The sequence below is a fragment of the Cetorhinus maximus genome, chromosome 16 (assembly GCF_964194155.1).
Source record: "Cetorhinus maximus chromosome 16, sCetMax3.hap1.1, whole genome shotgun sequence".
In the NCBI taxonomy this organism is placed as follows: domain Eukaryota; kingdom Metazoa; phylum Chordata; class Chondrichthyes; order Lamniformes; family Cetorhinidae; genus Cetorhinus; species Cetorhinus maximus.
In genome coordinates, this window is record NC_135894.1 from 37399777 (window position 1) to 37471865 (window position 72089).

At 44.2% G+C, this 72089-nt stretch overlaps 1 protein-coding gene across 1 annotated transcript; it reads right to left on the reverse strand.

Moving 5' to 3' along the window:
• Positions 1 to 9990: 9990 nt before the first annotated feature.
• dpt (dermatopontin) lies at positions 9991 to 44630 on the reverse strand. The gene is made up of 5 exons (XM_078559680.1): positions 44243 to 44630; positions 28525 to 28650; positions 16502 to 16609; positions 10880 to 11939; positions 9991 to 10406 (listed from the first exon to the last, which is right to left on the reverse strand). Exons 1-4 carry the CDS (start codon positions 44623 to 44625, stop codon positions 11873 to 11875), a joined length of 684 nt encoding a protein of 227 aa, XP_078415806.1. The 5' UTR covers positions 44626 to 44630; the 3' UTR covers positions 9991 to 10406; positions 10880 to 11872.
• Between the last annotated feature and the right edge of the window lie 27459 nt (positions 44631 to 72089).

Consider the following 72089-nt stretch of genomic DNA (forward strand, 5'->3'; position numbering starts at 1 on the left):
ATTTCAAATGTGTGGCGGGCGTGTACAGACCGCTGGTTCCAATGGGGAACTGGCAGTCTGTATAAAGAAAGACCAGGCAGCCTCCTTTAGGCTCTTCACCATGGCCAGTGACCGGGCTCCAGAGGAGGTCAGGGCAGAGGAGGAGGAGGGGGGCAGGCTGCAGGGTAGGCCAGCGGGGGGCCAACGTGCCCCTCGGTTCTCAGATGCCTGCCTTGCTGCCCTCCTGGAAGAGGTGTCCAACCATCGGGAGGTCTTGTTTCCGGAGGATGGGAGGAGGAGGGCCCCCCACATGACCAGGCAGGCGTGGCAGGAGGTGGCGGAGGCTGTTAGCTCTCAGGATGTTGTGCGGCGCACAGGAACCCAGTGCCACAAATACTTCAATGATTTGTTGAGCTCTGGAAGCGTGAGTACCATGTCGGCCTTGGCCATTTTACCCAGCAGGTAGCCTTAGCCTTTGAGCCCCCCACCCCCGCCACGTCTTAGTGTCGTTACTGCATAGGGCATTTGGCACACGCTGGGTGGGCAAACAGATAGTGACCATGCTTACATCAGCCTTAGTGGTTGAGGAGAAGATGGGTTCTCCCTGCAGCATATGTTGATGTTTGTTACATTTGAGTAGTCTGGGGGCAGCCTGCAGGGGAGGCAGCTAGACACGTACTCAGAACTCCAACACATGTCATATTGATGGTGATGACTTGGTGGAAGGGGAGCCTCAAGGTGTCGTGGTCAAGAGCCATCTGCTGGCCTCAGCACCGCACTTAGTTGCGCCTCCTTGCCATGGGCGCTAAGACCGTGTGTTATTCAAAGTGATGGACGCTGAATGTGTCCAAGGTGGCCATTGGGGGAGGGGTTTGGGAGCAGCCGTACTATCTTCTGATGACTGACCACCAGTAGTGTGGACAGGAGCCGCTGGAGGCCTCAGATGGGCCACTGTGGTTGGGGTGCGGCGTGCGAATGCAGAGTACATGAGCGATCAGCCCCAATAAATCCTCTTCTCTGTTTTGCAGGCAAAAACAGAGCACAATAGCCAGGAGCGTTTGCGGACTGGTGGTGGGCACGCCGTGCTGCAGCACGTAACCATATTTGAGGAGCAGGCCATGGAGCTGGGGAGGAGGCAGGCAGCCAGGTTGGCAGGTGTAGGCGAGGCTGGGGTGCAGCGGCCAGGTATTTGAGTCCCATGGTCCCATCCACTCTGTCTGCCCACCATCCAAACCACTGATGGTTGCTGCAATCGTTAATGTTGCAACACAGCTCATTCACAGACTGATACAGTCAGACGTGTGGGTCATACACAAAGGTCCCTCGGCCCCTTGAGGATGCGCGTCTCTAGCACCTTCCAAAGTCATCTTATCCCATTTGTGACCACTATTCCCATGGCCTAACATGCCATGGCATCGCTACTGCGCATCCAAAGACTTATTGTATCTTAGGAGGGTTTGTACCTCCACCACGCTTTCAGCCAGTGCATCCCACATTACTCTGTCCAAAAGGTCCTCAGCACCTCACCTGTCAACCTCACGGCACTCAACTTAAATAAATGCCACCATGTTAGTCATCCCTGCGCCAAGGGGAAATGTTGCCTTCTGCCCACCCGTTCTATGCCCCTCATAACGGTATGAAGGTCAATAATGTGACCTGTCAATCTCCTGTGCTCCACGGCAAATATCCCAAGTGTTTGCAATATTTCCTCATAACTCCAACTCTCCAGGACAGCATGCATCCAGGTCAGGAACCTCTGCACTCTCCCCACTCCAATGCCATCCCTCCCATGAAGCGCAGGTCACAAGTGAACGCAGAAGTGTAGATGTGGCCTCGACAGCGTTTTCTGCATTTGCAACATGACGTCCCTTTTCTTACATTCGATTCCTCGGCTAATAAAGGCAAGTCTGGCTTTGAACTTGTTAAATGCCTTATGTTCCTGTTCTGCTACCCTAACGGGTCTGCCCGGCAAGGTCCCTGTAATCGTCGTGACTTCCCATGGCCCTACCATTACTCATGTATTCCCATACCTTGTTTGTCTTGCCCAAGAGCTTAACCGAACACTTATCCACATAACATTCCATGTGGCATTCCTTAGGCCATCTGGCCAGCCTGTGTGTGTAATGTTTGGGCCTCCTCTTGACTATTTACCACCCCACCAATGTTCGTCTCCTTAGGTTCTTGAAGGTTGAGCGCATTATGAGCCTGGGGGGGAAAGGAATGATAGGTGTTACTGACTGAATCCTAACTGATGCACTGTCCTTGTTGTTAATTTCAGCATCACCACCGCATGGCCGCCACCAACAAGTCCAGAGCACCCCCTCCACACCTGAGGGCCAAGACTTGCAACTTGCGTCACATCCTTTCAGTGAGCCAGGCACCAGGGCAGCGACAAACACTTCGGTGGGGAATATATCGTCGCTAGTGTTCCGGGGCACAGTGGAGAGGGCACTTCATAATCGCTGGAGGAGATGGCATGGACAGAGAGTGCTGATGGCACCAGCAGCCGGAGAACTGCAGGGGACCAGGCACATGCTGAGTCGGACAGTGATAATGTGCCTCTGGAGATGTCAGCCATGCAGCAGCTGCAGGACAAGCGGCAGGGTGCACGGGAGCATCTGGCAGGGTTGCATGAGGGTGTGCTTCCCTTGGTCTCTATGGTGGAGGAATCCAGGCAGAGTGTCAGTGATGGCATGAACCTCAGGACAGAGGTCCAGGCTTCCTCCATTGAGAGATTGGCGACTCTCAAGGAGAGGGGCTTCCAACAGATTGAGACTCTCCTGATTGGGTTACTCTCCGACCTGCAAGCCCTCACAGCGCTAATGGCCACAGGTGGTCATTGGCAATGTGGGAGATGTTCTGGGCACCAAGTGTCCCAGCTTGGTGCCCATCCATCTGTGGTGAGCAGGGAGGTCCAATGTGACCTCACGTCGGTGCAGCAGCTGCCTGTCGTCGCTGCGAGCTCCTCTCAGGGCTCTCCGGATGAGGGCAGCAGCTCCTCCACCCCTCTGCCAGTCACCGTTGCATCCATTGAGGCTGCGACAACTGGGGAGGACAACTGGAACTGGCCACTCCCTCCCAGGTGGGGCCAGCACAGGCTCCATGGGCCAGAGGACGGCCGCCAAGGTCATCGAGGCCAACAGGACAGCAGAGTCAGCAGGCTGTCTCACAAGCCACTCCGAGCTATGGGGCGGCACCTAGACGTAACTCCCGCAAACGTAAGCATAAAGCATGTTAGGCACTCCACGAGTTTGTCACTGGTGATTTTGTGTTGGCGCTAGATTAGGGAATGTTTCATTATCTGTGTCAGATCGACGTTTGTCGTTTTTTTTGGTGGCAATAAAGTCCACTTTTCTGACCATGGCTGAGGGTGTTTCCTTTGTGCTGCATTTGTATGTTTCACAGACATATCATGAGTATTTGAGTGGACATTGATATTTCTGTACTAAGCCCTTAGTTGCAGCTGATGAGGTGGAAGATGTAGCACCTAAGTGCCACGTGTGGAAGTGCCAGGCAATGCTGTTCCTGCTGATTTATGTGTGTGTGGAGCTAGCTGAAATTTCGTTGGATTAAATTGTCCCGGATGTCCTGGCCTCCTTGGTGTAGTAGCGGGTCGGAGTGCTGCCCCTGTGCTTCCTCATCCTCTGAGCCACTGCTGGATTCATCATGTGCAGCCTCATCCACTGTGTCAAGGTCTTCATCATCAGCTGCATCCCCCTTTCCAGCGCAAGATTGTGCAGAGCGCAGCATGCTACCACTATCACAGAGACGGGATCTGGGGGGTACTGGAGTGCGCCCCCTGAGCAGTCCAGGCAACGGAAGCGCATCTTGAGAAGACCGATAGCTCTCTCCACCACATCCCTTGTGGTGCCCTGGCTCCTATTGTACCACTGCTTAGCTTCTGTTCTTGGATGGCGGAGAGGCGTCATGAGCCACCTGTTGAGGGGTTAGCCCTTGTCACCCAGCAGCCAACCATCCAGCCGGGCTGAAGCACTGAAGAGCCCCAGCACCTGGGAGTGTCTGAGGATGTAGGCGTCGTGGGAGCTGCCTGGGAACCTTGCACAAACTTGTAGAATCAGCATCCTGTGATCACACACTATCTGCACGTTCATGGAGTGGAAGCCCTTCCTGTTGACGAAGGCACCGGGCTCACCTGCTGGCACCTTGATAGCCACATGTGTACAGCCTATTGCACCCTGGACGCAGGAGAAGCCAGCAATGGCCACGAAGCCTCTGACTCGCTGTGCCTGACTTGCCTGGTCCCAGCGGAAGTGGATGAAGGTCAATGCACACCTGAACAGAGCGTCTGTGACCTGCTTGACACAAGTGTGGACAGCTGATTGGGAGACACCGCAAAGATCATCCACCGAGCCCTGGAAGGAGCCAAGAGGCATAGAAGTAGAGGGCAACTGTGAGTTTCAGAGCCGCTGGCATGGGGTGTCCACCCACACAGTTAGGGGAGATTTCAGGCCCAGTTATCTGACAGATATAGTTGACTGTCTCCCTTGAGAGTCGGAGCCTCCTTCGGCACTGCACCTCAGTCATATTGAGGTAGCTGCTTCGCTGTCTGTATACCCTGGCAGCAGGATAGTGGCATCTTCGGCAGCCCCTTCCACCTTGGACAACCTCTTGGCCCTGCGCCCCTTGTGCCTGTGCTTGGCCTCCCAAAGGTGGCTCCCCTGGAGGCTGATTGTCCACTCCTGGCCTCCTCCTTATTCTATCCCTCCCTTCCTCCTCAGAGGAGCTGCCTCCAGTGGAGATGTCAGAACCCATACCCAGGCTAAATGGAGGCCTCCGGAAAGCTGCAGGCCCGATAAAGATTACTGTCTGCAGACTGCTGAGCTGAAGCTTCAAAGTACAGAGAAAGCTGTTGGAAATCGATCTGAACTGCTAACAATCACACAGGCAAGTTTAAAACACTTTCTGCATTAAATACTTCAGATAAAACATTAACAACCCCCCTGAGCCCACATATCCTGTCCGTGGATGAGGTTTGTTAAAAAATCACTTACCCACCTGCCCGTTGGGCCTGTGCGCTGAGCCGAAGTTCTCACGGGCGCCTCAAAATTGGCGTCAGTTGCCGAGTTAAGGGACTTAACAAGGCCTTTAATTAATGGCAGGCGTGCAGCGCGCTTCATAGTGCACCCGCTCACCTAAATATCGCGATGCCGCGCGCTGACGTCGGCATGCTCACCCGACGTCAGCATGCAACATTTTAAGGGCTGACGTTTGGGGTCCGCCACCCACACGTCACTCATAAAATTCTGCCCATTATGTGTTGTGTTCCTTTCTTCTTAGGCAGTCCTTCAGGATCAAGGATGAGTTGCTTCCACTCTGGTTCGGTAAGCTGAGATGGCTGTACATCCAATGCGCAATCTGCAAGTTCTGCCACGTGTGGGTCAGGTGCTGCTTGAAGAATCAGACAGATGAGCTGTTTGTGCGCTCTCTCCGACGGCTTGACTTTGTCTCTGCGTGCTCCTGACAAAGTCTCTCGATGTGTTTGGTGCCTTTCTGAATGAACCTTCTTCGTTTTGGTCAGTCGCACAGCAGGGACTCCCATGAGTTGGCAGGGATGTCTGATCTCTTGAGGGATGCTTTGAGGACATCCCTAAAGCGTGTCTGTTGTCCCCTTCGGAGTCTCTTGCCGCGACCGAGTTCCGAGTAGAACCGTTGTTTCGGAGTCTGGTGACAGCATAGGAATGACATCCCCCACCCAGCAGAGCTGGTTTTGAGTGATGAGCAGCTTACTGCTGGAAATGTTGGCTTGGGAGGGGATGCTGCTGTTGGACTACCTTTCTTGCCACTGGATTTGGAGGGTCTTACAAAGGCACCGGTGGTGGTACTTTTCCAATGCTTTGAGGTGCCTGCTGTGGGTCGCCCAAGTCTCTGAATCATACGATAGGAGTGGGAGGATCACTGCTGCCCGGTAAACTGTGACCTTAGTCTTGAGTTTGAGGTCCTGGTTATCTAATTTAGCCCATTTTCGGCCCCTGGTCTGTACTTAGTTACTCTCAGTTGTAATGGTAATGAGGTGCTAAAATTGGCTTCAGTGCTTTTGGCTGGCAAGAGGAAATCAACTATAATTCCCACTCCTACCTATTATCCATTAATCTGGAAAGTACAAAGACAAGAGCAGCCTTGGCTGTAATGCCCTATTGATTGATAAGGCTCACACACTAAAATGGAGTGAGATAGAGAAAAGCTGCCAGTGCTCATGACATCAGTAACAGTCACTGTTTTAATCACCAGGCCACAGGATGATTGCCATATGTTAATGTTTTACTCTACCAAATGCTGGGTACACTCAGCAAGTCAGGCAGCATTTATGGAAGAGAACAGACAAGATTATATTTTCAGATATGGATTTTGTTTCCTTTTATCTTTCAAAGCCATGAGAGCCTGCTCCACTTTGCCAGTTTTTCATTCTTTCTATCCACCATGCAGCCCATTTTCTATCCTTTTAGCTCTTCAACATGGAATTGTGTCTTTTATTTCTTTGATTTCTCTCATTATGGCCTAGATTTCATCACTGAGTTGGCAGTAGGAGTTGGGAAAATTCCTGGCTCAGCCCTCCCACCCTGAGAGAATGTGTCTGCAAAGGCAGAATCTTCATTGCCAGGAGGCGGATACGGTCTGCAGTCTGGTCAGACAATCCAGGAAAGAAGTCGGAGGCAGCCATAGCCTCTCTGACCTGGCTGGTTTCATTGCCGGGATAGGCGTGTCCTAGCCCTCCGCAATTCTCTTGGAGTTGCATCACTGAGTGGCTCCCGGCACCCCAGAGGCGTCGTGAACTATAGTCGGCATGAGGGCACTTTTAAAAGGTAAGTTCAAAAGGTCTGCTCATGGCCCCCATGCCAAACTATGGTGCTTTCATGCCCATTTACCCACTGTACACCGTATAGAGCCAATGAGTCCTATAGTTACAATAGGATGTGGAAAAATACCTTTTAAAATAATCATTAATTCATTATTTTCCAATATCTTTAAAAAAAAGTAATTTCACTACCACCCAGTAAAAGTGTCAATTATTCGGACCAGCACTGAATGTACTGGTGTGCAATGCAATGTATTCATTAAAGTACCAGTAACAGAAACTGGAAGCATCTGAAACCTCTTAAACCTGTGTAAATAAACATTGTGTAATTGACAGCAGAGATCAGAGAGCCAGTGCAAACAATTAAGCAATGTTTTCTCTGGGCTCAGGTGGTTCATCAGAGTAATTGATTTCTGGGCTCTCAGCCAAGAATGCATAATGAAGCTTGGCAAGTAATGAATTAATGGTTTTTTAAAACCATTTTTTTACACATCCTATTGTCACTATAGGGCTCATTGCTTCTATAGAGTATATAGTGGGTAAATGGACATGGCAGTTCCATAGGTTGGCATAGGGGACATGGAGGGCCGTGGGAGGTGAGTGGGTGGCATAGTTTGGCATGAGGGAAATGAGGAGGACCTTTTGAGCTTATCTTTTAAAAGGTCCCCTCATGCAGACTCTGAGGGGCCATAAACCATGGCTCTTTGAAAACCTGGTTCAACACCATGAAAATTGTGGAGAACTAGGATATGCCTATCCCCGCAATGGAGCCAGCCAGGTCGAGAGTGCCGGATGCGGGCTTTTGACCCAAACCAATCTGCACCCTTCAAAGGCACTCCTGAAAATTGCACAGCCTAGGAATGGGGCCAGGAATCCCAGAATTGTGACCCATTTTTAAAGGGGTCCCAAGTCATCCCGACTTGGTGAAAAGCCAGTCCTATGTTTCCTATTGTCTCATGTTTACATCACTTTGCCAATTAACCATCTCCTGTTTTCCATTTAAGTACTTTGCAAGTCATTATGTTACAAATAACCTTAGTCCACTCTTCCATCACCCCCAACAAGGCAAATTGGGGCTTAAATAGGGCTTTGTAGCATTTGTTTTTAGGTGCTATATGGCCAGCTAAAACCTGAAAATGGAGGCAACTGATACTCTGAGGGAACTGCACAGGACACTATTTTGGTAAAAGTGCTTGCACATGTGCACCTGCTGGCAACATGCAGAGAAGGGATATGATGGCATAAATGAGTGTGTAGTTCCGATCTGAAGCCACCACTGCCATTTTTCAATACCACACTTCAGCCAATGCTCTGTTTTTACCTTGTATAGCTGAAAACGGCATTAAACAGCATGAAAGATCCCTCACTAGCTCTACTAAAAGGATCATGAAGTGCTTACAGATTAATTGCTGAAATATGTCTTTGGCTGGCTGTTGGTGCAACTCTATGGGCGAAATTTTACGGCAGCGGGATTTAACGTTCCTGCTGAAGCCAATGGGATTTAGAACGTCTCGCTGTGCTTTATGGCCCCGTCCCTGCCGAAACGGGGCTGTAAAATTCTGCCCTGTGTATTTTTGGAAGTTTCCTATACTTGTTAAAGTTTAAATAGGTATTCTACAGGGAGGAGTCTGGCTAGATGTGCAGTACCTTCATATCATTTAAATATTGTGCTGAGAAAGTGACTTCCAGACATGGACGGCAGGATAGTATTTCCTCCTGGTATTGAAATGACTGGGAAAATGAAGGAAGCTGGCTCAAAGCAGGTCATACTGCCAAAAGAGGAAGAGGAGGAGGAAGAGCAAGGCAATTAGCAGGAGGCCATCTGCAAAGGGTTTACAGAGAACAATTTTCTAACCTAACTTCAGCAACAACCAGTGCATGAGATGTCTTCAATTCACAAAAGAGGTTCTGGTGGAAAGCAATCTACTTCTGCAGCATTAATGCAGCCTCAAAGCAGGGCAAAAGCAGGATTGCCCGTGGCTGTCAAGATGACCATGATTCTTGATTTGTATTGCCTCTGGTTCAGGCTCCTGTTGGAGATATAAGCAACATCTTGTAATTTGCAGTGCACTGCTGTATGAGGGAAGTAACTGGATTCATCTGATTTCCTCTTGCCATAGACAAGCAGAAGGAGGGTGCATGACATTCTTCACAGATTATATGATCAGATTATTCTTGAATGATATCAGTAACCCAACTACACCTCACAATCCTTAGCTTTCCTCTTTCATTGACTATCACATCATCCTCTTCCTGACAATATGTATTCCCTCAGTCCTCCCTCAGTTCATTGCAGAGAGAAAAATTATCACCAGATGCAAATTCAAATATTAATCTATTAACTCACTCATTATATAATGCATACAAAATTAAACTAATTACCATTGTGCATTCCTTTAGTGCCTGCCTTCTGTGTGACTTTAGCTTTCCCATTGCTCCTATTGAGGTGCTACCCCAGCGGCTGCAGCATAAGACGTGGAAAGCTGCTGTCTTTCAGTGGGAGAGACTGCTGATGACGTGGGAGGATGACTTCAAGCAGTTCTGGGCCTAGAGGGATTGGCTTCATCTGGGCTGCAGTCTAGCCTGGAACTTTCTTAAAACTTTACCCAGCATTTGTTTCTAATATGCTTTCTTTTAAGGCATTATTGTTGTTTCAACACTTAGAAAAAGGTTTATTATGGTTTTCTTTCCAGGATCAAAGTTTAATGGGAGGAATTTGTATCTGCGCTGTCTGTAGGCGATAGAGGCAGTTAAATAATTTTGGCTGCTGTTGTTTTTGTGTTGTTTTCTGTTGTCATGTCCTATAGATCATGTTGAATGCATGCTGTTATTGTGGTTCAGGAACACAGTGATTTTGGAACATTACTTAATGACTTCAGACTTAAGCTGAAATGAATGTGGTATCATTTGGTGGTAACACTGTGTAATTCCATTGCTCATCATATTAACAAAAAGCAACAAAATATTTAATTTGCAAGTTGAACAACTAACTCTTTCATAAATGGTTGGCGACTGGTTGTCTATTCAAGCAGATGGATGTAATTACTTAGGAAAAATTTTAATTCAGAACCCGCCCCAGTAATGAAAGCATAGAGGGAAGATTATTGTAATAATGAATGGGTCATTGGGATGAGACCTCACATAACCTATCATAATTAATGTTCCCTTTCTGAGAAAAGAATAAATGTACACTGAGAAACAAATACCTTTAATTTTATTTAATTAAGCAGAATAAAGCAAACTTCAGAGAACTATAGGGTACATGTGAACTACAGCCAAGAATAGGTTTAACAAAATTGTAATCTTCTTCTTCACTTAAACATTCACTTAAATGAGAATACTGCATGAGTAACTATTATATATAAATATACATGCTGGCGGGTGCAAATAATTCAAGGAATGCATGTGGAATTAGCTGTTAACATCAAGCTGTGAATTCTAGAAGATCAGAATTAGAAATCTATTGGGTTTCTAATTTCCCATTAACCTCCACAGGCTGATGTGCAGCATGATCCCTCTAGAAGTGCACCCATACCCAAAGCCCTGGATTCCATTCCAGAATGCCAGTTCTAAGGACAGACTGGACAGAATCCTTACAGAAGCTTTCCCTTGACTTAAAGGGGGTAAGCACCATTCACAGCCCCCTCCATCAGAAATCTAGGATGTGAAAACCCGGCAAACCAGGTTCCGCCCCATTTTCTGTCCCTGCTCTGTAGTTCCATTGAGGTTCTGTCTTGACCCCAATTGTAATTTAAGGCCACTGAGTTTATTGAGCAAGGCTTGAGCCAACTATGCAAATCCTTTGATTAAAAATGCATTTGTGTTAAAAAAAAAGATACTAAATAAAGTATCCAACAAACTATAGGCTTTGCCAATGATGATATAATTCTTCCCACATTAAAAACTAGATTTTTTCTTATTCCTATAATTTTGGATGATATTGTGCAGCATGACATTAGTACAAGAAGTTTGTAGAAATTTCTTTGCCCATTATATTACAATAGATTTTAATTCAAGTTTTTAGGTTAACTGTCTTTAAAATCACTGGAGAGAAATTCCATACAACTGTGGTTATGGGTTCATCACTGATCACAGTTTTTGTGCCATCATATGCAGCCTACTTATGGCATGTGGACCTGCCCAGTTCCGAATGTTTGGACAGTCCGATTTAATGGGAAGATTATTGTTTCACTGAGGAGGTAAGCAGTCCTAGTCTACTCTAAACTGCAGTTTAAAGCAACAACAGTTTTCAGTGAGGTTATTCTTATACAATGTAAGATATGCAGTCTTCATGCATCCTTAGCAAAGCTGAGTATTCAAGGTCAAGGCTGAGTATTGTATATGTGTATTTGAGTATGCTTTGATGTATCTTTGGGGCAGTGAGGGGGGATGATAATGTTTCCATATCCTTTCCTCAGGAGATATCAAAACTTTGAAATGCACATAACATTGTTTAAAATCTAGAAAGATAACATTATTGAACAGATTACACTGGGTTTGCAGTTCAAGACCATTAATTGAATGGTTTCATGCAGGCAGTTTATTTCATAATAAATTTCTGGTTTCAGCAAGAAACTAATAACCACAATGACTTATTAAAGAAAACAAACTTTGACCCTTCAAATCAGTAAAATGGTAGATATCTATATATGAGGAGAGATACACTGTCTGGGCATAATGAATGTCAGAAAATTGGGTGGCTTGGAATGCACGTTTGTAAATCAACCTGGCCCATTTTTTTCATTTAAGTTAACAGAGAATTGGGTGGATTCCTTTACAGATGTATACTGCCTGATTCTGAAATATTCATTGTGCCCATCAATCCAGTGTGCCAGGAAAACCTCCCCTGTGTTTTCTAGTTAAAGGATGATCATGTTTGAACAACAATCATCACATGCCAACTATTTTCATACCAGAAATTACTTTATTTTATCATGGTACTTCTCATACATTCTGCACTTTGTATTTTAAAAAAACTATGTATAGTTTACAGAGCAGAAAAGATTATTTTTAACAGGAGACATCTCAGCTAAACATATCTTTGTTCTAGTGTCGGTTTCAAGGTTCAACTCGTGACTCCTACAGGTTGTCATAATCACAGTCATAATCTGTCATCCTGCAGATTACATATTTCCACTGACGGTCCCTGAAAATGATAAGTAAATAGTAAGCAGATGATGCTGCTTTATTAAAGGAAAAGAACATTTATGTATAACAGAAAAGAAAATAAGTGCACAAAATACTGGCTAAACATCAGTATGTCGGCCATTAATAGTTTAGGATCAATCAATTTAGTTTGCTCTCCCAACACAGTGAAGTGCCAGATTTATCTTAAGTTTACCTTTCCCAAATAGGACAGACTTAACCGAAAAAGAAGCCTGTTCAGTGCAGAACTGAAAACTGCTGAAGTCTCAACAATGTGTGGAATGGTGCTAAACAGGTATAAAACGAAAACTGACATGAACCAGTGCTGGTGCTGCACATACTAGTATCAAGTCTATCACCTACTGTAGTACTGTACAGAGAAATCACATATAAGCAACTGCAAGACTGTTGCAGTCCTAGCCCCTAAGTTCTAACTTCAGCCCTTAAGTTGTTCAACAGGCTGCAATGGGTCCAGTAGCCTAATTGAATGGTGTTGAGCTCCCCAATGGTCTAGAGGGTAAACACCAGTGCTGTATAGGTGTATTCAGACTATAAAGTCTCAGGTTCAATTCTTGGTCTATGCTGGGTTAACTGGAGAAGAAGGTGAGGTGCTATAGTTATCCCATATACCCCTTGATTAAAGAGGAGCAAGTGAGTCAGAGTTCTTGTTCCTAATTCATATTCAGTGTATGAAGGTCAGGTGAGAGTGGAATTGAGCACAACTTTAGTGCCCTCCTGGGTTAAATAACCTGCCAGCAGCCTCTGCTTAGAATCTTTCCTGCAGAATGTTCAGTTTGGCAAATGGGTCTGTGGACCCATTTCGCCACAAGTCAATGCATTCAGAATAGGGCAGATACACTGGGCCCAAAAAAGGATATCAGATTTGAACAGGCTAAGAGTTAAGTATTTGTTTCCTTCGACCTTCCTCCACCCCCCACACCACCACCAACCTCCCCATTTTCGGGCGCATGGTTGCAATTTGCAATTGGCCCACTCCTGGTCCCGTTGAGACTTGCAGCGCCCAAACTTCTTGCTGCCTTTTCATTTTCATGATTGTAGTATTCAGCCAAACACAACTTGCACTGCTGGTTGGCTGTCCCTTCCACAGGGGGTCTAGCAGCATGCATGACTACTTATATTCCAGATAACCTGCTTCTCTGTAAGGCAGCCTGCCCTTCTTAAAGGGGAGCTGCACCCATAGAAGAAAGCTGCTGCTTAATGTCTGTAATGGCTGCAGGTAGAAGCTGAATAAATGGAGCACCAGGGAAGAGAGAGGGCTCATGACGTGGTGCTGGAGGCTTTGGGCATAGAGGCCAAGAGGGGGAGTGAGGCCGTGTTTCCTTGGTGGGGCCAGAAGGCCTTCTAGGAGCACCCTCCAAAGGGAGTATTGGTGGCCCGAGGACCCAGCAGCAATGCCGCAAAATGTTCAATGACCTCATGTCTGTCATGGTCAGTGAATACACCTTCAAATGACATTGCATACCCACCTCACCACCAGCCACCAGCAGTCCCGAGCAGTCAGAACTCAAGCCTAACATTCAGGTACTGAACCTCATCTTCACTCACCTATCAATGTAGCCAGCTTCACAGCCACCTCTCACAATCTCTATACACCTCCAGTTAATCAGCTACAGCAGGTACATTATTCAAACACACTGTAACACAATCACTGACATTCTGCCCTCTCGCTTGCACAGAAAGTCACTCACAATCACTGAGAGAAGAGCAGAACTGACAGGCACTCCTACATCCCCTGAGGCTGATGGAGGAGGTGGTGCTCCGCATCTTGGAGCTGGCTGCAGCAGAGCCCGTTGCATCTGTTATTGTTGCCGAGATCATTAAGCATGATGACATGTTCCTGCTTTATGTCCCTTCTAAACTCCCACTTCACCCTGATCCTGTGATTCGGCATGAGCAAGCTGCAGATAGTGTGACCGTGGACCTCTTGCTTTCCATCCCAACCCAACTTCCCTCATGCCAACCTTCCCCCACTTCTGATTTTCTGCTTTCAACCACTGCAGCCTCAAAAAGAAGGGCACAGGCAACAACAGATGTCTGACGGAGAAGCACTGGCACTTGGTCTGACACTTGGAGCACAAGTGCAGCCACTGAGCGAAGTTTAGCGGGTAGTGTAGTGTCAGGATGAGCCACCAAACATGAGTGGGCTGCAGCCAGACCAAGGGGAAAGGAGAGTTTGTGTGCCAGTTCACCGGACGTCGAGATGCAAATGAGTTCTGTTACAGCGGATTCAGATGAGGACCTCAATGAAGCAGCACACAGGAGAATTCTGATGAACATGCACGTTGATTACTTGGTTCATTGGCAGGTCTGTCAGATAGCCTCTTGACAATGTCAAGGGTTATGCAAGAGTCCAGCTACAACATGGAGTAGGGCTTGGAATCCATCTTTCCAACATAGAATGGTCTCCATGCTAGCACTTGAAGATAGTGGCGCAGTGGTAATGTTGCTGGACTAGTAATCCAGAGGCCCAGGCTAATGTTGTGGGGACGTGGGTTCAAATCCCACCATGGCAGCTGGTGACATTTGAATTCAGTTAATAAATCTGGAATATAAAGTTAGCCTCAGGAATGATGACCATTACGATTGTCATAAAAACCCATCTGGTCCTTTAGGGAAGGAAATCTACTGGCCTTACCTGGTCTGGCCTATATGTGACTCCAGACCCACACCAATATGGTTGACTCTTAACTTCCCTTTGAATGACCTAGCAAGGTCAGTTCAAGGGCAATTAGGGATGGGCAACAAATGCTGGCCTCGCCACGATACCCACATCCCATGAAAAAATGTGTCCCAGCCAAGCATCTGATAGTCACTTTCTTTCGATCACATACCCACAAGACATTAATGGAGTGGCATCCCTTGCAGTTCCTGTACCTCTCCTGATTGAGGAGCCTGCAGAGTCACATGTGTGTGGTTGATGGTTCCCTGTACAATTGGAATACCACTAGCCTGGAAAAGCCATGCACCCGCCCATGCTGCTTGGTGAGAAAGAAAATGATGAACTCACCTCTCCTCACATATAGGGCTTCCACCATCCCTTGGATGCAGCAATGGATGTTGTACTGGGATATGTTCACAATGTCACCTGCTCATGTCTGGTCGTAGGTTTAGAGTGACGGTAACCTTGATGGCCACTGGCAGTGCGGCCCTTACCCTGGTGTGAAGCTGAAGCAGGTGCCACAGTCCTGTGACCACCTCCTTGGATGGATCTCAGGTGCTTCAGGCATAGTTCCTGGCTGAGGTGAAGGTGGGAGAAATGCTCCAGGAAAATACTCGTTGGGTAGGGCCTTTTGTGGAGGGCCTTCCTCCTTCTCCCTTGCTGCAGAGCGTCCCATTTCTGCAGCCTCTGCTCTATTTGCCCATCAGTGTTACGGACCTAGAGACACTGCAACTACAGCCCCCATACTTTTTGCATCTTTTGTGTGAACAAGACACCAAATCCTCCATTGCCCTCCCTCTATGGATGCAGCAACAAACCCTGCCAAATCCAGTGCCAAATCCAGTAATTCACCACAACACTTCCAAAACACTCCACAGTGCTTTCACAAACTTTGGTGACTGGCCCTTTACATACTGCTAGAGGGAGAGGGGGGGTGTCCCTTGCACAGATGAGCACAATGTTGAGTTGTAAGTGATTAGCACAGGCATTCACTGCACCTGCGTGGTTCACGTTTCAAAAATGTGCGACAAATCAGGTGGAATGACTGTCCCACATCGAAACCTTCCAGTGCACAGCACCTTTCTCTGCATGGGGTCCATACTGGAAGTAGCCAGAAGCACATTGCGACCATTTTCTGACATCAGAGCTTCCATAGCAACAGCACCAGTGGCATTACAGAGCCTAATTTTGCAGTTGGATAGTTTTTCGCCCTTCCTCTTCAGAAGGTAAGGGGGTAGAAACTCGCCTTGGTCGATGACACAGAATGGCTGTTATTTGATTGGATGCTGTTATACACAGTGCTGGATATTCAGTTCCATTGCAGCCAATGGGATTAAATATCAGGCGCTGTGTATAACAGGCAGCCGATCTGACACTGTTTGTTTTGCACCATCACCTGAAACATATTTCTACCCCAAGGGCAATGAGCTGGGGCATGGTTCCACAGCATATAGCACCATGCAGCAACCTTGTCGAAGTGATAAATTTTTTATCATGTATGAACCCAGACCATGAATGTCAGTTGCCTATCTTATCTTGGGGAGTCTAATCCTTACTTCTCCTGACCTTCAATCATGTTTATTTTCTGAATCCTATATAGTGACCAGGATTATGGATTTCGACTAATTTCCTCCTTTATTAGTTTACAAAATACTGACCGTTTGTAGCATCCCTGGTACCCCAAATGAAATCAGCTGATTCAGCATTGATGAGAAAAGGAACATGGGATGGTAGAATTTCTGCAGAGTTTTCCTATTTGCCGCCATAACTTTGGCAGAAGATCGGTAGGAAACAAGGCAACTGACATTGTTCCTCCAGGGTTTCTGTCAAAGTTACAGCAGGAGATCAGGAGAACATTTTCAGAAATATCTAATAATACCAACCTATGGACACCACTAAAGGTGGTAGAAGCGCCTCTGATGAAGTAGCCATAATACTGAAGCACTAAATGTCCCTCCTCTTGATATTGCTCAGGAACATCAGTTGTCAACCTTCAAAGCACACAAAGAAATAGGTTAGTCCAACAACAGCTAATATTTATATAAAGCCTTTAACATAATGAAACATTCTAAGGCACTCCACTGGAGCATTATAAAACAAGATATGACACTGAGCCACATTAGGAGATTTTAGGTCTGATGACCAAAAGTTTGGTCAAAGAGTAGATTTTAAGAAGTTTCTTAAAAGAGGCAAGCAAGGTAGTGAAGCAGAGAGGTGGAGGGAGGAAATTCCAGAGCTTGGGACCTAGGCACAGCCATCAAGGGTGGAGAAATAATGTTCAGGAATGCACAAGAGGCCAGAATTAGAGGAGCACAGGTCTTTTGGAGGTTTGTGGGGCTAGAGGAGATTACAGAGATAGGGATAGTCCAATGTAGAAAAAAATACAGGCAAGTGGATGCTGTCATGGAGAACCAAACAAAGCGAAAGAAAAGCCTCAGATTAGTGAAACATCTGATCCAAACTGTCAAGATCATAAAATGCAAACTTGAAGAAGTTGGCACTTTCCTGTATCTTAACCGCAAAGTGAAGTTTTAGCTCAGTTCCTAGTTTCACCTCACCACTAGGGAATAAAAAAAAAACATCTGGTCAGTGTGGTACCGATCAAAAGGGGACAATTTCAGATAGGTACAGATATGTCATTTTATTCAGCCCTCAGTTTTCTTGAGACGATATGTATATGAATATGATTATCTTTAGTCTGTTCGTTACTTCTGAAGGCATTTGCTAACTTTTGATACTGAAAAGATCTTTGTAATTTCAGTGTGCGGAAATTCTACACAACTATAATCAGTTTTTCCTATTTGAATATTTTATTTTAAAAATAGCTATTTAGTCTCACTATATGGAGAATAATGATTACATTGGAATGATTAGAAGGCAATAATCTAATTGATTATTCAGCTATTACAATTTGAGAATAAAACAAAACTGATTTATAAACATTACTACCATAAAATCACTCTATGAAGTTTTTGTTTTTTACAATATGTATGCACAGTCTGAAATTTTGATTATTTTTTTCATTTCTTTTGTTCTATTTTGTGCTGCAACAGCTTCCAGTGCAGATGTTGACAACCAGTGCACATATAAGGGCATCCATACATCAGTGGGGATGTGTCATTCAAGTGGAGGCTAGTACGCTTACTGAGATGAAGTGAGCTCCATGAGGGGGCAATTCAGGTTGGAGAAGTGGCATGGATTCCTGTAAACTCTAGTGATTGAAAAGGAATAGATCCCTGCATCTTACGCAGAGAACTGAAGTAACATTGCATATGGTTGAGTGGTGGATTGAGTAACAATCCCCTCCCAAAGACAGCTAGGGTCTGAATTTTCCAGGTGCATGCGGCAAACAGGTGGCAGAGATGTGCCATTCAAGGCATGGGTGTCTGCCAGCGTCATGTAAATGAAGTGCCCTCCCACTGACTCTGAAAAATCCTGCATGGCAGACTGCTTAAATAGGTTTGCTCTTAAGAATTATCACGGCCCAAAGGCAACAACTTGTCTTGGAATATGGCATGACAACTGATCAGTATTCATCCAAATAAGTGATTATTTCATTCTTCAGATACATGTTAAGGCATCAAAAGTGAGTGAATTGTTTCAAGAAGTCCAATCCAGTCTTCACAGACTAGGAATTGAACCTGGAATTTGTGTGGCTTGCTACACAATAGGGGCATTTTCTTTAGATATTTTAGGCACTAAAGAGTCTCCATGGTGGGATCTTGAGCTGTACTGGCAAGTTATCCCACGTTTAACACAAGATGTTATTTTGGTGACAGATTTTAAGTGCACACTTGGAGCGGACACCTAGGACTCTGGTAGCCTACCCTGTGTGAATTAAGAACAGCATATTGTGAAACTGTACAGCTACATAGTGCCGCATTTGTGTGGCGAGTGATGTGGGTGCTTGTGGTTGAGTGATACACATGGTTGTTGTATCAATTATTTAAAGTGAAATTTACCTTTTTGAAGTATCATTTGCCTGTTAATTCATTTTTAATTTGCATTGGCTCTGATTCATGTTAAAGCAAAGCCTACAAAAAGTGGAATCTTGTTGATAGTTTCTTCATTTGGGGGTCATTCAGTAAACTTGGTTATTTTGGTTTATGATTTCCCTGGGGAGCCTAATACCAGGGATTAAATCATAGTAATCAACAATTAGACCCAAAATTTCAAGCCAAAATCAACTTTTTAAACAGAAATGTCTCAACAGTACTGCACCCACCAAGCACCTGTTTTCACAATTTCCCTGAAATGACTCCAATGTATTTACTGAACCATCGAAGGATACTTTTTGCTCCAAAAGACTGTTTTGCATTCTCATTTTCAAAACTAAGATCAGTCTGTCTGACCTTGTGAACAAGAACACAGGCCGTATAGCTAACTGATAAAGACTATTTATTGCCACCAATGTGCGGATTTCTGATACTGAAAGACAGACCAGAAAACCTTCACTGTTCTGTTCAGTTTAACCTTTCTAATGGTAACAATATTTTCTAGCTTGTATCGTTTGGGATAAATAGTGAGACCAGCACATGTAAAATGGCGTTGTTTAGACACACTCAGAGGATGAAGCCACAGTGCCAGAGAGCCATCTTGCTTCTCAGCATTCACATTTTCAAACAAGCTCCTGGAACAAAAATAATCACTTTTTTATAAATCACAAAATAGGAGAGAGCTTTTTTACTTCATCAACCTGCTGATGAGATTACGAAAACACATGCTCTAAAACATTGAACTATGAGATTACAGCTTTGCTGGTGCTTATTAATTGAAGGAAGAAAACAAGCATGCTTGATTTTTTTCTTGTTAAAGAGGAATATCACTCCAAGTGATGGCATTATAACATGGGATGGCAGCATGCTCGCTCTTGGTGTCCTAGGGCTAAAATGAGGAATATTAGCCAGGGCTGTGTTCTCTCTTCCATCCCAATAGCCACCAGTAACAGGAACCCTGGTTGATTTTTACCCTGCCTCGTCTAAAGGTGTTGAAACTACTTATGGCAGCTCAATCACTGGTCCAGCTAAGAGAGGATCAAGCCTGGGCCATTTCAGAACGCTTCATTCACACTATGCATTTACCCACTAGTCAGGGGAGCTAATTCAGTCAATCAGCAAGGGGAATTGGGGCAACCAGTCACTTTCCAGGTTGCTAACCAACAATATTTACAGGAAGTGAATGGATACAACATGAGGAAAGCATTGTGCTCAGTTATGGTGTTCCTGCTCCATACAGACTGTGTCTAGACCAGATATGATCTCAGTTGCTGTAGCTTATCTATTAAGGTACTTTCTCACTGCTGGTCTCTGATCCATACCATCTTTCTCTTTTCGAGAGTGGGACAGTCATGAGCTCTGTATCTTTGGTTAAAAGTATGGGCTTGACTTGTTCTGTAAATTTCTTCCCTATTTCTAGCCCAACCATTGTCTTCTACTGTGATATTTGGGATTAATTTGTGGGGAAGGAAAGGAAATTGGGTTCTTAGCCTGCGGCCCATCAGAAGCTCACATGGGGTGAAACCATTCTGTAAAGGTGTAGAGCAAAAACTGAGCAGAACAAGTTCAAAGTTGTCATTCTTCCTTAGGACATCTTTTATAGTATGTACTCCTCTCTCAGCCTTTCCATTGGACTGAGAGTACTTCAGCCAACTCGTGACGTGGACAAATCTATATGGCGCTGCGAGGGATTGGAAACACTCATTGGTAAATTGTGGCCCATTGCCACATGTGGAAAACATCCTCCTCAAGGAGGTAATAATGGCCTCAGAGGTGAGGCCATGTAGCTATTGCACCTCTATCCAACGAGAATAATAGCCTAATACTATGGGAAATACTTTCCCTTTGAATTCAAACAAGGCCATGCCAAGATGTTTCCAAGGCCTGGATGGGAAGGAGGAGGGCCGAAGTGGCTCTTTCTGCTCCTGTCTATGAATAGCACAGTTGGAGACCATCTCTTCAATAGAGCATGAAATACCTGGCCACCTTACTGACTGCTGTGCCTTGACTCAATGCTTGGTAATACAATGATGTCCTCAGTGAATCTTCTGGAGGATTTCCAGGTGGAGATCTTGTGGTACTATCAATCGTTCATTGTGTACCAAGAGGTACTATGACGGTAATGTGGTGGCGTTGTTCAAAGTATTGCCTGAAGACAGGGTTGCTTGGAATATACTGTGGCCATTCATGCAGGCAGTATGTGAGAATCTGAATGCACTCTTCATCCTGCTATTCAGCCCCATGAAATTCTTGAAACTTCTGCTCCGTTGCTGACAAAAATTGTGTAGTTAAGGTCAGAAAGGCTTTAACTTCCTCAATGAGGATTTTATCTTCTTCTCCTGGGTAATTGGTGGGTATCTGTGAAAGAGTGCCAGCCATAGTCTGGTATTCACCCTGTACACACTCTGTAGTAGTGTCATAACGCATGAGCCTCAGTCGGAATCTTTGACTCCTGGGTGTCATCTTCATGATTTCTTTTGTGTTCAACAAGGTTACTAGCAGGCTATGGTAAGGTTCAATCTGAAATTATATGCCCAAAATGTAATTAGAGTATTTCTCACATGCCCAAGTCGCTGCGAGGGTTTCTTTTTCTATGACAGCATAGAGCTTTTCAGTCTTGGTTAAGGACCTGGATGCATAGTGGACAGGTCTTCTTGTTCCATCACTCTGGACCTGGAATAGCACTGCTCCCAGTCCTGTTGCAGATGCATCCGCTGCTACAATCATTGGACTTTCAGGATCGTAGAGGACTAGGACCTGTGAGGATGTTAACATCGTTTTGATTTCTTCAAATGATTGTTGCTGATGCTCAGTCCAGCAACACGCCAGGTCTTTTTACAACAGTTGTCTGAGGAGTTCATTTATCTGGGCTAAGTGAGGTAGGAATTTACCTAGTTGGTTGAACATACCCATAAACCTTTGTAATTTAGTAATATTCCTGGGAGTTGGGAATTCCTTTGTATCTTTTGTCTTCTGTGGGTCTGCACTGATTCCAGTTGCCTGCATAATATAACCCAGGAATGTTATCATTAGCCTAGAAAACTCACATTTGTCATTGAGTGTCAAATCAGTATCTTGCAGTGTAGGTAAGACTTCTTGGACCTGTTTGTCATGTTCTTCCCTCATTAAACCATGGATCAAAATATCAGTCCATGTGGCATATGATACCTTCCATGCCCTCTTGCATGTTGGACATTGTCCTTTGGAAAATTTCTGGGGTAAACATGGTGCCAAAGAGCAGACAGTTGTAACAGTACTGTCCAAAGGGTATTATGACAGTGGCTAGGAGTTTTGGCTCCTGGTCCAACAGTAACTGCCAGAACCCACTGTTGGCGTTGAGTTTGGCGAAGATTGTACTTTTCATGAGCTTAGCCAAATTCTCATCTACCGATGCCATAGGATGTATTTCCTATTCCAACACCTTTTTCTGGTGTGTCAAGACAACACAGATTCAGATGGAGCCATTTGGTTTTGGGACTGGTACCATACCAGAGCACCACCTGGTTGGTTTAGTGACTGGTGAATGACCCTTTATTGAAGGGTCACCTTTATCTCACTCCTGACTCTTTTTAGAAGTGGGTGTGCGACCTTCCTAGGCGTAGATAAATGGGTTTTGCATCTGTCTTGAGCATGGTGTGGTACAGTCTTCAATTTACCCAAGCCTTTCAAGATAGTGGGGAATTCCCTTCTAAATTAATTATCTTTTGTATTTGTTCATTGACTTCATCAACTTTAATGAGCAGTTTCAGAGTTATGTGGACTTTTCTGCATAACATATAATGTTTCTGAATTCTGTGTAACACAATGTTTCAGAAATTTCCTTATCTTTTGTACTTTGGTTGCATCAAGTTGATCTTTAACATTTAGCTTGATACCCCCTGGACCTTGGAGTTGAATAGAGGAAGGTGACAGTTATTTTGTTCGGCCATGAAACTCTGTCAGATAAAACTGAGACTACAGCTCCTGTATCCAATTTAAATTCAGTAGGGTGTCCATTGGCTTCAATGTTAGCACTCCAATATTGGCATTTATTTTCCTTTATTTCTCCTAGGAAGTTGATTTCCTGGTTGTCACGGTCTCGATTGTCTTGACTGGATGATCCTTTAACAGATTTCTCCTTCTGTCTTGCAAACACAAATTTCCTGGAACGGCAGGCCACTTTAAAATGGCCTATCTTGCCACACCCATGATACTGCACAGTTCAAGCAGGTCATTCTTCGCACCTGTGGACCTTCTTCCAGCCAAAGCGGGGACATTGAAAAATGGCATTTGGCGCCTTCTCAGGGAATGTCAATGGTTGCTGCCTTTCTATACTTTCAGTTTTATAATCCAGAAAATAAACAACTTCATCAGGCTGTTCCTGTGGGATTTCTGTCACATCTCTCACAAAGGCTCTATTCTGCCTGCTCTCCTTGACCTGTCTGGCCAGTTATGCAGCTTCACTTAAAGTTAAATCTTCCCGAGATTGTAAAACTGTCAGAGAGGTTTTCACCTAAAACACCTACGACTATTGTATCGCTGATCAAATCGTATTTTAATGTTCTGTACTCATAATTGCCAGCTAGATAGTGCAATTCATGATGAATGAGTCAATTCCTTCACCCTGTTTTTGGCAGTGTTGATTAAATTTTGACCTCTATGTCACAATATTTCTAAAGAGACTGAGGTATGAATCAAAGGCTCCGATGACATCCTCGTAGGAGGCTATTTCTTTGTTCACCCCTGGTGGGCCAGCACACCATCCGCGATGCTCCCGACATCATATAACAAAGTGCTAATTTGGTCATTGTTATATTTACTTGCATGACCTGAAGCTTTGCAGTACCAGGTGAAACACCTTCTCCAATTTTGCCATTTCTCAGCCTGTATGGGGCCATCTATGCTTTGGAACAATTCTGGCAGGGTTAAGCTAGTAGCCATTTCTCATCCTGGGTTGAGGTTCCCTTTTCCCGTGTTGCTTGTCTTGCTAGTTGCTGGGCTGACCTCAGGTTTTTCCTCTCCTGTGTGGTTGCTGAGTTAGCTCTGAGGTCCTTCGCCCGTTGCTCTATATTGCTGGATTTCTCTTCAGACTTCTCTCGCCTTTTTCTACTGTTTCATGAGGGATGAGGTCTTGCATCAAGAATTCAGGGAGTTAGGCAGTAGACTGAAAAGCAGGACCTCTCGGGTTGTAATCTCTGGATTACTCCCTATGCAACATGCTAGCGAGCACAGAAATAGGAGAATAGTGTAGATGAATACGTGGCTTAAGAGTTGGTGCAGGAGGGAGGGTTTTAGATTCCTGGATCACTGGGACAGTTTCTGGGAAAGGTGGGACCTGTACAAGCTGAACCAGAGCGGGACTAATATCCTTGCGAGCGGGTTTGCTAGTGCTGTTGGGAGGAGTTTAAACTAATTCGGCACGGGGAGGGGACACAGAACGTTAGCAGAATAGGGACACATCATCATACAGTAAAACAATCAAGTCAGAGGGAGTACAGCTGCATTAAGTTTCAGGGGAGTAAGGCAAGGCTGGATGGCCTCTACTTTAATGTCAGGAGTATTACAGGTAAAACGGATGAGTTAAGGGTGAGGATTGACATGTGGAATTGTGATATAGTAGCCATCATAGAGAGGTTGTTGAGGGAGGGGCAGGATTGGCAGCTCAACATTTCGGGATATAGAATCTTCAGGCGAGACAGGGGAGGGGGTAAAAGAAGAGGAGGCATTGCATTATTAGTTAAGGAGTCAGTTACTGCAGTAAGGAGAGATGATATCTTAGAAGGGGCATCGAATGAAGCTTTGTGGGTAGAGCTTAGGAATAAAAAGGGGCAGCCACATTGTTGGGTGTTTATTATAGACCCCCAGATAGTTAGTGGGAAATTGAGAAGCAAATATGTGGACAATTTGCGGAGGTGTGTAAAAACAATAACAATAGGGTAATTATATTAGGTGATTTCAACTTTCCCAACATTAATTGGGATAGATATAGTGTTAAGGGCTTAGATGGAGCGGATTTCTTGAAATGTGTACAGGAGAACATTTTAGGTCAATATGTAGAGGGTCCAACAAGGGATGACGCAGTGCTGGACCTAATTCTGTGGAATGAAGCCGTACAGGTGGCTGAGGTGGTGGTGGGGGAAGCATTTTAGTGATAGCGACCACAACATGGTACAATTTAAGCTTGTTACGGACAAAGAAATAGGCAAGTTGCAAAAAAATGTTTTGGATTGGGGGAGAGTAGATTTTAGTAAAATAAGGCGGTATCCTCTACATTGGAGACACCAAACGCAGACTGGGTGACCGCTTTGTGGAACACCTTCAGTCTGTCCGCAAGCATGACCCAGACCTCCCTGTCGCTTGCCATTTCAACACTCCACCCTGCTCTCATGACCACATATCCGTCCTTCGCCTGCTGCAATGTTCCAGTGAAGCTCAACGCAAACTGGAGGAACAGCACCTCATCTTCCGACTAGGCACTTTACAGTCTTCTGGACTTAATTTTGAGTTCAACAATTTCAGATCATGAACTCTCTCCTCCATCCCCACCCACTTTCTCCAATAATTTATCATTTTTTTTTACAAATATATTTTTCTTTTCCCACCTATTTTAAAATTTATTTCGATCTATTGTTTCATCTCCACCTTTTAGCCCATTTCGATCCCTTTCCACCCACCCCACCCCCACTAGGGCCATCTGCCAACAGCTTGTCCTGCTTTCTACCCTTAATGTCCCCATTAGCACATCCTTTAGATAATATCACCACCGTCAACACCCCTTTGTCCTTTTGTCTATGACATCTTTGGCAGTCTCTTCTAGGCCTCCACTTATCACTGGCCACCTATCGAGCTCTACCTGTCCCACCCCCTCTACCGGCTTATATTTCATCTCATTTCTATATTTCTTAGTTCTGGTGAAGGGTCACACAGACTCGAAATATCAACTGTATCCCTCTCCGCAGAGGCTGTCAGACCTGCTGAGTTTTTCAAGGTATTGGAGGTGTTGGCAGGCTTAAATGTGGACAGATCTCCAGGTCCGGATGATTTGTGTCCCAGACTGCAAGAGAGGAGATCGCAGGGGCTCTGACCCGAATTTTTAATTCCTCTCTGGCCATGGGGGAAGTGCCAGAGGACTGGAGAACAGCTAATGTGGTTCCGCTATTTAAGAAGGGTTGTAGAGATAAGCCAGGGAACTACAGACCAGTGAGTCTCACATCAGTGGTAGGGAAACTCCTGGAGAAAACTCTGAAAGAGAGAATCTATCTCCACTTGGAGAGGCAAGGTTTGATCAGGGATAGTCAGCATGGCTTTGTCAGAGGGAGGTCATGCCTAATAAATTTGATTGAATTTTTTGAGGAGGTGACCAGGTGTGTAGATGAGGGTAGTGCAGTTGATGTAGTTTATATGGATTTCAGCAAAGCCTTTGACAAGGTCCCACTTGGGAGACTTATAAAAGAAGGCAAATGCACATGGGATACAGGGTAATTTGATATGGTGGATTCAAAATTGGCTTAGTTGTAGGAGACAGAGGGTGATAACAGAAAGATGCTTTAGTGACTGGAAGCCAGTGTCCACAGGGATCTGTGCTGGGTCCCCTATTATTTGTCATTTATATAAACGACATAGATGACTATGTGGGGGGGTAGGACTAGTAAATTTGCGGATGACACAAAGATTGGCCGGGTGGTTAACAGTGAGGTTGAGTGTCTTGGGCTACAGGAAGATATAGGCGGGATGGTCAAATGGGCAGTTAAGTGGCAGATGGAATTTAACCCCGAAAAGTGTGAGGTGATACACTTTGGAAGGAGTAATTTGACAAGGAAGTATTCAATGAACGGCATGACACTAGGAAGTTCTGAGGAACAAAGGACCTTGGCGTGTGTGTCCATCGATCTCTGAAGGCAGAGGGGCATGTTAGTGGGGTGGTGAAAAAGGCATTTGGGACACTTGCCTTTATCAATCGAGGCAAAGATTACAAAAGTAGGGAGGTCATGTTGGAGCTGTATAGAACCTTGGTGAGGCCACAGCTGGAGTACTGTGTGCAGTTCTGGTCTCCACATTATAGGAAGGATGTAATTGCACTGGAGGGGGTGCAGAGGAGATTCACCAGGACGTTGCCTGGGATGAAACATTTAAGTTATGATGAGAGGTTGAATAGACTTGGGTTGTTTTCGTTGGAGCAGAGAAAACTGAGGGGCAACCTGATCAAGGTGTACAAGATTATGAGGGGCATGGACAGGGTGGATAAGGAGCAGCTGTTCCCCTTAGTTGAAGGGTCAGTCACGAGGGGACATATGTTCAAGGTGAGGGGCAGGAGGTTTAGGGGGGATGTGAGGAAAAATGTTTTTAATCAGAGGGTGGTGACGGTCTGGAATGCACTGCCTGGGATGGTGATGGAGGCGGGTTGCCTCACATCCTTTAAAAAGTACTTGGATGAGCACTTGGCACGTCATAACATTCAAGGCAATGGGCCAAGTGCTGGTAAATAGGATTAGTAGGTAGGTCAGGTGTTTCTCACGTGTCGGTGCAGACTCGATGGGCCGAAGGGCCTCTTCTGCACTGTATGATTCTGTGATTCTGTGATACCCTGTGGGTGTAGCCACGCTGCCACCATTTGTTATTGTGGTAATACAAGCAAAATACTGCGGATGCTGGAAATCTGAAATAAAAACAGAGAATTCTGGAAAAGCTCAGCAGTCTGGCAGCATTTGTGGAGAGAAAAACAGAGTATGACTCATCTTCAGAGCTGAGGAAGAGTCATATGGACTCGAAACGTTAACTCTGCTTCTCTCTCCACAGATGCTGCCAGACCTGCTGGGTTTTTCCGGCATTTTCTGTTTATTTTCCGTTATTGTGAGCCTGTCTCAGGATTGCTTGGTTTCTTACTCGAGAAGAGTTCTTGCTGGAGGTAATGATCTATCGTTCAAAATGCCTTTATTTACATCACTATTTACAAGGTTATGGAACATCATGACATAGATACTGCTGCTCTCATCTCTCATCTCACTTCTCACTCATCTTCTCTCAGTGACATCACTATACATAGCTCCTTACGCACATGTTCAGTAGCCATTATTAGAGTTAACCCTTTCCTGTGCAACACCCAGCCTTCAGGTTCACACATAAAGATTGGTCACTTGGAGGAATGTCACCATCATCCCAAAGAATCATGGAGTAGAAAGTGAATCTTGTTTCAAGCTAAACTAAAGCGCAAATTTGAGGACCAACATCCTGCAGCCAAGGGCACCCAAAAAACATCCAGCCTAAAATTGGATTTTTCAGGGATTGCTGGGGGCTGCCTAAAATAAGCAACAAATCCCTTACATATGTAAATGAGGGGTCTAAACTAATACTTATTTTTGGCTCTCTTGGTGAAAATTGCCTGAGTAGCATCTGCCAACAAACCAGTGAGGTTTTTAAAAATTCATTTTTTAAAACATTGCTATGGAGCTAGAAGGAGCAGGAGTCCTTTTCCCAGCTCCAGGCGCTCATCAGCCCCCATTCTGTTCTCCCTCTCTGCCTCCCCCACACCCAGTCCCCCCCGTCTTTAACTACTTACATTTACGTAGCAACTTATAAATTTTCCTAGAATATTCAAGAGGACTTCACAATCAATTAGTTTCAAGTACAATCACTTATCATACAGGAAAATGTAACTGATATTTTGAAACAACAAACAGATTAACGACCAGTTAATCTGTTTTTGGTTGTGTTTGTTGAGACAGAAGGGCTGGCTAGAACATCAGGAGAATTCTCTGCCATCACAGGATTTTTATCATCAATCTAAACACAGTAATGATAACAGCACGATTAACATCTCTTCTGAAGGACACAGAGGCATAGCTTCAAATACATAGTTAGAGAGACCAGAGTGTTAAAATAAACACATTTGCATAAGTTTGAAATTTTATTTAAAATAAAGACTGTCAACTAACCAGCATCCATATGGACATCTTTTGCTGTAGCTGCAGCAATAGAACTGCCATTCTCGATCCAGAACAGCCTCAAAGTACTGGCTTTGTATTCCTGCTACGATACCATTGTTTGAGCAAGTGTGATACCTGAAAATAAACATAATGATCAAATGTTTATCATTTTCAAAGCATGCTTTGAGTGAGTGAGTGCAGGTTATTTGAACATCAGCTTTAGAGCACTTTTGTTAATACCATATGCAGTTCCACCAATTTAATGACTTTAGGCTAGCAAGCACTACTATATGTGCACCCCTTCATTGTGATGTCTAGTAGTCCAGAGTATGTACAGAACAATAGCATCACATCCAAATAAAAAGGTAAATAAAATTTCGCAAGCTGTTTGAATCATCTGCATTGTAGTATCCGTGAAAATGAACCAACATGCCAATAATCTGATAGGATCATTCAGCTCTAAACTGTAATTAATAAGTTAATAGTTTGTACGGGACAGCTTCCTGGGTTTGTGCCAAAGCCCACAGGATTGTCTAAACATAGTGAATATTGGAAAATCTGTATAATGTGCACACCTGGAAATGCATGACTTCCTATTCATCTAAGCTAATAGAGGGAAATTGGAATTTTCCTTCACATGCAGTTCATGTTTGACTAATTGAATTACCTTTTGTAAGGAAACCAAATGGTGTATAAATAAAGGAAATGCAATGGCGATTAATGTTATGAATTTTTTGAAGCTTTTAGTAAGATGCAATGTAAGAGATTTGTTGGAAAATAAGGACACATGATACTAATATGAAGGCTGTGGTGCAGTGACAATTCATTAGTGTTACATCAAGAATGAGAGGCTATAATATGAAAAGGTTGAAAAATTAGCAGAACACGGAAAGTTAAGGGGGAATCTAATAGAGATTATGAAAGATTTTGAGGAGGTAAACATTGAAAGGATGGGGCAGACTTTCTTGTTATTATCCCTGGTCCCTGGGCATATCTGAATCCCCCAGGTAGTGCGTGTGGAGGAGAATCAGGCAGGAAGAATCATGCACATGTAACAAAGCCTATCTCATTTCCCATCCGCTAATTTAAATCGATAGAAAAAATCGAGATGGTTCTATTGTTGTCCACCCCATGCAATTTTCATCCACAGGAAATTCAATATGCCCAGAAAAATCTTTCTGGTTGTTTCTACAGGTTGATGAATCGGTAACAAAGCACGTAAACTCAGGATTATTACCAGAATGAAAGGGGCAGTTAGGAGAAACTATATGTGCACCCCTTCATTGCACAGGTTTTTTGGATGGTGGCTCAGTTGGCTGTTAAATGGCAGTAGGATAGCCATTCTTCCCCTGGGCAGCTCCCCACAGACATTTTTGCTGGGCTAAGAGTGGTGGGGGCAGGGGGTGGGGTCAAGGGTGCTCTGTAAAATCCAGACTGTGGAATCCTTCACTACTCATGAGTATATAGACAGAAATTGTAACATACTTAAAAACGGAATTGGATAAGCATTTGAAGAGAAAAAATAAAAGAATTTAGGGAAAGGGCAGAGACTTGGGATTGGAGCAGCAAAAACTCCAGTTAACAACCTAACACTGTCACAGGCATTATGGGCGGTATTTATGCTCTCCCCTGTGGCAAATTTGGAGGTGGGGAAGATATTTAATCAGGCGGGATGGCACTAGTTCCTGGCACTACCCCAATTAAGTCCACTTAAGGACATCATCCCATCCTTGTTGGTATTCAACCAGTGGCAGGCGGGTCTGTTGCCACGCAGGCAGCGTGGTAAGCAAATCCGTGCAGGTTGCTTGTGGTCTCCCAAGGAATCATGGAGTAGAAAGTGAACCTTGTTTCAAGCTAACCAAAAGCGCAAATTTGAGGACCAACATCCTGCAGTCAAGGACACCCAAAAAACATCTGACCTAAAATTGAGTCATGCCATTTTTGAAGCATTGCTTGGGGCTGCCTAAAATAAGCGATAGATTCCTTACATATGTAAATGAGGGGCCTAACTAATACTTATTTTTGGCCTCTCTTGCTGAAAATTGCCTAAGTGGCGGCGGGGGGGAGGGGGTTGGTCCCTCGTTTAATGGCCCTCAGTGCCTGATTGAGGGACCCAGCATCAGAAAATGGTGGTGTTGAGAGCCAGCATCTGCCCTTGCTGTCAACTCCCATGCTCCCACATCCCCTGTGACCCTTACCCCACAAAACCCCTCCTGCCAGCACTTACAGCTGGCCTGGGTTTCTCTGCAATCTCGGGCCTCCAGGGGGTGTATTTTCCACAGCAGTCAGCATTTCCCCTGTGGCACTGCTGAGCAAAAGAGCTGCCAGCCCCCGATTGGCTGACAGCTCTCAACAGGCAGGACTTCCCACCCCCGGGGTCTTGATCCTGTGGAAAGCCCACTGGTAGCATGTTTATCACTTGATTGGTTCATAATTCAGCGGGCCTTCCACAAAGGAGGCAATGTGGGTCTCTTGCTGGCTCTCCAGCTGGCAGCTGAGACCTCTGCCACCTCCCTATGGGCCCTCTGTTGAGAAAGGGGGTGAACAAGAGGATAAGAAAATAAAAGAGGGATTGTGAACCACTTCAGATTATTAGAATATCATTGCAGATTCTAGCAATGCCTATAGGTGATTTTATATTAAATATGCAGCCCTGTAAGAATAGCTTTCAAACAGAAGCCATGAGATCCATGCATCATACTCATTGTATTTGTTGACAACAGTTTAGGTGAAAAACTGCCTTTAAAAGATGATTCAGAATCTGACAGCAGCTTGCAAACCCCAGACATTTTACTTCCTAATGCCAGAGTTTGCCAGCTTTATTTTTGCCCGTGCCAGTGATAGAGGAGAGTTGTGTGTCTGCCATTGGGTACACCTTTTAATGTAAAACTCCTCTATGAGAGGTGGTGACGATATCGTTACAGCTAGTCCCAAGTTACAGCTATATATGCAATTCTTTATTCTCTCATACAGCTATAACATGTTAAAATAGCTTGCTTGAGACTTATTGGCTTTGATTTTCCCACAACAATCAATCCACTGATTGACTGATGCCACTGACACTGGAGAGGGTATCTTCAGCAGATTCAGGTTTTTAAGGAGGCAATCAAATGGGAGGGAGCAAAATTCTTTGGAAACGTTCAGAAGGCATCTCACTGCATTATTTGCAGTTGTCAGGGCTAAAAGGGTTGGAGAATAAGTGAAGCCAGATAAAAATTAAGGGGAATAAACAGATTGGACTGAAATTTACCAGCCCATTGGAGAAGGACTGGGGTGGGGGGAGGGGATGGTGGCGTGGCAGGGTTGCGGGCGGGGCGGGTGGCGGGAAAGCTGGCAGTATGGCAGGGGAAGGCATTGGGAAGGGAGCCCAACATCTTCTCGCTGACTTCGCATATTACTAGCGGCGAGAATCTCTGGTGCGACTGCCCACACGGTGCTCAATTGAACCACTTAAGTGGCCAGTTAAGGACCACTTCCTGCCAATACTGGCAATTTGCCCATGTCAGGAGGGCCCACTACTGTGTGGGGAAACGGCCAAGTAAACCCTAACGGCCTTCCAGAGGGTTCCAGGGGGAGAGCTCCCCTTGATGGGCACTCCAATGCTCACAGAGGAGCCTTGAAGGCAATGGCTGCCCCTGTGCCTAACTGACCGCCAGCGCACTTCACCCCCACCCCTCCCAATTGCCGGGGCCAGCAAAACGGTCGCCCAGTTTGCGTTTGGTCTCTCCAATGTAGAGGAGACTGGGCGACCGTTTTGCGGAACACCTGTGGTTTGTCCGCAAGAAAGACCCAAACCTCCCTGTCGCTTGCCATTTTAACACTCCACCCTGTTCTCTTGCCCACATGTCTGTCCTTGGCTTGCTGCATTGTTCCAGTGAAGCCCAACGCAAACTGGAGGAACAGCACCTCATCTTCCGACTAGGCACTTTACAGCCTTCTGGGCTGAATATTGAATTCAACAACTTTAGATCTTAAACTCCCCCTCCCCCCATCCCCACCCCGTTTCTTCCCCCCCCAACCACCCCCCCCTTTTTTTTCAATAATTTATATAGATTCTTCTTTCCCCACCTATTTCCATTATTTTTAAATCTAAACTAAAACCTTGTTAGTCTTTCCACCCCACCCCCACTAGAGCTGTACTTTGAATATCCTGTCTTGCATTCTTAATTAGCACTTTTCTCAGACAAATTTCACCACCTTCGACACCTCTTTGACCCTTTTGTCTGTGACATCTTTTGATTATCTGCTCATCTCCACAATCACCACACCCTCAATGTGTCTCTCCTCCCCCCCCACCCACCTTAAACCAATTTATATTTCTCCCTTCTTCTAACTATGCTTCAGTTCTGCCGAAGGGCCATGAAGGCTCGAAACGTTAACTGATTTCTTCTCCGCCGATGCTGCCAGACCTGCTGAGTTTTTCCAGGTAATTCTGTTTTTGTTTTGGATTTCCAGCATCCGCAGTAGCTTTTAGCTTTTTGTTTTTATCTCTGGATTATTAGTCTGGTAACATTACCACTATGCCACTGCCTCCTGCTGTGTAGATTGTGGCTAATGGAAAAGTAGAGACAGCTGATTAGATAGTCTCAATCTTGCTGATGAAGAAATCATGAGTTCTTTGCTCATGGTTAGAAGAGAGGGTAGAAGGAAATAGGAAGGATGGGTTAAGGAGACATCTGGTTGTGGAGAAAACAAAAGGTGGCTATCTTTGTAGTCCAGGATCATCCAGGATCAGTAAGCTGTTTTGAAGAAGGAAGCACGATTTATTCATAAAGCTATCCTTGTGCTCCAGGACATTATTAGTCTGTTATCGTGGGTTGATCTTGGGATTCATTGGCTTCTTACTCTAGAAGAGATCTTGTTGGAGACAATGGTCTTTTGTTCAAAAACATTTATTTACATGCTAACTATTTACAAAGGTTAAATAAGACCAAGACCTAGCTGGAGCCAACCTCTGAGATGCTTCACACTCAACTTCTCTCAGTGAGTGACATCACTGTGACATAGCTCCTTATGCACATGCTCAGTAGCTATCATTAGAGTTAACCCTTTACTCTATATCTCCCTCCCGAGTCTTTATGCCCACACTATTATACACACATTCTCCTATACCTCTCCCAAAGTCTCTTCTCATAAAGGGAAAGTCTCTTTGGTGGTTTCACCAGTCTTACTGAACAAGTGCAGAGCTTCTCCTGAGGTAGATGGAAATCCTGTTGCTCTGAGGCCAGTTCATGGGGGTTGTCACTCCTGGTTTCCCTCATTTGTGTTTCTGTAGGTGTGACATTCTCTTGGGGTTCAGGATACTCTGCCCATGCTGTTAATGGTTTCTGTCCATTGAAATTAGGGCAGATCTGTTCCTTTGAATGATGCCTGACTGTGTCATGACCAGACATGATCTTGGTTACATGGTTCTGGCTTCTGATCCATACCCTTACTTCCCTTCCAAGAATTGGAAGGTCTTGAGGCCTATGCCTCTGGTTAAACGTTTGAACTTGACTCACTTGTTTAGCTTCTTCCTTCTTCCTAGCTCAATCATGGTCATCCAACATGACATTTGGTAGCAAGGTGTGGGGTAGGAAAGGAAGTTGGGTCTTTAGCTTGCAGCCCACCAGAAGCTCGCATGGGGCAAACCCATTATGTGATGGTGTGGAGCGATAACTAAGCAGAGTGAACTCAAAGTCGTCATTCTTCCTCAGTAGGGCTTTTATAGTGCGTACTCCTCACTCAGCTTCTCTGTTAGGCTGAGGGTATTTTGGGGAGCTTGTGGCATGCACAAATCTATATGACACTGTGAAGGATTGGAAGCATTTGTTGGTGAATTGTGGTCCATTATCAGAAATGACAATGTCCAGAATGCCATGTGTAGAAAATATCTTCTTCAAGGAGGTAATAACGGCTTCAGAGGTGAGGCCCTATAACTTTTGCACCATCTATTCAATGGGAATAATAGCCTACGATTATAAGAAATATTTTCACTTTGAAGTTGAACAAATCTATGCCAAAGCATTCCCAAGGCCTTGATGGGAAGGAGTAATACCAAGATGCCCTTGGAGGATTTTCTGGGGAACTTCCAGTCAGAGAGCTCTTGGCACCATCACTCTTGCATAGTATACCAGGATGTCATCGACAACATTGAAGTGGTGATGCTGTTTGAAATATTTCCTCAAGGCAGAGTTGCTTGGAATGTACTGTGGCTATTCGTCCAGAGAGCACATACAAATCTGGTTGCCCGCTTCATCTTGCCTCTGGGCTGCATGAAATTCACGCAACTTCTGGTCTGTTGCCAGCAAGTATTTGGTAGTCAAGGCTGTGAAAGCTTCAACTTCCGCTATGAAGGTTTCATATTCCTGTACTGGGTAAGTCGCAGGTGCCCTGGACAGCGTATCAGCCATAGTCTGATATTTATCCTCTACGTACTCCGTTGTAGCATCATATTGCATGAGTCTAAGTCAGAATCGCTGAACCCTGGGTGACATCTTCGTGATTTCTTTTGTATCCAACTGCGTTACTAATGGCTTATTATCAATCTCAATCATAAACTGGAGGCCCAGTACATAATCAGAGAATTTCTCACTTGCCCAAGTCACTGCGAGGGCTTCTTTACTGATAACCACATAACACTGTTCAGTCTCAGTTAATGACCTGAAGGCAAAATAAATAGGTCATCTTTTGCCATCACTTTGGACCTGGAATAGCACTACTCCCAGTCCCATTGCAGATGCATCAGATGCCACAATGGTGGGAAGTTCAGGGTTGTAGTGGGCTAGGACCTCCGAGGATTTTAGCATCGTTTTAATTTGTTGGAATGACTGCTGCTATGCTCAGTCCAGCACAACGCCTGGTGCTCACATAAAAGATGTCTGAGGGGTTTGTTTATCTGGGCCAAGTGAGGCAGGGATTTACCTAATTGGGTTGACCATGTCGATAAGCCTTCATAGCTCCGTTATATTTCAAGGTGGCGAGAATTCCTTTATTGTCATCATTTTCTCATGGGTCTGTGGTAATCCCAGTTGCTTGTATAATGTGCCCAAGGAACTTTATCATGAGCCAAGAAAACTCACATTTGTCATTGAGCATTAAGCCAGATTTTTTGCAGTGTTAGTAAGACTTCTCTGACTCCTATGTTGTGTTCCTGTTTCGTCAACCCATGGATCAAGGTGTTGTCCACGTGGCATATGTCACCTTCCATGCCTTGCAGTATATTGGAATATTTCAGGAGCTTATGTGATGCCAAGTGAGAGATGGTTAAAGCAGTACCGTCCAAAGAGCGTAATAAAAGTAGTCAGGGGTTTGGACTCTTGGTCCAATGGGTAACTGCCAGAATTCGATGGCATCACATTTGGTGAAGATTGTGCCTTTTGCAAGTTTGGCCAAGTTGCCATTGGATGTATTTCTCTTCTCAACAGCCTTGTTGGGGCGTGTTAGATCAACACAGATACAAATGGAGCCATGCCAGAGCACCACCTGGTTGGCTTAGTGACTAGTGAAATGACCCCTTATTGAAACATCACCTCTATCTCACTCCTCACTCTTTTCAGAAGTGGGTGTGGGACCTTCCTTGACGTGAATAGACAAATGGGTTTAGCATCTGTCTTGAGTGTAATGTGATACACAGTCTTCAGCTTATCTAAGCCTTTAAAAAGGTGCAGGGAATTCACACCTATATTAACTATCTTGTGTTTTTGTGTTGACTTCACCAACTTTTAGAAGCAGGTTCAGAGCTAGGCAGGCTTTTTTGCTCAACAAAGAGCATTCCTGATTCTTGATAACGTACAATGTTTCAGAAATTTCTCTATCTTTATATTTTAGTGTCATACCTAGCTGGCCTTGAACCTTTAACTTGATCCCCCAGGCCTTGGAGTTGAATAGAGGATGGTCAGAGTGGCTATTCAGCTGTGAAACTGAGACACCAGCTCCTGTGTCAAGCTTGAATTCGGTCGGATGCCATTTACATCAATGTCAGCATTCCAATACTGGTTTTTATTTTCCTTGATTTCTCCTAGGAAGGTGCTTTCCGAGTTGTCGAGGTCTTGAATTTCTTAAATGGTGGTTCCTTTAACAGATTCCTCCTTCTGTCTGGCAAATACAGATTTCTGGGATGGCAGACCACTATAAAATTGCCTAACTTGCCACAGTCATGGCATTGTGCAATTTAGGCGGGGCACTCTTCCCACCACAGTGCGGACATGGGAAAATGGCGGTTTGCGTCTTGTCGGGGCATTGCCCTGGTTGCTGCCTTGCTATACTTTCAATTTTACAACCCACAAATTGAACAACTGTGTCAAGAGATGCAAGGGAAATTTCCCAAGAACAGCCTGATAAAAGCCTTATTCTGCCTTTGCTCTTCAGCCTGTCTGGCCAGTTGTACAGCTTTGCATAAATTTTAATCTTCCCGAGATTGTAGGAAATCAGAGAGATTCTCATCTAAAACGCCAACGACTATTCTATCTCTGATCAGGTCTATTAGTGTTCCATACTCACAATTTTCAGCTAGGTGGTACAATTTGTTGATGAATGAGTCAATCTCTTCACCCTGTTTTTGACTGCTCCAATTAAATTTCACCCTCTCTATGGCAATACTTTTACGAAGACTGAAGTAAGGGGCAAAGGCTCTGATGACACCCTCATAGGAGGCTTCTCCTTGTTCACCCGCTGTCTGGCCAGCACATCATATGCTATGCTCACACCAGTTTATAACAAAGTGCTAACTTGATCTTTGTTTTTTTACTCACAAGACCTGAGGCATTGTGGTGCCAGGTAAAACATCCTCACCAATTTTGCCATTGCTCAGACTTTCTGGGACCCTCTATATATTGAGATGGTTCTGCTAGGGGCAAAGTAGTAGCTATTTCACACCTTGGTTCAAGGTTGTCTTTTCCCATGCTGCTTGTCTTGCCGGTCGCTGGGCTGCCCTTATTATGTAGTCGCCTCTGGTGTGGTTGCTGGGTTCACCTCAAAGGCCTTCACCCACTGCTCTGCACTATTCCTGGGTTTCTCTTGAGGCTTTTCCCAGTAATTTCTACCGTTCCTCTGTGGCTGTATTCACTGCTGCCACCATCTGCTATTGTGGGTTTATCTTGGGATTCATTGACTTCTTACTCTAGAAATCTCCCTGAGGCAGATTATTAAAATTTTAAAAAATCAAACTAAAGAAACAAAAAATGCTTAAGACATGTCCCCTCATGCGACAGTGCATGATAACAGATGAGCTGGGACACATCAGTGAATTTTATTAAAAATTTTTATTAAACTTTAAAAACCTCCATGAAACCTCATTCCATCCGTGGATGAGGTTTCATGATAAATGTGAAGGCCTTAATAGGCCTTTGACAGCTCGGTGGGCATGCAGCCGACTCCGGTGCACGCCCGCCGAACTGAGGACCTGAATGACGTGCGGTGACATTGGGACGCAAGCCCGACGTCACCGTGCGCCATTTTACGTGTTGGTAAGCGGGGTCCGCCCCTGCTCACCGACCCAAAGATTCTGGCCCAGGTTATTGCTGAGTAAGTGGTGCTTGATAGCACTGTTGATGATCCCTTCCATCACTTTTGATGATTGAGAGTAGGCTGGTGGGGCGGTAATTGGCTGGGTGAATTTGTCCTGTTTTTTGTGTACAGGACACACCTGGCCAATCCTCCACATTGCCAGGTAGATGCCAGTGTTGTTGGTTAAGAGGGAGCGGCTAGTTATAGAGCACAAGTCTTCAGTACTATTGCCAGAATTTTGTCAGAGCCATTAGTCTTTGCAGTCCCCAGTTCATCAGCTGTTTCTTGATATCAAGTGGAGTGAATTGAATTGGCTGAAGACTGGCACCTGGCTGGGGACCTCCGGAGGGGGCTGAGATGGATCATCCACTTGGCACTTCTAGCTGAAGATTGTTGCAAATTATTCAGCCTTGTCTTTTGCACTCATGTGCTGGGCACCCCCACTTATTGAGGATGGGGATATTTGTGGAGCCTCCTCCTCCTGTTAGTTGTTTGATTGCTTACCACCATTCACAACTGGATGTGGTATGACTGCAGAGCTTAGGTCTGATCCTTTGGTTGTGGGATCGCTTAGCCCTGTCTGTTATAAGCTGCTTCTTCTGTTTGACATGCAAGTAGTCCTGTATTGTAGCTTCACCAGGTTCACACCTCATTTTTAGGTCTGCCTGGTGCTGCTCCTGCCATGCCCTCCTGCACTCTTCATTGAACCAGTGTTGATCCCCTACTTAATGGATTCCTGAAAGATATCTAACTCCCATTGGCTAAAATCCATCTCCAAATGGCTATTTCATTAAGCAAGTAAAATGACACAAATTTAAAGTTTGGTCTAGACATAAACATTACCAAGGTAATTGTTGCCATGTCAAAGCAGGAAAGACTGCATTGAAACAGTCTATCTCATCTCTCACCAGGAACTCAATAGTTAAAAGAGCAGGACATAATGCAAAACAGATTCTTAACTATACTGCCAATTTCTCGTTTTCTGCTGGCTTGAATTCCTAGGCTAATGCATTCCAAATTGAAGTGTTTTGCAGGAAATACATGAAACAAGAATCACAAAAATGTGTTCCTTTATAATTGATTTGTTAAGTCATTGCCACACAAGGCACTAACATTTCCAAGAGAAGTTTTGTACAGAATTTAATTACAGGAATGTTTACACATATGTTCCTGCAAGAAGTGGCATTTAAAGTGAAAATGACACATGCATTGTGTTTCATTTGGCCATCATTAGCAATTGCATTAGTTGCTAATACCCACTGGTATTCATCAACTGTCAAACCCTATTGTTTTTGAGGCAGCTTCTAAGTGTCTGGTTGTGTCCTAAGTTCCAGATCTTGTTGAAAATTTTGATGAGGCTTCAAAGAATGAAGCAAGTTGAACAGAAGTTGACACCTGAAGACACGAACTTGAAATGGCTTTGGGGAGCTGCCCTTTGTATTAGTTCTTTTTCTTTTGTAATCTTGCATTTTTGTACTGTTTTGGTATTTCATGGTTTTGCAATCATATGGTGGCAGAATTATCCTATTTTTGTTTACCATGGCAGCTCTTCTAATGCTGAGTCGTGCAAATGGAATGTTTACTAACTTTGCAGCCTGGTTAAAATGAAATGAACACTTTCCACATCTGCAGCAACTGGCAAGGTCATTCACTTCTGCTGTGGAATAGATTCCCCAAAATGAGAAGTAATTGTCAAGCAAGTGAAATTATTGTACATTGAGCAAGCACCATATGGTATGGATTTTAATACTGATTCCATGGAATACTATGGCTCACAATACCAATTGTGATGGCAAAGCTATAGATTTATTTATAAACAAGGATGAAAATATTGAGCTTGACACATTAGAACATAGGAGCCGGTGGAGCAAGGAAAGGAGATGCTGATATGAGTGTGACATTTATTGCAGATGGAAACACAGGTTTTGGTGTTTTGAATAAGCGGAAGCCTGTGTGTGTGTGTGTCCAAGCCTTTAAGCGATGAAGGCATGAAGTGGATTTTCAGTCGCAGAATGGAAGAAGTAAGGATAGAGCAATAAGGGAAATGTGGCAGCATTAAAATGGATTTTGTAACAAAGTGGGCGTAGATTTTGAATCAAGCAGAACACGAAGGTTACATTGCACTTAATAATTCAGTTTGAGTTGGCAGTCAGGGAGGCTGTTGGCCTCAGTGCTGCGGACCTCAACTGGAATATGTTTTCCCTCATTCAAATTGTGTTCTTGATATGAAATAGCGAAGTTGAGACTGTGCCAACCATTTTTGACTCAATGAAAGAGGCAGAGATGTAGACCTGGCCATATTCGCACATAATTAAAATTTGACCAGACTTCCAGATGTCACTGAGCAGCAGACTGTAGATAATGAATGTTGGTCTGGAATATGATTTGATTTTCTGAAAGGGATTCTTCAAAAACATGATTTCCTCAAGCAGTGATTTTCCAAATGAATTGTAAGGACAGGATTTTTACCTCGTCGGGCGAGCGCGACGGGTCAAACTGAAACTAACCACCGCCTGTGACCGGGCCCCAACAGCGATTTCATGCTGGCTGGCCAATTAATGGCCAGCCAACGAGAAAGGCTCGCTCAAAGCCTTAGCATAGTCAGGGTGGGGGTGGGAAGAGCTTGAGCGCTGAAGTTTGCACATGCCCTGGGGTGAGCTCAGTGAAAGCTCCCTGAAGGCACAGAGCTGCCTCAGGAAGCTGAAGACTTTTAACATTACAAATGAAGAGTTGAAAAATAAGGAAAACATGTCACATGAGCAGGGACATGTTAAAAATGAGTTTTAAAAGTTTTTATTTTTTTAATTCACTGGTCGAAACCTCATCCCTTCCGTGGATGAGGTTTCGCAAAAAATGCAAAGTCCGCTTGGCCTATTCGCCTGCCCGCCAACCATACGGTTGGACAGGGAGTGAAAAATTCGATTTAGTTAATTGATTAAGGGCCTTAATAGGCTTCTTAATTGTCAGCAGGCGTGCTGCCACCTCTCGCGCATGCCCGCTGAGCGAAATATCGCGAGTGTGCGCGATGACATCGGGACGTTCGTCTGACATCATCACGTACCATTTTACTCCCGTTCGGGTCGGATGTGTGCCCGCCTGATGAGGAAAAAATTCTGCCCTAAGAGATCGAATGCTGCTGGAACAATTATTAATGTTGTCAAAAGCAGAATTTCATCTCCTAACCTATCTGCAGCTGCAAAAATTTTAATTGAATTTGACATAAAAAATTTCCTATTGTTTTAAAATTTACATTATACAATATTTGTATGGACATTGGTTGCAAAAATTGTTGTATCAAGGCATGGCATACTGATACATTATCCCCGTGATCCTCCACACAGTGAGTTTACTTAGCTAGGCTGCTAAGGTAAGCAAATATGCTTTACTAAAGTGAACTCTCATCTATCTCGCCATGAGAGGCCTGGACAAAGGTCATCTGCCCTCAGATGTTGAATGTGGGGGAAACCTTGGTGGTGGGGCAGGAGGAAAAGAAGGTAAGAACACTGTAACATGAATAATCTGGACTTTGACTACATTAGAAGTTATTATATCCTACTTAGGCTGAGAACTAATGGGCCGGTATTTTACATTTGCAAACCAGGACTGCTCCTGTCCGCACGTACATAAACTTCAGTGTGATGGCGTTGGGTGCTGAACCTGACATCAACGTGTCAGTTTCCCATAAATCGGCAGCCCGCCTGGCATGTTAAAAAAAATTAACAGGCTATTGACCCGAATCTTACGCTGCCCACACCATATTGCGGTTGGAATGGGCAGGCAGGCGCAAATGTGGAGTCCACGTTTTCAGCGTTTGAGGTGAAAAAGCGGGAAGGCAAGGGGTGTATGCTCTGGTGGGGGTGCCCTGTGCATGTCGGAGGCACCAGCCCCAAGTTGATACCCTGCTTTGTGCCTCTCTGCCTGGCCTCCAAAATCACCTCTTCACCAGACTATGGGCAGGATTTTTAGGTCGGTGGGCGGGCGCGATTGGTGGGCCTGGGATCAGCTGGGAATGGGCCACCACCCGCCATCGGTCCCCGACCTCGATTTCATGCTGGCTGGCCAATTAACAGCCAGCCCGCCAGCGTGAAGCACGCGCTGAAATGCTCAGCACTGCTGGGGTGGGGGGCAGGAGGAGGGCGGGCGCTGACGTAAGTGCATGCACAGGCAAGCGCTAAAGGAAAGCTCCCTGAAGACAGAGAGCTGCCTCAGGGAGATGCAGACTTGAAAACAATTAAGGAAAGATTTTAAAATCAGGAAAATAAAATGTCCAAGCATCCCAGTTACCTGAACATATACATGATAAAAATGCTGCCATAGATTTTAAATTTTTAAAATTCAATAACAGAAACCTCATTCCGCCCTTGGATGATGTTTCATGAAAAATGCATAGTCAGCCTGGTCGATTTGCCCGTCCGCCAACTGTAAGTTTGGATGGACCACGAAAAATCAAACAATTTAATTACACTAATTGGCCTCTTAATTGTCGGCGGGCAGGCTTCCGACTTTTGCGTGTGCCCGCGAACCGAAATTGTCGCGCGAGCGAGGGATGACGTCAGGACATTCGCCCAACGTCATCTCATGTGATTTCGCATCCGATCGGGTCGGGCCCACAAGCTGACCTAAAAATCCTGCCCTGTGAGCCCGGGATCCATTGCAGTCTTCAACATGGGGCTGCTCGCAGTACCATCGGTGTCCACTACTGAGTTCTGGTGCTGCTGGGACCGCAAGGGCTGCTAGCCAATCAAATTGGCCAGCAACGCTCAAGGGTGGGACATCCGCCCACTGGGGTGGGGGTGGGGGGGCAGATGCCTCACTCTCTGCTTGTTTAGGCCGCCCCCCAGTGTGATATTGCTGCAGGGCGGCCTTTTAAAGCCGGTCAGTTTACGATATGCACCACCACCAACCCCCCTCCCACCCCTCCACCCCCAGAAAGTCCAGCCCATGAAAAACATTGCTCTGCCTTTTCAGACCACTTAATCCAGGCACTGATTAAGCCAGAGTTTTAGTTCATTGCCTCTTGTAAATTATCATCTTAAAATGTGAGTAAATGAATAAAAGCTAACAATGTTTTGAAATATTAAAATATACAAAATTAATCTGGTTAATTGAATTTATTACCTAATTGACTAAGTTGGTGTTATTAACTCAGTGGTGGTAGCATGCATCAGTGTTAAACCTGATCAAACGACTGGCAGCTCTAGGGGTCCTGCACAGGACAGCAACCCCGGCAGCAGCTTATTCATGAGCCTTGCGAATTATTTCCTTTCTCTGTAATTCTGCTCTCTCTCTCTCTTTCTAGATCAGCTCTACTTGCATGTTTCTCTCTGAGGACCTTTCTCATTCTTTCTGTTATCTGTCCTTATATGTTACTGAGCATAAATTTTTTTCTTTCTTCCCTCCCTCATTGATTTTCCACCTTATTCAGCCAGACAAGCTCACATAGAGAATGATGGCCCGGTACACAAAAAGAAACTCTCAGAATGCTGAATCTCAATATCCATCTTTGTCCCTTCAGTGTACAAGTCATTTCCCAAAATGTAGCCAAGGCTGAAAATATCTAACCGAATCTATTTAGCTTCACTCATGATCAAAAGCCACTTGGGTTTGATACCAGAAGGTTCCTAGCGCTTGTGGAACTCCACTGCAGAGTAAACCACGATCTGAGATAGGAACAGCATAAGGAGAAAATTGGAGGAGAAAGAAAAGGAGAAGTATATAAGTATTGTTCATGTATACTGCATTTTACCCTAGTTAACTTTTAAACCATTAAAAGCGTTCATAAAAGGTGGAACTGCTCATTAAAAATGAAAATTCCTTATTGTTGAGGTCAGAAAGGACAAATGTACTTCAAACTTTCCAGTATTGGCAGATTTCCATGTGTTAAGTAAGTCGCAGTCATTTCACTTGCACAACCCTGGATCACAGAACAGGAAGAAACCTGCCAGTACCTGTGAGGCCAGGACACAAGACCCTTGCATAAACGTCTGATTCGCATGACTGTTTGATCTTTTCAAGAGTATTTAATCCCAGGAAATTCAGTGCTGACATTCCATCTGCTTCTAATTTGAAGTTCATCAGTTTCATTCAGTAGAATGACTTGGCCTGAGCTCCTAATCATGCACAGCAGTCTGAGAACAGTTTGACTATTCTAATGAATTAAGAGCTTAATAAACATAACTGCAAAAACCAAACAGGTCATGTAGTAGCAAGCAAAATATTAACGATGCATCCTGTGACCTACCATTCAAGTCCTGCTCGGTTAATATCATCCCACCAGCACTCTGTCGCCTCTCCCATCCCCTCGGGCGTTGGCATGCATTCGAAACTCCAAACTCGGTCAGAGCCTCCTTCATTATCGTAGTAACTTTGTATCCCTACCAAAGCTTCCCCTTGGGGACACTGGAAGTTGAAGCCTTGCCTATAAAGATTGACCCAATACACATCAGATGGCAGATAATCCTGACCATAAACCACACTGATCAGGGCTATAAGCAAGTAGGCACATTTGAGATGCATTTCTGCAGTCTGGATGTACTGTGTTGTGTCCACTATTTTATATGGGATGTAACATTTGGCAAACAGATGTTTCCAAGACTGAATCCAAAAACATTTATGATCTGACATGAAAGTATGCAATACGCTTTAAATCTAATATCCAGATTGTGAAGCTGATGATATCCTTTTTAAGGTGGACTTTTAAGGAAATTTTCATTTTCTGTAATGAAGACAAAATATATTCTTATATAAATTTGTAAACTGAGCTTTAATTTTTTTTATTATTCATTCACTGTATGTGGGCTTCGCTGGCTGGGCCAGCATTTATTACCCATATCTAGTTGCTCTTGAGAAGGTGGTGGTGAGCTGCCTCTTTGAACTGCTGCAGTCTATGTGATGTAGGTACACCCACAGTGCTGTTAGGAAGGGAGTTCCAGGTTTTTGACCCAGCGATAGTGAAGGAACGGTGTTACCTTTCCAAGTCAGAATGGTGAGTGACTTGGAAGGGAGCCTCCAGGTGGTGATGTTCCCATCTATCTGCTGCCCTTGTCCATCTAGGTGGTATTGGTCATGGGTTTGGAAGGTGCTGTCTAAGGAGCCTTGGTGCATTCCTGCAGTGCATCTTGTAGATGGTACACACTGCTGCTACTGTGCGTCGGTGGTGGAGGGAGTGAATGTTTGTGGATGTGGTGCCAATCAAACGGACTGCTTTGACCTGGATGGTGTCCAGCTTCTTCAGTGTTGTGGTAGCTGCACTTATCCAGGCAAGTGGGGAGTATTCCATCATACTCCTGACTTGTGCCTTGTAGATGGTGGACAGGCTTTGGGGAGTCAGAAGGTGGGTTACTCATTGCATGATTCCTAGCCTCTGACCTGCTCTTGTAGCCACAGTATTTATATGGCTCGTCTAGTCCAGTTTCTGGTCAATGGTAACCCCCAGGATGTTGATAGTAGGGGATTCAGTGATGCTAATGTCATTGAACGTCAAGGGACGATGGTTAGATTCTCTCTTGTTGGTGATGGTCATTGTCTGTCACTTGTGTGGTGCAAAAGTTATTTGCCACTTGTCAGCCCAAGCCTGGATATTGTCCAGGTCTTGCTGCATTTGTACATGGACTGCTTCAGTATCTGAGGAGTCGTGAATGGTACTGAACATTGCAATCATCAGCGAACGTCCCCACTTCTGACCTTATGATGGAAGGAAGGTTATTGATGAAGCAGCTGAAGATGGTTGAGCCTTGGACACTACCCTGTGGAATTCCTGCAGTGATGTCCTGGAGCTGAGATGACTGACCTCCAACAACCACAACCATCTTCCTTTGTGCTTAGTATGACCAGCAGAGAGTTTTCCCCGATTCCCATTGACTCCAGTTTTGCTAGGGCTCCTTGATGCCACACTCTGTCAAATGCTGCCTTGATGTCAAGGGCAATTAGTTTCACCTCACCTCTGGAGATCAGCTCTTTTGTCCACGTTTGAACCAAGGCTGTAATGTAATCAGGAGCTGAGTGGCCTTGGCAGAACCCAAACTGACTGCCAGTGAGCAGGTTATTGCTAAGCAAGTGCCGCTTGATAGCACTGTTGATGACCCATTCCATTACTTTACTGATGGTGGAGAGTAGACTGACGGGGCGGTAATTAGCCGGGTTGGATTTGTCCTGCTTTTTGTGTACAGGACATACCTGGGCAATTTTCCACATAGCCATGTAGATGCCAGTGTTGTAGCTGTACTGAAATAGCTTGGCTAGGGGCGCAGCAAGTTCTGGAGCACAAGTCTTCAGTACTATTGCCAGAATATTGTCAGGGCCCATAGCCTTTGCAGTATCCAGTGCCTTCGGCTGTTTCTTGATATCATGTGGAGTGAATCCAATTAGCTGAAGACTGGCATCTGTGCTGCTGGAGACCTCCGGAGGAGGCCGAGATGGATCATCCACTCGGCACTTCTGGTTGAAGATTGTTGTGAATGCTTCAGCCTTATCTTTTGCATTGATGTGCTGGGCTCCTCCATCATTGAGGATGGGGATAATAAAAACATGTTGGCCATAAACATTTAACGTCACTGCTATTATCAGGTCAGTACTAATGAGTGGTATAGCAAATATTACTATTATATAGGAAATACCATGTTATCCTTAAATCATGAATAATCATTTGAAAGTTTAGAATAACAGGATCACAGGTACACCTTCAATGTACAAAAGTAGTCATTTGGTACTACAGAACTTGAGTATTGCTGAAAAAAGAGACATGTCGAAGCTTTTCATCTTGCATCAGGACACTTCACAAGAATACCAATATAAGGGAGGATTATTTAGCAAATGTTGTTCAATTGCAGAATCACATCTAATGTTGGACACTGTGTTTTGAGTTTTGTAAGCACAGGCTGGTTGGGTACCTTGCCCATTGTGAACAGCGACTGGGACATGCTGTTTCATAGTATCCTCCAGTCTTTGGGACATACGACCTACATATCTATTGTCACACTGGCACTGAAATGCATATACCACATTACTCATTCGCATGATAGGCAGACGTCTTTTTGGCTTGACGGCAGCATCCTGATAGTGGTGAATACCACTCATGTTGCTACTGCATAGTAGCAGCGTGAAACAGCTAGCTTCACCTGTTGCTCAAATTTTTGAGATACTTTGCCCTTCCAGAGTAATCTGAGGTAGACTGGGTACTTTTCAGGGCCAAAAGTGACAGCCTTAGGCCCGTTCATGAGTTTGTGTGATATACAGCACAAAGTGATCTGATCAGGGTAGGCATTATCCTGCAGGATGCCTTTGATGTGCCCTATTTCAGCATTAAGCTTGCATGCTGAGCAAATGGCTCGGGCTGATAGGACTAATCTTATAGCATGTCGAAGTGTAAGAATTCCAACGCATACATTGACCATTTGTGACTGGCAATTGGACAACATTTGCTCATTACTCCTCAGTGTGCGAAGAATTACATTGACAACCATTTTAAGATCATCAGTCAGGCTCATAAGAACATAAGAACTAGCAGCAGGAGTAGGCAATTCAGCCCCTCGAGCCTGCCCCGCCATTCAATATGATCATGGCTGATCTCATTTCAGCCTCAACTCCAATTTCCTGCCCTCTCCCCATAACCTTTCAACCCGTTACTAATTTAAAATCTGTCTATCTCCTTCTTAAATTTATTCAGCGTCCCGGCATCCACTGCACTCTGAGGTAGTGAATTCCACAGACTCACAACCCTTTGAGAAAAGTGATTCCTCCTCATCTCTGATTTAAATCTACCAGCCCTTAGCCTAAAACTATGGCCTCTCATTCTAGAATGCCCCAGAAGGGGAACCATCCACTCCACGTTTACTTTGTCTATCCCCTTTAGCATCTTATATACCTCAATTAGATCTGCTCTCATCCTCCTAAACTCTGGCGAGTATAGGCCTAAACTGCTCAATCTCTCCTCGTAAGACAAGCCCCGCATCTCTGCAATCAACCAGAGGAACCTCCTCTGAACCGCCTCCAATGCAACTACATCCTTCCTCAAGTAAGGGGACCAAAACTGTGCACGGTACTCCAGGTGCGGTCCCACCAATGACTTGTACAGTTGCAACAACACTTCCCTATTTTTATACTCTATTCCTTTAGCAATAAATGCCAAAATTCCATTTGCCTTCCTTGTTACCTGCTGTACCTGCATACTAGCTTTCAGCGATTCATGCACGAGGACACCCAGATCCCTCTGCACTGAAGCATTCTGAAGTTTCTCTCCATTTAAATAATAAGTCGCCTTTTTATTCTTCCGACCAAAATGGATAACCTCACACTTATCCACGTTAAACTCCATCTGCCAAATTTTGGCACATTCACCTAACCTGTCCATATCCATTTGTAAATTTCTTATTTCTTCATTGCAACTTACTTTCACACCTATTTTGGTGTCATCTGCAAATTTAGTTATAGTACCTTCTATCCCTGAATCCAAGTCATTAATATAGATTGTAAATAGTTGGGGCCCAAGGATCGAACCCTGTGGCACCCCTCTGGTTACAGCTTGCCATCCAGAAAAAGACCCATTTATCCCAACTCTCTGCTTTCTGTTGGCTAGCCAATCCTCTATGCAAGCTAATATATTACCCCTAACTCCGTGTGATCTTATCTTGTGTATTAATCTTTTGTGTGGCACCTTATCAAAGGCCTTCTGGAAGTCCAGATATACTACATCTACAGGGTCCTCATTATCCACTTTGCTTGTCACATCTTCAAATAACTCTAGCAGATTAGTCAAACATGATTTACTCTTCATAAAACCATGCTGACTCTGATGGATTGCATTTTGACTTTCCAAATGCCCCATTACTACTTCCTTAATAATGGATTCCAAAAATTTCCCAATGACAGACGTTAAACCAACTGGCCTATAGTTTCCTACTTTCTGCCTTGCCCCCGTTTTGAATAAGGGCGTTATATTAGCATTTTTCCAATCCACTGGAACCTTTCCTGAATCCAGGGAATTTTAGAATATTATAGCCAATGCATCCACTATCTCCACTTCCACTTCCTTTAAGACCTTGGGATGTAGGCCATCAGGTCCTGGGCACTTGTCACCTTTTAATCCCAATAGTTTGCTCAGTACTTTTTCTCTAGTGATGGTGATTGTTCTAAGTTCCTCCTTCCTACCCTCTGCACTACCTGGGGTGGTACTAGTGTCCTCCACCGTGAAAACTGAGGCAAAATATTGATTAAGCGTCTCTGCCATTTCTGTGTTCCCCACTATTAACCCCCCAGTCTCATCCTCCAAGGGACCAACATTCATTTTAGCTACTCTCTTTCCTTTTATATACTTGTAGGAGCTTTTGCTATCAGTTTTTACATTTTGCGCTAGTTTTCTTTCAAAGTTTACCTTTGCTCTTTTTATTTTTTTTTAGTAACCCTTTGTTGATTTTTAAAAGTTTCCCAATCTTCCAGCCTGCCACTGACCTTTGCAATTTGATATGCCTTAGTTTTTGCCTTTATGTTATCTTTATCTTCCTTGCTTAGCCATGGATGCTTTTTCCCCCTCTTACCATCTTTCTTCCACTTTGGAATATATTTTACTTGGGAGGAATTGAATATCTCCTTAAATATCTGCCACTGTTCATCAACTGTCCTACCTTGTAGTCTCCCTGCCATGTCCACTTGGGCCAAATCTGCCCTCATGCCTATGTAACTACCTTTGTTTAACTCCAGAACACTAGTGCAGGACTCAAGTTTCTCATGGTGTGGCATATTTGCATTTACTGGAAGCTACATATATTATTACACAGGGCCCTGTTCTTTGCAGACAGAAAGAACATGTACACACATTATGCCTGTTGCAGCTAAACAAAATAAGCAACAGCTGATTCATTCATCAGGGCAATGCCTTGACCAATCAGGGTCAAGCTGCTTCATTTAAATTTCGAACAATACTTGGCAGTTAACTGTCAATCACTATCGCTGGTGCATTTTCCATGGTAACACCACTTGCCAACCAATCAGCACTCTCTTCACATATGGTATAAGTTGTTGTTTTACCCTCATATTGGTATTCTTGCAAAGTGTCCTGATGAGTACAAAATGAAAAGCTTAGACATCTCTTCTTTCAGCAATGTAAGAAAATTGGAAAATCTGAAACAGAAGATCTAAATTGTATTGCGTGATATTAGAGTGTGAAAGTACAAAATTCCCTTGTCAAAAATGAATAATTTCACTCCATCTGAGTTCTGTAGTACATTTCAATGGGCCTACTGTGCTCCTCCTTCCCAAGTGCTGAAACATTGCACAGTGGAGTCATTTTGATTTAAACCAAAAGCAAATTGATGTGTAGTATTAACAGGACCAGAATGTACTGAGGAATTGTCTACCTCTTTGTCAGATTTCTGTTACTGAATTGAATCTGATATGCAGTATTGCCATGACTAACTTTTGCTAAAAGGACTCTTAAAAGCCCCAAAGTTTCTGGGTCCCCAGTGCAGTGGTTTATGTGTGCGGCAGGGTGGATTTATCCCTGACAAATCTTAGGAGGGTATTCACAGTATGCATTATGTAAGGAGGACATGAATTCATTGTCCTCCTACTGCTGAATTGCTCAGTGAAAAATGGTAGGAGGGCAGCACTGACTACAACTGAGGTGTTTCCCATGGATGGGGAATCTAGAACTAGGAGGGCATAGTCTCAGAATAAGGGGTAGCATTATCCAACAAAATTTGACACTGGACCATATAATGAGATATTCATGGCCTAGAATTTGCAGTCAATGGCAAAAGAATGGTGTTCATTCTGACCTCAGTAAAAGATTCAGCAGGCACCAGAGACTGGATTCCTCTTTTGACGTTAGTTTCAGCTTGGCACCTTGTACAGGTGATCTGTGATGTTCAGTAACGGCAGCAGAAAAGTTGATCAATCATATTGAATCATTCTTACTTACAACAAAACAGGAGTTAAAACGCAGAGGCTGTAAATCTTTGTACAGAAAGCAAAATAAAGATTAGGGCATATGTAAATATCAGAACAAAAATGATTTTTAGAAATAATTTTTATTTTATTAAAAATCTGCAATTTTTTCTGAGAGAATGAGACTCCACACTAGGAATATTTAATTTTTTGTTTAGTATTAATTATGACTTCACTCAGTAAATAGTGGGAGGGAGAGGGAAGGTTGGGGCTGGGAGAAGTCCAAAAAACCTTTGCAGGAAACCGAGGCCACTCCTGTATCTCCAAAAACCCAAGGAATCTTCATAAAACTTAAAAATATTAAACATACTTTGGCCTCTTAATTGTGTCACGCTGCTGTCTCTTGGCATTGTGCAGGCCTCCAGCAGTGTCTAGTTAAAATGAAGCCACAGTGTCGATGTTGTCAGGAGCTGTGACCTTTTCATAAAAAAAGTAGGCTCCTGCCTACCTAAGTTTTCCTGTTTTGAGGGCAGTTAAGATGGCAGGGCATGGAGGAGGGGGTGAAGGGACTGCCTTGGGATGTGACCTCCCACTGACCATCTTAAACATAACCATATTCTTCCTACTAGGAAAGCAGGACAAAAATTCAGCTTTAATATGAAATTGAAGAGCCCTGGTGATTGACTTACCAACCAGAAAAAGTAGTTTTTAGTTATTCACTCTATTAAAGTGCTTCATTATTTTAAAATCTTTATTAAATCTGGGATTAGGTTTTGCTCCTGTGGAAGTTGCCTCAGTATCTTCCTTTTAACTACAGTTTTCATATCTGGGGTCATCCTGATAAATCTAAGCTGTGTGCTCGCTATGGCTATAATATACTTTTGAATAGGGAGTTCAAAGTTGCACAGAGTGCTTAAACTGTGAGGCAGCCAATTGCTATTTGTGCATAAATCTAAATAATCTACATATTTAGAAAATAAAAACAAATCCAGTACTGGCCCTTGGAGTGCACCACTCAGAACCCCATTCCAATCCAAGCAACACCCTTTATCTGTAACATTTTGTTTCCTACCTATCAGTCTATCAATAAATGCTGGCCCAGCCCGTGTAGCCCACATCCCATGAATGAATAAAAAAATACAATTTTCTATTCACAGTGTTATATGCCATACACCCAGGTTTTTGTCACAAGTCTTAGATACTTTATTGAATGCCTTCTGAAAATCCATGTACATTTCAGCTGCATCTCCTTTATCCATAAAATCAGTTTAAAAAGTTCAAAAAACTGTTATTAAATTTGCCAAGGTCATTTGCTTTAACAAATCTAGCCTGGCTGTTTCTAAGTGCAGTACTCACAAATTTGATCTAGTTTTTCCAGTTTTCATTTACTTTGCATGCAAACAAATCTTTATGTTGTATTTGCAGCTTAGGCATGACCTTGTTAGCTCTATATGCGAGTTTACGTAAATGAACTGACTGGAAATGTTTTCTTCCACAATGCAAGTTTTACACAAAAAAATGCAATTAAAAGATTCAAGGAGGAAAATTTTGTCCAGTAACTTGAACCGCAGCCTCTCTTGTGAGTGTGTACATGTATTAGAGTGATTCTGTATATTACAAGAGTACAAGGTCACAAAATAGATTCAAATGCCTATTTGATCTCATTCTTCCATAATGCTAATCAGAAAACAAACCCATGGGCTTAAGCGCATGTGAACAAGTATGTTCGGCTGGAGGTGGAACTGGGTTGCTCTATATTTATATTTGTTTTCCTTCTTTTTCCCTATCCTTCTCCAAAAGGGCTGGTAACTGTTAGGATACAGTAAGGATACTATTTGTCCTCCGATAATTCATCTAGACAGCAATATTTTATGTGTGAATCCAAACATTGAGTGTTAGCAGATTGAAGAAGATCATTGCAGTTGAGCCCAATCTGACTCTTGAGGCTGCATGTGAGTATGTTCTAGCAAGGTCACTGAATAAATAGCAACTTTAATTTGCACCCAAACACCAGCCGATAAATCAAAACTTTAACTGAACAAGTCAGGATAATACTTTTTCAATGAATGTATAACAATGCCATGAGTCTATTTGTAGCTTTTTTGTCTGTTTATCAAGCCTGTTCTCAAAAGTAACTTTAAAAAATGAAAAAAATTACTGTTACGTTTTTGTGTATTCAATTGTAAAATAGTTCAGTGTTACTTAAAATCATAACTGCTAGAATCATAGTTCAACATTGCTGTGTTCAGAAAGACCATGGATTCCCAACATTCCCTTTTCAAACTCCTTTATTCTGCTTTCACTACCTACAGCACTGAAGCTGCTCCAACCAAAGTTACTCACAACATCCTTTGTGACTATAACTGAGAGTCATTACCGCTCATTATCCTCTCTGCACCCTTTGTAATGTTTGACATTGACCAATCCATCCTCCGGCATTCTCTCTCCTCAATGACTCACTTTATCTCCAAGATTCCGTCTTTGGACCACTCTTTCCTTGTTTACCTGCTGCCCCTAAGAGACATCGGGCATGATTTTCCTTGTTGCATTAGAACTGTTCTTCACCCCTACCAATGTAGCAATATCAAGAACCTGTCCAATTATCCTCAGTGAACCTTCATTATATATACATTCTTGGCCAGTTCCAGGCAGGATGCAGCAAACCACCGCTGCCGGGGGTGTGGAGGGAGAAGAGAGGAAAATCTAATCATGCTGCAGCAACTGACAAGATCAAGGCAGCCATTCTGTGCCTGTAACTATGTGACTCAATGTGATGTCCGAGAGTGGTGCTTCTTCAGGGAAGATGCAGGGACCATTTTAAGGGTGCTTCAGTTGGGGTGTCACGGTCTATTATGCAGCAACAGAGGCCCACAAAAGAACTGATCCAGGCCATAGAAAGAGGTAGCCTTGAGTGCCACATCACCCAACTTCAGGAGTGTCTTTTGAAAATCGGGTTGCATTTCCTCTCTCCACTTTCATCTTAAAGGGGAAACTGCCCACTAAGGACAGAACAGTAACACCGCAAAACCCCCAAGTCTCCTGGTGCTGTTAACCTCCTCAGAATCTCCTGCCAAGTAGTTGTCTAGAACTGAAGGGCCACACAAGTTGGGAACCAAGGAGAGCCATGGGGTCTTAAACAGCAGGAAAATTATGAGATTTATTGTAAATGAGGTGTTTCTGCTACTTGCGGGATATATATGGAACCATTTAGAGCAAGGTGAGGGGTGGGGGGGGGGTGGTGGTGGTCACTGATGTGAAGCAATGGCTCCAAATGGCAGCCTTAGCAGTTGTGAAGGAGTTCTCAAAGGCAGGAAGTGATTAAATTGCTTCCTTGGTACTTGATGGTACTTCCTTGTCTTTACTTGTGGACCGTTTCCACTTTCAGAAAAAAGTATAAAATATTGTCAAAAGGGGGATCATGACGACAGGGCTCATTACACAGTGGGCTCAGAACTGAGTCAACTGCAGTTTTCTTTTTTGTGCCATGCCTGCAACCTGGGAGCTGGCACAATTTAGTCATTGTTTTGTGAGGAAGGTGAAGGCTTCTCAAGTATTATCAAGGGAGCATAACGAAATTTCCTACCCTGAGCTACAGATGGGAACCTTGGGTACCTGTGGCAGGGATTAGAGGCCACCTATGATGTTGGTTCATCCTGGCATCCTTGATTCTCCTCCTCAAAGAGACGCAGGAGGTAGTCTAATAGACCCCATGGGCTCTCAAACAATGTAAAAAGGCCTTACATCTCACAATGCTTAAATCTACTTTCAAAGTGCTTGAAATACTTTCAAATATATTCAACAAAGTTGAAGGAAGCTTCAATTAATTTTATAAAACCATACAGAAGCTGAACTAAACTACTTGAACATTACTTGAAAATAAAAATGCTTGAATACATTAATAAAGCCTTACTTAGCAGGCTCCTGCAGTCTTTGTTCTGGAGGTCCAATCTGCTACATGCCTTTCTGCTATTGGGCGGTAACTTAGGGAAATGGGGTCCTGCAGCAAACTCCATCACCAGCAGGGAGAAATTTCCCAGAGGTTTTACTCAGCCTTGCATAGAGTTAATCATAAATAGTCTGTGGAATGAACAAGATGATTGTAAAAAAACAGGCTTTTCTTCTTCCATGTAGTCTTAAATTTTATCTCTGCTAAAATATGTGAATATCCCCTAGTTATCAGGCGTTGTAAACAAGCAAAGTTAATTCATTTATCTGTGCTATGCTATATTTTTGTTATGAATCAGCTCAAGACCTGCTAAAGTTCATTTCACAACCAGTAGACAAGGACAACTATGCCTGGGCTGGATTGAACCTAAATGCCCAAGGTGAAAATAAAGTTTCTAAACAACCACACCATTCACTTCCCTTTTAGCAGTGATTTCATTTCACCTGATCTCAAGCCTTGTTTGAAGTAGTTCATGTATATACACTATCCTTCAATTCCATGTTCCCAGTCTAGTGAAATAAATTGCTGTATCTATGTTATAATTTCTCTCAGTATTTTCAAAACTGGACTATGGAAATGGAAGATTCCTTTGAAAAAACATTCAGGAGTAGAACTGCTGTGGACTTTGATCAGGCTCACTGTAAAATGTAAAATTTACATTTGCAATGTAAATGGCCATTTACACCATTTCTTTGGGGTTTCCAGTGAACCTCCTCCAAACTTACAGCAGGAGATCAGGAACAGCCCATAAAAATTCTATCCACATGGATTTCAAATACTTCCATGGTCTCACCCCCTTATTCCTGTAACTCCAGTTCTATAATGCCCTGACAACTCTGCATTCCTCCAACTTTGTCCTCTTGTGCCGCCCACCTTCTCACCACTTTCAGCTGTCTAGGCCTTAACCATGGAAATAATACTGATTAGTAACCAAATAAAAAAGTTGGTGTAAAAATACAGCTGCCTCATTCTCTGCTGAATAGTGGTGTGAATCATCTTACAGTTATTTGCAATTTTGCCTTTAAGTAAACTTGCTTACAATTTGTAACAGCAAATTCCACGGGTGGCTTCCAACAATATTATGCCAACAATACAGGGAGGGAATATAACTCCAAAAAGTCTGTACTTAAACCTAGTTCCTGAAGTATTACGATGTTAGCACAATAATGCAAAATAGAAGAATGTTTTCACTCCCTAACTTATCTCTCTTCTTCATCTGAAGTCATTCATTAAAGCTAAGGTTTGTTTATCATGGATGGACATGGGTGCAGTAGTTTGCATCTCACTTGGCCTTCAGCATGACAGGGAAAATTTGATAGAGGTGACACAGAGCATGACAAGATGCTAGAAGAGGGAGGAACAGAAGGGTGTGAAGGGTTCACAGAAGGAGAACATACCCACCAAGGCTGTTCAGGGAATAATTCTCCTACCTGAACTTTAGTGAGGAACAGTGTGCCAGCCATTTCTTCCCTACCAAATACATCCTCACAGAAATGTGTCACCTGCTGCAGGTACAGGTGCAGCCTCAGAGCAGGGTAAGGATGGCATTGCCAGTATCTGTGAAGATTACCATTGCTATGAACTTTTATGCACCTGGTTGCTTCCAGGATGGAGCAGGCGAAAGTTAGAACATTTCCCTGCTTGCCATCCATTGTTGCTTAAAGGAGGTCACTGAGGCTCTGTATTGCAGGTTTCCCCATCATGTAGGCTGCAATTGACTGTACATAGGTGGCTTTATGGGCAGCGCATGCCAACTCTAAGATGTACCACAACTGCTCGGTGTTCCGGGTCACAATGCTTTCATTCTGCAGCAGTCTGCTGTGTCATCGGCATTTGAGCCACCAGGACAAACCAGAGGGTGGCTACTATGTGACAAGGGCTATCATTTGAGGATATGACTCATGATTCATGTGCATAACTGTAGTACGCATGTGCAACATGTATACAATGAAAACCATGTTGTCACATGAAATGTGATTGTGCAGCCCACTTGGATGCTTAAACAATGCTTCTGCTTCCTGTACCACACTGGAGCAACTCTGCAGCACTCAGCAGTGTGTGTGTCAAGATTGGTGGTGGGTTGTTACCTGCTGCACAACCGCATCATCGTGTTGACACAGATCTTGCCACCAGCTATACAGCGAGCAACTGAGGAGGAAGAGGTGGTGGAGGAAGAGAGAGAACAGAGAATACAATCAACACAACCCCTTTCTGATTAGACCATCCATGATCCACTCATCCTACTGCGATGCCAGTAAATACTTATTGCTCATTCACCAACAATCCCACACCTCATCTTCTCTCTGTAAGCGCCCATCACTGTGTTCTCTTGGCCACAGTGCCATCAGTATCTTTTTGCTCTTCCAGTTCTTGCACCTCCACCACTCTCTGACCAGGTTGAAGTTCTTGGATACCTTAAAGGAGAAATGTACAAGGATTGGATTGTGGTGAGGGGAGGAGGGAGAAAGCAAGAGGTGCATCCATACACCATTTGCAGCATTTAAATCAAAAGAGATTGTAGGATGAGGGAAAGTGGGATGTGAGAGTGAGGATTAGGGATGATACCATCATCCTTTATGGTTTCAACGCCTTAGTCATGGCCACTCTAATGATGCTAACCACCATTTCCTCCACTGGGGTGGGGAAATGCAGCCATGCCAGTCTCCCGCTGGTTAGGTTCTGAGGTTTCTGGTTATGGGCCACTTTGTTCAGCAAGAGAGAGGTAAATGTGCCAGTGAATGTAGTGCAATCAGTTTATGGGTGATTTGACCATCATGGTTGAATAGCTGACAGTATGTGCAAGCTGTGAGATGTGGGTGCAGGCTTGCTGCAGTGAGGTTGCGGAGAAGCTATGAATTGTTAGGTATGAGTTGTGACTAGCAGAGATTGTTAGCAGGCTAGTGATGGGGGTATAGTGTATTGAGCAGTGTGTGAGGCTAGTGGTGTACTTACTGGAATACAGCATTTGAAGATGCACTTACTGACCTCGACCATTCGTGCGAGGTCATTGAACTTTTTGCAGCACTGAATTCAGGTCCTCAGGCCTACACTCCTGGCATTGACCACCTTGGTTATGTGGCCTTTGCACAATTTGCCTGGATGGCCTCAGCCCCCTGTGGGTATATAGTCTCTTCTTGTCCATTTTTTTTTGCAAAAATATACTTTATTCATAAAATATCTTCAACCACATTCCAAACCATTTCAAAAACACCATTACAAAGGTACAATCAGGTTCAACTTTTACAACATGTATCACAAGGTGCATCAGTACAAACAATATTACAATCATTTGCAGACATTCATTTTGAGCTGTACAGCCCGAGGGGATTTAAACAGTTCCCAGTCCCTCGGTGCACTGTGGCAGAAAGGTCTTAGACAGCGACCCTTCCCCATTGCGCCTTTGCGGCAGCTGCCCCAAGCTTTAGTGCATCCCTCAGCACATAGTCCTGGACTTTGGAATGTGCCAGTCTGCAACACTCGGTCGGGGACAACTCTTTGCGCTGGAAGACCAACAAGTTTCGGGCAGACCAAAGAGCGTCTTTCACCGAGTTGATGAGCCTCTTCTTGTCCATCTCCCCCACTCAGGCACCCAAAGCAGCGTCAGAAAATCTTTGCAGCACGCTTTCCGCCCTGCCGCACCATAATTCAGTGTTCTTCTTGCTCATACTGTCTTCAGCAACCATTTCCAGCACCTCCTCCAAGAATGCAACTTCTCTCTTTAATAGGTGCAGGCCAGCTTTAAGTGGTGTTAACATTGCATAAACTTGGGCCCCTTGCTGGGGCATCCAGCCACAAAGTAGTGCGTTTAGCACCGGCTTCAGGCAACCATCATGCAAATTAACAGGCAGTGCAAAGGTGGTGTGCTGCCTGCATAAGAATCAATGGACACAGTTTAATTATGCATTGCCCATGCCCGTTTCTGGAGCGTGCCCAATTTTGCAGCCTTTGTATTTAGAAACAATCAAGATTTCAGATGCTGCTCAGGAGCAAGGATACTACTACATATGCCATATATCAGTCAGAAAACTTATGGAAATAATTTCCTGTTGGTATATCGCCAAAAGCAAACTCTGTGTAGTACAAATGGAGGCCTGCGCATATTTGATGAAATGCAGAGGTTTAAGATTAGTATACATTAATTCAATTATTTTCAGCAGTTTGGGAGCTGGGTATATGATATGTTGAAAATATGATGCAATACCAATTTTGTGTATTGTGTTGTATCAGATCTATTTTTTATGGGAACTTGAACACAGAAGAAATTTAACTTGCCAGCATTAAGAATGTTCTCATTTCCCAAAGTCAGTCTCGTAGAAACTAACTCGTTTCAGTGCCAGTGTTCATGTAAACGATCCACACATAGATTGCAACTAGTTTAGTTCACTGAAAAATAATAGGCTGCACTGACACTCGAGTCAGATAGATGTGGCTAACCTGTATCACTCAGGATATTAAGAACGTTTTGAAGAGACCATGAAAATATCTATGGAAGGAAAAGGCTTGATTATTCCATGCTCTTACATTCTTTTATTTATTCTTTTGCGCAATAACAGGCTTGACCTATAAGGCACATGACTCCAGGCATTTGAAAGGGTGGAAGAACCTTGAAGATCAAGGGAACTGCAGCTATTTCACCCCAACAGGGACTGAGGTCCCCACACATAGGTGGATGGGAACATATCTGGGTGGAAAAAGAGAAAAAGAACTTGCTTTTATATAGTACCTTTCATCACATCAGATGTCCCAAAACATTTAATAGACAATGAAATACTTTTTGAAGTGTAGTCATTGTTGTAATGTAGGGAAACAGAACAGTCCATTTGCACTGAGTGCCCTCTGCTGAAGGATTTAATGGAGGGGAGGGAATTGTTGACAGTGGGGGGGAGCATTGTAAGGTGTTGATGAGGGGGCTGGAAAGATGAAGAGCTGTACTCACCATTGCTACCCATGAGATCATTTTTACAGTGAACACGTAACTTGGAGTGATGCTGCTGAGACTGACCCTGTCAGCCTCTGCCCAGGACTGCTGGATAGTGATCCAGCAGATACTCCCTCAGGAACAGTGCCCCCTTGCCCTCGCCTCCTCCACTAGAACATCCAGAGAGGCACCTGAAAACCTGGTGCAGCCCTTTGACTCATTTCAGAGCTTCTCTCTTTGCTGTAGCATAATATGAAATGGGAAGGCAGGGAATGTAAACTCACTTCATGAGGTGCTTTCACACTTTAGCAGTAAGTCAGAAATTGTGCTGCAAAATGGAACGAGTTGCCTGTTTCTCAATGCAATCAGGTGGGCCGCCCGTCAATTATATTTAGATGAGACCCAGGAGTACAAACCACCCTGGCGACATTTTGGGGGCTTACCACTGGCTGTGCCTCCCACCTGTCCGACTCCCACCCTGAGCTAAAATCAGACCTTTGTTTGAGTCAGAAAAATGAGCCATTAGAACATTTGTATTTCGTGTCAACATAAATTAGGTGATAGTTAAACTATTCTAACTGTCAGCACAACACTAATAATAATCAACTGAGATTATAAGAAACTATTCACTTCAAACATTCCTTTTAGAAACATGAACTTAATTTTATGAGGAAAGGCATTGGTTAATTGGATTCTCCTCTGACTTTCTAACTCTTATGGGACTGACTGGGGAGTTAAGCAGAATCAAAACTTTAAGGGTTACCACCTCAAATTCATCACAATAAAAAACTGCACCTTCATCCTTCTTCCAAAAACTGTCCAGGTACAGTAAAGCCCACCATGAGCTCACTCTGTCTCATTTAAGTATCAGGAAGGTGGCCTCCCTCTTCACCTTATTTCCCTCATTGCTACCCCAAACCTGTACTAAATAATTATTGCCTTTACGAGGCAGGTACCACACCAAGGAAGCCATTTTGCTGCTGAAAGTTGGTGTTTCTTTACTTTTACAAAGATCTTTTCAGTACTTTAAGGTGTGAGTTAGGAGTTTTGCTGATACTTTTACTCAGCAATTATCTAAATACTGCTTTTCACTCTAATGTGTATTTTTCAATGGAAATCCTGTTATTTTGATGTTATGAAGAGGAGAAAAATGAACATATGGTGGAGGCTAGGTTGGAGGATGTAGAATCAAACGTTACCAAAACACATTCCTTCCACAGAGACACTCACACATCAGTATCTACAAACTAAGGAGATCTTACTTTGGCTTCCTCACAGCAAGAGGACAGTGGACAAAAAGGAGAGGAGCTAGAACAAGACTCCTAGAGGCCAACTGCCTATATGGAGAAAGCGGCACTGACTGTTCAATCAATAAAGTTATCAAATTCACTTAACATTTCCTCCAATTCACTCCACACCCTCACAAAGTCCATCATTTTCTAAGAATTCTGTCAAGGTCCTTCGTAAGATAGAAGTTTACATTTCCCGCACCATCATCCAGCTTCCAAAACACAAGGCCACGTACAAAAATGAACTCACAACTCTGTGTGGTCAAGCTTTCTTTACTTTGTACAACAGCATTCACTCGAATGTGCCAACACAATCCATTCTCTCTTTCTGCAACCATTTCCTAATACCTGACTGTCCTTTGTCCTGAGTTAACTCCTGCAATACGTTCTCATCAATGACTCACACCAGATGCTACCCGAATGAAATGAGATTCAGCAGTGGGTGGCTTGGAAAATTCAGAGCCTTAGAAACCTGGGGTGGAATTTAATTGAGCCCACTAGAGCGGACATGTTGACGGGGGTGCAGGGAAAATCGGGCACGAGAATCCATATTGGATTCCTGGAGTTGAGAAAACTGTCCTCAATTAAGTTGGGGGCATGAAGGACCCAATGCAGGAATCTCACCCGCTGGTGGCGGGATGTTGCTTAGGCTCATTAACAAGCCACTTGATACCAATTATGCCCGAGCCCACCGGAATTTAGTGGTGGCCTAGGGATTTAATGGGACTCGTGCAGTTCTCCCGTGCTTCCTGAAGGCCACTTAGCAGACCCTGCCAGGTTTGCCTGTGGCCTCATAAGGGTAGACCCTCATTGTCAGGCACTCAATGCCCAATTGAGGGAGCCAACATTGGGAAGTGGGGGTCTGCTGAAAGCCACAGCCCTGTCCTTGCATCTGACACCCCTAAGCCCCTCTGGCAATCCTTCCTATCATTCCCCTATCCTGCCCCCACTCACCTGTGTCCTTGGATCCAGCGATGATCCTTGGGCTGGGCCTGGGAGCATTACCTAAAACAGACATTGCTCCCGGCCAGAAATGGAGAGCTGCTGGCCTCTGATTGGCCGCCAGCTCTCAGTGGGAGTGGAGGTGTGTGGAGGAGGGAGGCAAGATCTCTGCTTCCAGGTTCCCAAATCCCATGGAAGGCCTGATGCTGACTAGTTAATCGCGTTGGACCTCCCCAACAAAAGTGATGCAGGTATCTCACCAGTACTCCAACCAGTGCAGGGGACCCCTGTTGCAGGAACTACCCTGAGGTGACTCTCATCTCAGGGCAGCTGCTCTTAAAGAGGGACCAACTTCCAGCAGCCTGCAGTAGCAAGGGGTGCCAGGCTTGTGTCTGGTGCTCCCTCATTGAAAGGCAGTCAGCTCAATGTCACTCCCTAAAGAGACAGCAATGCCTGCTCCCACTCCCTGCAGCATAGGCTCAGAGGTGCTACTGATTGGTGTCCTCACAAATCAGATAATCCCCATGAGATCTTGGAAGCCCTGTTCAAGTGTGGTGCTCAGGTTGACCCCCAGCGTATCTATAGAAACAGGAGTAGATCAATCATTCCCTCAAACATGTTCTGTTATTCATGGGGATCTATACCACAATTTCACTTAACCATCTTTGCTCTGTATCCTTTTATAACTTTGCCTAACAAAAATCTTTCAATCTCCTTTTTTAAAATTTCAACATTTACAGCCTTTTAGAGGAATGTGTTCCAGATTTCCACTACCCTTTTGTGTGAAAAACTGCATTCTGATTTCATTCTAAAATAGCTCTAATTTTACGATTTTGTTCTGAATTCCCCCACCAGAGAAAATAATTTCCCTTTGTCAAGTAGATAAACAGAATCAGGGTACAGTTAAGTTTAAACGCTATGGAATTATATTCAGCATCTCTGACTGCACGCTGAATGTTGTCTTGCCGTGTAAATTATACTATTCGTTACTTTCACATGCAGAAGATTCAAAAGTAATTCATTATCCGTGAATCACTTTGGGACATTCTGGCGTGTTTTATAGATTTTATAAATACAAAGCATTTTTTTCCCTTTCCTTTCTTACAACTCCACGCTATTTTACCATCACAGCTTTCAATTTTCAATGAGGTCAATACAGTACAAAGTTTAGAAGAGTATAGAAAGTGCAGAGGTGAAATCAAAAAGGAAGTTAGAAAAGCAAAGAGAGGGTACTGGTATTATTGCTAAGATTGCGGCCCAGGTTATCAGGGATCACCCCACCCCCACCCCCGCCCCCTGCTGTGCTATTTTAGTGCAATGTTTCAAATTTTTAACAATGTTCTGTTCTTTACTTTCCACTATCCCCTCACTACCCATACCCCACACTTGGAATATCAGGAAATTCAACAGTCCATTGCCATCTCCATTGACAACATTTAATGTTAACTCACGGCTGACCTACCATGAATTCTATGACAATTGAAGAGGGCAGGAAGATATGCTCCCTTTTAATTTGTTTCCCACTGATGACCCATCTGAGACTGTTGATCTTCTAATAGGAATCCAAGATGTCCATCAGGACTGAGAGTTGAAAAGTGATCTACCAGGCTGACACTTTAGTATTAAAGAAATTAGCTCATTATCTAAAATTATTTTGCTTTAAATTCCTAATTCTATCCCAACAACCTTACATTTGAAATAGGAAATCTGCATGCATGACTTGGGGAAGATTAATTAAGTCACTCAAATGCAGAATAGGAGAACTTGGCAGTAAAAACTCTTAAATTTAACAGGGTATGAGTAGTTTCTTTACTTCAGTTTATCATTTTAATTTTATAATCATTAATTGTAATTGGAAGGAAAATAATAAACGCTACATTTAAAAATAATTTTCTCCTCTTTAATATCTGGCTAAGAAAGAGAAAGCAGGGATTGTCAGACAGCCTCTGTGAATTGCATTCTACATTTGTCCCATAGGAAGGGAATGAGAGTGACATGGAAGCAATTCTAATTTTGCTTCCCTATGTGGAATTGCTTATCTTTTGCTTGGTGCCTCCATAAATAGTACAACTCCAATTAGGAACCCACTGTGTGGAAGATTGGAGTAGCTCATTTGACTACTGCGCAGTGCAGGATGTTGACAGTTCACAATCTGTAATATTCTATTTTTTTCACTTCAAGTTTTCTTTCCTTTTCCCCTTAAGGCATTGAGTCATGCTATGGTATGACTCCATGGAAACTGCAATCCTGTGGAACTTTTCTCAAGGGTTCATTCACCTCATTCGTGAGACTGTGAGCATCAGGAAGCACATGACCACGTGACCATAAAGGGAAATTTGTTCCATCTAACATTTCTTAGCAAATATCACCTATAGTGATCAGTAAAGGAGCCCTGGTTGCCAGCCCAAGACAGCTGAGGTCAATTGTAGCAAACATACTATTGCCCCAGTTGAGAGCAGCTAATTCAAAAGATCAAGGGTCACATTTGGGACCTTATGATCGATATAGATATTACACCAGGCAATGCATTAATCTGCTGATTCATCAGAGAAGCTATCATAAAATTCGAAAGCAATTGGGGAAAATCCAAAACCATCTTCTTGCATGAAAACAATACAACTTTTACTGCATTTTAGGAGGCAATTTTCCCAGCCAAGTGTGTGAGGAGTTAAATCCCCTGAACTGATGTCAGTTCAGGATCCTGACATCTTCCTATCTTCCTGGTTTCTGCAAGATGAGCAGTGGATCTGTGAGTCAAGAGGTCAAATAACAACCGTTTTAACCCTCAATTCTGGATTTCCTAGCCAAGACATCTATTTTCCAATCTATCAGGAACTCGCCAGGGTCACCGAGGCAAATGCACAGCGGGAAGAGCTTCTTCAGTAAAACTGACAAGCAGTGAGGCTGAAAAGCTCCAGCCATGGCCAGGTGAGAAGCTGCTGTTAAAGCTGTTCTTTCTCTCAGTGCCATCACTGGTTGACAGGTGATTGCCAACAAAGGCATTTCACTTGTCTAGCACTTCACTCACCTTCTGCTGCTCTTCCCCGCTGCCAGACCTGGGAGCAACTTATGCGACTGCATTATCAACCTCTGTTGAGGAGGAGGAACAGAAACAACCATGGCCATTAGCTCGAGCAGCAGCAGGGAGCAACAACAGCAACAGCAGCACCAGTTGCCTTCTCCTCAGCCACATGCCCTTCCACAGGGCACATAGGATGGGCATCAAGATCCAGCTGCAAGGAGGCGAGACCCCGAACACAGTGACTACAGGCAGAGGACCAGCTCTTTTGACATGTCTGAGAGCCAGTGCCTCAGAAGGTTCAGGCCCCCATGGCACTATCTGCACCCTTCGGGAACAAGACCTCCTTCCCAGTGGAGCAGGTAGGAATGCATTACCAATGGCTGATAAGATGGCTCGCACTGGAAGGCCCACCCCAACCCTCTGCCACCCCCCGGGTCTCTGCCCCTTGCCAAGTTGTGTCCTTTCTTCTGCAAGGCGTAATAGTGGAGAGGTGTGAATGTTTCTAAAGGCTTTTGTGGAGAGGAGGGAAGAATATCTTTTGTGGAGAGTCAATGTGAGGCATGGGTGCGAGAGGGCATTAGGAGGAGGGCTAGTGTGAGTGTTAGCTGCTCAGACGTAAAGTGCCTGGAGAGAAAGGAATGTGTGCAGCTGCAATGCACGTTGATCTGAGATAACTGTATAGGAGAATGTTGTGAAGTCAGAGTGTGAGTATTGGCACCTGGAATGTCACTCACATAACCATCCTCCTGAGGTGCTGGATCCTCTTGGTACAATTTCTCCAGGTTGGAGAATCACACTCCTGCTGCTGACTTCCACAGTCACTTGCATCCATATCTGCTTGGTTGGAGAGGTTGTCCCTTCATCATATTTTTGGGAGAGCTCACTTCACTGCAGCCCCTTAGATCCCAGAGCAGGTCCTCCAGGTAAGAGTGAGAGATGTTGTGAGCAGCCTTCCCAGATTTCCTCTCCACCTGTGGTTGCTGCAATCTCAAAAATTCAAGTGCTGTGAACCCTTGTAACCCATGCCATGGTCCCTTTATGATGTGCATCATCCGCCTACTCTCCCTGATTGGTCAGTAAATCCGAAGGCAGGGTGCTAATGTTGTGCTCTGGGAAAGAGCCTTGACAAAGCCCACCAGTTAGGGAATTGGGTTCCCAACCAGCAATGATCCCACTGTTCTGGCAGGGATTAAATGCAGAAGATTCTGCCCTTAGTGTCTAAACTGGCTGTAAAGGGTCATTTCAAAATAATACGGGTTTTTTATGAGAGACTGAAAAACATCTTTGATTAATCAACACCAATTTGCATTTGCTGTCACTTCTTGGCTAGTGTAAGCTTTTGACCATCACATTTTCCATTACACCCTGGAGCACAAATCATATTTTCCATCACCCTGCAGCTGTTGGATGATAGCTTGTAAAATTCTACCAATTAATAATATGTAGTTGACTTCACATAAAAACATACCTATTGCAAACATGAAATTCCAGTAGATTAAGCAACTTCCCATTCATGTTCAAAGTTTCTCAACCAAGTATAACACTTAAATGCAAAATCCTGATCTGAGCAACATTCTGTAAATATGTCAACATACAAATGTTTGCATATGTATTTCAAAAATTCAATCATTTTTATGTGAAATGTTTGTTTTTGTTGAGTGTTTTCTGCAGTGGGATAGATTGGATTTGCTGTAAAATCTTAAAGCTGTGGGCCCAAACATTTCATGAGGCAGGATCTTTAGTTCGGCCGGCATGCACAATTGGTGGGCCCGGGAGCGGCCAGGGAACTGACCGCCAACTGCGATCGGCCCCTGACCGCGATTGCACATTGGCCAATTAATGGACAGCCAACGTGAAAGACACGCTGAAATGCTCAGCGCCGCCAGGGTGGGAGTGGGAGGAGGGCGGGCGCTGATATGAGCGTGAGCCCGGGGGAGCGCGGAATGGAAGCTACCTGAAGGCAGAGAGCTGCCTCGGAGAGCTGAAGAATTTAAAAGCAATGAATAAAGATTTTAAAATCCAGAAAAATATGCACACACACCAGAATCATTCACTTGAACATATAGATGATGAAAATTCTGTGCAAACATGGTATTCTTTTTTATTTAATAATGGAAACCTCATCCTGCCCTTGGATGAGGTTTCATCAAGAACGAAAAGTCCGCCTGCCAGATTCGCTCGTCAGCCAACCGTAAGGTTGGATGGACTATGAAAAATCAGAGTCAATTGGAACTTTAATGAGCTTAGTTGCCCTCTTAATTGTGGGCGGGCATGCTTCTGACTTTCGTGCGCACCCGCTGACTGAAATATCACACAAACGCGGGATGATGTTGGGACATTCGCCTGATGTCATCACGTGTTATTTTACACTCGAGTGGGTAGGGTCACTTGAGCTAAAAATTCTGCCCATGAAAAAGCCAGAGGAGGTTGGAACTGAAGCCTCAGAAGGTGGTATCTCTGAAGAGGAGGACAAAAGCTCCATTCTCAAATCAGGAGCTGTTTTGGAGAAAGAGTCTTAAAATTGACAATCCGGACAACAGGTCATGAAGGAACAATCTTTGTTATTTGGTGTTTCTAACAGAGACAAAGATAAAAAAAATTATCATACTCCTTCAATAATGCTTTGGTATTTCTTTGGCTGTGAGGCAATCAATCTGTCCATAATAGGAGATAGTCTCCCTTCTTAGATCATTTTATCAAAAAGGCGAATGTAAATTAAAAGGCATGTAGTGCCAGGAGAAAATTTATTTGTTCTGATGAAAGGCCATTGACCGACTCTGTTTTTCTTTCCCCACAGACGCTGCCTGACCTGCTGAGTATTTTCTGTTTTCATTTCAGATTTCCAGCATCCACATTATTTTGCTTTTGAATTTCTGTTCTAAGGATTGCTCATATCCAAAACTAGCATTATAAAAGGTATTCAGAAAAGGCCAGTTTAACATATTGATGTCTTAGAAATGCCAATTATTAAAAATTAGAGCAGAACTACACAGGGTAGGAGAAAATTGCTCAGAATATTTATTTAGGAGTCAGCTCTGGAGCTTGTGATTTCAGGAAAAGCTTAAGAGGACATCATGCCAAATGTTTGCTGTGTCTTGAGAAGAAAGATGCCAGCAGTTGAAGGAAAAGGGAAAATGGACATCCGATTTCTCTACGGTATATGATAGAATCTTAGCTGAGGACTCCAGCATGACCTTCATTTCCCAGTAAGGCACACCAGCTGTGAGGTACATGGGTAAGGCCAGGGACATCACTGAGAAAATGTTTGGGGTGCTAAAGCAATGCTTTAGAAACTTGAATCAATCAGGGGGAACCATAAATATGCCCCAGATGAGTATTGATAACGATTGCAATAAGTTGCATGCTGTGCAGAATTGCAATGGTTAGAAGCTTCACTGAACTTGAATAACAAACAGCTGCAGAAAAAGAGAAAAAGAATGATGGTGCACAGCAGCAAACTAATCACTGCAGACACTGAACTGGGAACTATGATTTTCTTTTGGACAGATTTACATTCACTGAACAGCTATTTACTTTTCCTCATATAATTTGCAAAATCATAAGGTAAGTGCAAATGAGAAAGGCCATTCAGTCCATCTTAGTTCACCTATCCAGGAAGAAAGCCCCTCGTCACAGCATCCATCTGACTTATCAGCTTCTAAGGTAGTCATCTCTACTACCTTCGTCCTCTACCCTACTTGAGGGTACAAGCATTGATTAATATTTGTGTGAAAAGTTTCTTCTTGATATCAATCCTAATCTTCTCCTTTTCCATTTTGAATCCATGTTCACTTGTGTTACCATCATGGTTTAACTAGAAGTAATGCTCCGTATTTACCGATGCTGTACTGTTTGTTTTATATACTCTGCAAGGTCTTGCCCTCAGTCACCTTTATTCAAGGCTAACTAAAGCACTTCTGTTCCACAACTCCTCCAGCAGCAGCCTCAACGTTTTTTTTTTCCAGACCATCTCCAAGACTTGAATGTTTGCTTTGTGCTGTGTAATTTAAAAAGTGAGAGACTGCTCCAGGGGACTTTGCTGCAATAATGTCAAGGTTACTAGAGAAAACTCTTCCCATAAAGCTGGCTAATACTGACTTAAGAATTTCCTGGAATGACAGGAAACTAAGACAGGACACGAATGTGGCTCAAACTTGTCCCTGTCGGGAGTCAAAATCTCTAACAAGGACCTTGGTGCAATGGGAGGTAGTGGAGATTCCAAATGTTGTTAGTCCCACACCCCAGTCTTCCTTTGGAACACAACATGATGGTCAGCACAAGTGCACCTGGTAACCAGCAGTACTGACCGATGGAGGGGGCGGTGCAGGGCGCACTTTGGAGTCCAGCTGGGATCATGACCTGAGCCCCTGAATTGCGATTGTTTTTGATACGGAGTTTCAGGCTTTGATTGCAGCCTGTCATTTATGCTCCTCTGCCAGTTTTTGTGCTGCCCCTTTAAAATGGGGCACCAGAAGCACCTATTGTTTTTTTTGTGGGTGTCGGGGACCCAATATTCATTCTCAGCTTAGGACATTTCACCAAAACATTCTGTAGGGGTGCCTTCAAAACACACCCTTAACCTGCTAAAATGTCAGGATTTCTGTGGACCCCACAAATTTTGGTGCAGTCAAGGATGGTTTGGGTGGCCCCATCTAAGCAAAACACCAAGATATCACACCCTGTCGATTTCCAGTACTCATGTTCAGCACAGAATGGACAGTGATCACACTCATGCACAGCATTTTTCACCTCAAACATACTTTCCTGCTACGAGCAGGGGAGGGGAGATAAACTGAAACCCTAGTATTCTTTCCTTTATTATCCATAATCAGTATGGTTTTGTAGAGGAAGACATGTGTAGTTCTTAGTCCATGAAGTGTGTAGTCAATTTGAATAATAGCAGCAAGCATTTGTGGGTTCAAATTAAGAGGTGCATTTTTTCACACATTCACCCCAAAAGTCTAAATGCCATGGCAATCACTCAGCACCCACCCACACACACACACCCACCCACCCACCCACCCACACACACACACCCACCCACCCACACACAGACACCCACCCACCCACCCACCCACCCACCCACACACACACACACACACACACACACACAGAAGAAAGATACAGGTAAAGAAATAATATACTTTTACAAGTTGTAAACCAAAAGAATAGTTCATAGTTCACATGTTGGGTTAGTAGTAGAATAGTTGCTGCAGGCCCAATGAAGAAAGGGGTCTTCTTCCATTCTTGAATTGTAGTTCAGATGGGTTCAAATAGTTGAAGTCAGATATCCAGATTGTTGCGAGATTCCCTCGAAGAAATGAATGTTCAACAGGTCACAAAGCAAGGCACTTGTGGTTTTCATATCAGGATGTCAAATTTTTATGCAGTTGGACTTAGAGTTTTGGAATCAGGCTGGGCGGTTCTTTTAAGATGATGGCCTCCAGGTCCTTAAAAGCAAAGATGATACAGCCTTTTGCTGTAGTTGCATTCTCTTCAGGTGTTTTCTGATGATTGCCCAGGGGCAGAATGATCACTAAGTGTGATGCTGGACAGGCAAAATGACATTTTACCCATTGGTTGCAATGGCAGCTTCTCACACTATATCATTCCAAACCCGCCAAATTAATTATGCATTCCGGGGAAACACGCCATTTCGATGGTGGGTGGGCTCTCATTCACCCACCATGTCATCACCTCACCACTTCATCACCACGAGTGCCATATTTAAAGTGCAGCCGCGTGCACCTCTCAGTGCTTCCAGCCCACAACTGATGCACAGAAGACAGAAGAAAGGCAAAAGGACTGCAGCCCCCCACTTCAGTGACACGTCCCTCGAGCACCTTTTGAATGCTGTGGAGGCCCGCTGTGATGTCCTTTATCCCCGCCCTGGCCGCAGGATGGGCAGCTGCGTCACCAATCCAGCATGGGAGGCAGTGGCAGCGGTGGTCAGCGCCAGTGCCCTGCAAAAGAGGACAGCCACCCAGTGCTGCTACAGGATGAACAATCTCTGCCAAGGTAATTCACTCTTCTCATCACTCTCAACTCACGCACTCAAAAACCCATCACATATCCACAGGGGTCTCACACCTCAAGGGACAACACCCTCACATCTCCATCAGGTTCATATGCTCTTGAGCTCATGTCCATGGCTCCACTGATCACACAAATGCAGTGCCATGTGTCTTGCTTACACTCTCTCCATCTATTTCCACGCAAGAGAAACCTTCTCACATCAGCAGGAAGAAGTCGCAGATCAGGGGTGGAGTGGCCCACATTAGGCCCCTCACTCACTTTGAGGAGCGTGCCATCGCACTGACTGGTGAGGACATGGACTGTGCCTGCAATGACGGTGAGGTCAGCAGCGAACACCCTCGTGAGGATCCTGCACCACATCATCCCTCTTTCAATGCAAATGTGAGTACTCTCTCTCCTGCTTTTGACTTTGCTGACATGCACTAATTATCTCTACTTTGGTTCACAGGAAGCTCTGCCAAGTGACCGACACCCTCAGCCAGCCAGGCCCTCAGCTCCATCCACGTCCTCACCTCCAGCCAAGAGGACACCTCCTCCGTTGAAGAGCTGGAAATATGCAGCCTGGAAGACCCAGCACAGTGCTTACCCACACCCTCTACCAGCGCAGAGAGACACACCTCAGTGGGACCTAGAGCTAGAGCAGGCTCAGGTTCATAATCTGGTGGTCACCGCACGGACACATGTCCGCAGCAGGAGGAGGAACCAGGTTCAGCGGAGCTCCCCAGCACTTGGAGGACTACTGGGGAAGAGGCAACTGTGAGGTCCGAGTCAGGTTATGAGCCTCTGGATTTGGCCTTCCAACTCCTCCTGGAGAGTCAGCAGAAGGCGTGGGAACATCACACAGAGCTGTTGGAAGCCCTCAACAGAGTGGTATATGAGTCAGAGGAGTGTGTCCGCCTGCTCTCTGATGAAGTGGTGCCCACATGTGTGTGTATGGAAGTCTCCATGGGGAGGATGGCAGATGCCATGGAGACCCTGGTCCAGCAGAACATGGAGATGTGTGCAGACCTGCACTCCATCACCGGAGCCATGGGTGAGTTCCCTCAGTGGCAACAT

What these genes read in the sequence shown, in the direction of transcription:
- dpt (XM_078559680.1), bottom strand. Translation starts at nt 44,625, where the DNA reads ATGTCAGATCATAAATGTTTTTGGATTCAGTCTTGGAAACATCTGTTT. An exon ending in AACCGAGCAGGACTTGAATG is followed by an intron (nt 28,651 to 44,242) that starts GTAGGTCACAGG and finishes GTTTATTTTCAG; the next exon opens with GTATCACACTTGCTCAAACA. An exon ending in AGATGTCCATATGGATGCTG is followed by an intron (nt 16,610 to 28,524) that starts GTTAGTTGACAG and finishes TGTGCTTTGAAG; the next exon opens with GTTGACAACTGATGTTCCTG.